General features: G+C 36.7%; 2 protein-coding genes across 3 annotated transcripts; one reads left to right on the top strand and one right to left on the bottom strand.

Annotated features, from left to right (window-relative positions):
- Positions 1 to 27284: 27284 nt before the first annotated feature.
- On the bottom strand, positions 27285 to 42899 carry adgre5a (adhesion G protein-coupled receptor E5a). The gene is made up of 19 exons (XM_081385474.1): positions 42588 to 42899; positions 36269 to 36346; positions 35831 to 35974; positions 35601 to 35747; positions 35334 to 35480; positions 35103 to 35225; positions 34704 to 34747; positions 34487 to 34606; positions 33316 to 33469; positions 33108 to 33224; positions 32821 to 33008; positions 32574 to 32738; positions 31610 to 31804; positions 31296 to 31513; positions 31125 to 31191; positions 30400 to 30491; positions 29911 to 30079; positions 29570 to 29665; positions 27285 to 29153 (listed from the first exon to the last, which is right to left on the bottom strand). Exons 1-19 carry the CDS (start codon positions 42613 to 42615, stop codon positions 29112 to 29114), a joined length of 2334 nt encoding a protein of 777 aa, XP_081241600.1. The 5' UTR covers positions 42616 to 42899; the 3' UTR covers positions 27285 to 29111.
- A 20588-nt stretch (positions 42900 to 63487) lies between these two features.
- LOC308693517 (uncharacterized protein) lies at positions 63488 to 69967 on the top strand. 2 transcript variants are annotated; one of them, XM_081370440.1, is made up of 7 exons: positions 63488 to 63697; positions 64639 to 64674; positions 65306 to 65434; positions 65746 to 65916; positions 66000 to 66281; positions 69091 to 69333; positions 69430 to 69967. In XM_081370440.1, the coding sequence occupies exons 1-7, from the start codon at positions 63670 to 63672 to the stop codon at positions 69558 to 69560; spliced, it is 1020 nt and encodes a 339-aa protein (XP_081226566.1). In that variant the 5' UTR covers positions 63488 to 63669; the 3' UTR covers positions 69561 to 69967. The 2 variants fall into 2 exon arrangements, with proteins under 2 accessions (XP_081226566.1, XP_081226567.1); XM_081370441.1 differs by having other exon boundaries at positions 63489 to 63697; positions 65776 to 65916.
- The last annotated feature ends 2122 nt before the right edge of the window (positions 69968 to 72089 follow it).

Genomic DNA, 72089 nt, shown 5'->3' with positions numbered 1-72089 from the left:
TAGACTGATCACACCGGTGTGAGCGTACGTGCGAAAAGGTTAAAAAGAAGAAGAATGTATTTATGTAAATTCAAATATATTTATATATGAAATGTCAGAATTTTTTTTTTTTGCCTACTTAATTTTTTGGCGGCACCCCTGACACAGTCAGGGGGCACCCCAGTGTGCCGCGGCACCCACTTTGAGAAAGGCTGGTCCACAGGATCAGTATCCTGGGTGAATAATGGATGGTGGGGTATTAATGGAAATGTACATTTACATATAACAATAATTATTAGCATCATAATCATCGTTGTTGTGTAAGTAAACTGAATACATGTAAAATATAGTATGAAAAAAGGATTTAGAAATAGGGTATGAAAATGGTATTTTACCAGGCACATCTTGAGTAAACATGCTGGCTTCTCATGCAGAAAAAATGGCAATCCCATAAGAGCTGTTCTTTTCCGATGTGAGGTAATGTCAGTCACCTAAAAATAAAAAATATATATTTTGTTTATAAAATCTGCAGATGCTCTATGACCTTAATTGATTTAGTAGGTAAATACACCCAAAAATTATTCTGTCATCTTTTACGGTCAACTTTTACTCTCCCTCATGTCGTTCCAACCCCACACTGTAAAAAAAAATCCTGTAAAAAAACGGTAAATCTCTGGCAGCAAAGTTTCCAGACGGGTTCTGTTAAATTACAGCACACTGTTAAATGTCGCTGTAGATTTAGCAGCACAGTACTGTAATAACCTACAGTACAATACTGCATTTCTATATTACAGTAAAGTACCGTCATTTGCATTGTATTGTGGGTAATTTTGTTTGAGCGGGAACATTTTACAGTACATTTTAGTGTTGCTGTAACCTAGCTGTAACCTGGCTGTAAAATGCCTGGCAATAATACAGGGTTGCTGTAAACAGAGAGAGCGCGCGCCTGACTGACGTCAGACTCAACTGCAGGCAGATCGCAGCAGATCACTCGCTGGATGAATGGATCTCACTCTGCGGATATCTGGAAATTTGGTAAGTTAATTTTGAATTTTATAATAAGGTTTTAGGATTTTACACTATAGTGTACAAATGACAGTGGAAGTTTAGCCAGCGACGGTTGCAAAAACACCGTTAGTTAGATCTGCTCTTTCACCCCGCTGCTTGTCTCGACCGTCTCGACATTTTCAAATCTAACTCGAGATTTGAACAGTGAATTAACATTACCTTACGGTTTATTTCGACCAAAACAGACTTGGTGATTGTTGGAACGGTGGAAGGACAAATCGAGGTGGTTAATTAACGTTATGTGTTATACAATCGTCTGCGAGATAAAAATTACTGCATTTGACGTTAACGTTACGTTTGAAGGATCTTATGATAACAAAAATGTCTAACGTTAACTGTTATCTGTAAGGATCCTTTCCATAACATCCGAGCCCATCAGTGGTAAAAACAAGCACTTATAATAGACATAACGTACGTTATTTTGCTCAAAATGCTATATTTGCAGTCCGTTTCTCGGATGGCGAACTTGATGGTTTTATGATTTTACGAACTTTTATGATAAATACTGGACCAAATTTATTAAGTCGTTTAGACAGAAAAACACGTGAAAACACGGGTTAAAAATACTGCACTTTCCTTTGCAACGCAAAATGGGTGATTTGGTCTAAGAGAGTTTGGCTATTGGTACCAGTTTAGCCTTTTATTTCATTTCTATTATTTAGGCTGGAGACCCATTTCTGTAGCATTGTGATTTGTAATGACAAATAATGATTACTATAATAATTAAAAATATAAATAAAGGTGTAAATTGATCAATAAAAAAAACTATCAGAGTTAATAATGATCTATTAGGCAACAAAGACAAGTAAAATGCATGCCCAAAAAGCAAGTTAGAATATTTAGAGAGGTCAAGTGAAGCTTAAAGTGAAGCTTATTTTTGTTAACCTAGATGTATTGTAAGCAGATGTATGAAATATATGTCCTCAACAAGAAACATAACAGTTAACTGAATAATATGTATTTTGATTTCTTACAGCTGTACGTGTGGGACGTGGGAATTTTATTTGCAGCCTGGGAAGGAGTTTTCTGTAAGTATTAGCCATGTTAATACAATGTTTTAAACTTAAAGTTTTAAAATCTAAAGGTTACATTTTTATTTTTATTTTTTTAATTGGCTGTTTTTTTAATTTTTGTTATTTCTACAAAATTTTATTTTACAATTGATCTCTTACACTGTCTGCTCATCTTTATTGGTGCTGTGGATAACAGGATTTGTCATACGTGTTTTTGTGTGTCATGTCTTTTTCAGTTTTGGTCACCGCCAGGTTCCAGTACCACCTCAAAGTCCCAACCAAATTTTAAAGTGTGTCCATCTACAGCTGCAAGTCATGCAGTTTCTCAACCTCTCACGCCGACTTTTTGGAACTTCAGCTTATTCACCGTATCCCCCAGAGTTAGATAAGTGAAGTCCATACATACCCTTTTCATCTCCGTGCGTGCTGTAACTCTGTCTGACGCACCCACCGCTAGCCTAGCTTAACACAAAGACTGGAGGTAAATGTCTCCAGCTAGCATACTGCTCCCAATAAGTGACAAAACAACGGCAACATTTTCCTATTTACATGTTGTGATTTGTATAGTCGTCACAGCGTGTACAAATAACAAGGTCACATGAGACACAACCATCTTCTAACCGTACACATACTGAGAACTATATTCTCGTAGGCGAATGACTACTACTTGGGCGGAGTGATTAGCGCAACACTCTGAGCGAACTATCTGCTCCTCACCACAGGTGCTGCGAGTAAATCACTCCGCAGAAGTAGCAGTGCTTCGCCTTCTGAGAATATAGTTCCCAGTATGTGTACAGTTGGAAGATTGTTGTGTCTCATGTGTCCTTGTTATTTGTACACGCTGTGACTTTACAAATCACAACATGTAAATAGGAAAATGTTGGCGTTATTTTGTCACTTATTGCGAGCAGTATGCTAGCTGGAGCCTAGCTTAGCACAAAGACTGGAGGTAAACTACGGTGGCCGAGAAGGGTCACAACACATACAAACGCCACAACAACTTCATATTCAGAAAACAACTTCGTCGATTTCACATCACGTACGCTGCAAATATTCACAGCACGAGCAAATAGGGAAACAAACTGCAAACTGCAAAGACACAACGGAAATGTTTCCAGGGGGGCCTTGATCAGTGACGGACCCGCATCCATCTGGTTGTCCTCGCGATATCTGAATGTGCGCTTTTGTTGTCTACAAGTCTGTCATAATAAAAGAGAAACACTTACCTCTTGCTCTTGTAGACATAGACAACAAAAGCGCACATTCAGATAGCGCGAGGACAACCAGATGGATGCGGGTCCGTCACTGATCAAGGCCCCCCTGGAAACATTTCCGTTGTGTCTTTGCAGTTTGCAGTTCGTTTCCCTATTTGCTCGTGCTGTGAATATTTGCAGCGTACGTGATGTGAAATCGACGAAGCTGTTTTCTGAATATGAAGTTGTTGTGGCGTTTGTATGTGTTGTGACCCTTCTCGGCCACCGTAGTTTACCTCCAGTCTTTGTGCTAAGCTAGGCTAGCGGTGGGTGCGTCAAACAGAGTTACAGCACGCACGGAGATAAGAAGGGTGTGTGTGGACTCATCTAACTCTGGGGGATACAGTGAATAAGCTGAAGTCCCAAAAAGTCGGCGTGTTCCTTTAACTATCCCTTTAAAAGCTGTTTACCTGTAAAGTGTTGGTGTACTGGACATGTAGTGTTCCTAAATGAAATGTTTTTTCACAAATACACAATAGTGTAATTGATTAATAAAAAATGTTTTTGACAATAACATTGTTTGGATTGATTGATTTGCAGTTATTCTGAAGTTGCAGTATAATATTATTACCTGTAAATGTATATACTATAATAACTCAATATTATATAAATATAATATTATCATTATTAGTAATTTGAAAATTATAAAATTTAGCAATAATGTATCAATATAGATTTTACAGTACAATACTGTACAATTAATTACAGCAGAAACAGAAACATTACAAGAATACAGTAAAAATACAGTAAAGTACTGTTTTGTAGTTTACAGTACTGATATTGTGTACTGTAAAGTAAATTACAGTAAAGTTGCTGTAAATCAAAATACAGTAACTTGCTGGCCACCGTGCTGCCAGTACTGTACTGTAAAAATACAAGAAAATCGTTAACAGTGCAAATAACCATTTCACAAAATTACAGGCAAAAACCGTAAAAATACAGAATTGACTTTACAGTCAAAAATAATTAAATTACAGTACATTACTGTTAATAATGGCTAATTAAACCGTGGAAAAACAGATAAATTATGTCAAATTACATAAAAAGAACATTTAACTTTAAGGTTAAACTGTAAATTTAGGGTTTTATAAAGTTATTTTATAATAATGCTCTGTCTATCTACAGTAATTATCTTTTAATATAGTTTTTCTGTGTAAAATAACTATGAAGTTATGTATAAAAATGTAATAAGTACATAAATTCAAATACAAAGTTTGTATATTTACAGTTTTAATTTTTTGCAGATCCAGTTTCACAACTTTGACCAATCTCTAATTCAGTACTTAATAATAGCAAATGTACATTCAATTTCTGTTAAATTAACTAAACATACAAGGACGGAATACCTGCACATTTACAGTATTACTCATTAAACAAACACTAAACATCAAGATACGTGAATGATAGGAAATACAGGCTTAGTATATCATTTAGAACATGTAAAAATGTCCACATTAAAAGACAATTGCTGTATGCCTTTATACTCTAATATAACTTATTTCAAACATTTACAATTACATTTTATCCAAAGTGACTTAAAATTAAGAGAACAATAGAAGCAACAAGTGCAGTGACAAGTCCCAATTAGTGTAGCACAGTGCACAATTTTTTTTTTTTTAATTAAAACAAAGATTTAGTAGGCTATTATTGGGTCAAGTGTTTATGAAAAGATGGATCTTTAGCAGTTTCTTGAAAATGTGTTGAGTTGGGCAGGTCATCCCACCAGCAGGGAACAGTCCAGGGAAAGGTCAGTGAAAGTGATTTTGTGTCTCTTTGGAATGAAGGCACCACAAGGCGCCGTACACTAGCAGAACACAAGCTTCTGGAGACACACAGATCTGAAGCAGTGAGTTTAGGTCTTGCTGCAGCATCTGGATCAGTTGCAGAGGTTTGACTGATGCTGGAAGGCCTGCCAGGAGAGCATTACAATAGTCCAGTCTGGATAGAACAAGAGCTTAGACAAGGAGTTGTGTGGCTCCGATAGGAAGGGCCGGATCTTTCTGATGTTGTATAAGGCAAATTAGCAGGATCACACAGCAAGGATGGTTTGGCTGAAACCATAAGCAGTTCTGTCTTGGCAAGGTTGAGTTGAAGGTGAAGGTCATTCATCCAGCAAGAATTTTCCATCAGGTAGGCTGAGATGCGAGCAGCAACCGTCAGATCCTCTGGCTGGAATTAAAGGTAAAGATATGTGTCATTAAGTGATAGGAAAAGTCATGTTTCTAAATTACAGAGCCTAGTTACAATACAAAAAATAAATAAATAAATAGAAGGGTGGAATCTAACACAATCGTGGTCTTACTGTAGTAAAACCAAACCTTGTGCAGCTACAGTGGCCTCACAAGGATCAAATGAATATTCACATGGGAAAATACAGTATAAAACAAATGAAATGTTCTGCCACTTTTAGTGCAATCATATGACTCAGCCATTACAATATTTTAAATTACTTCTTCCCATACCTTGTTTGCCATGATCATTCTGCTTTCCACTTGACCTGAAATCACAAAAAAAAAAAAAAAATTGTTTTAACAACTCAGTATTACATTTACACATGTCAGAAGAATATGTTCCACTGGGACAATGCAAAACCTCAAACGACTATGATCTGGAAGCTGAGCAGGAAAGGCTAACAGTGATGTTTTAAAGTCGGCATGAAACGGAAGTTGAGATAGTCATTTTTTCCTTGTTGTGACGTATATCCGAGTGAAACGGCTTCTGAAATTAGAAAAAAATGTAGGGCGGGGCTTGATTTCGTCCTTCGGGAATTGATTGGATCGTTGTAGGTTGGGCGTTGCAAACAAAATGGAGGCAGATTTGAATGCCAGTTTACAGTCAGTTGTGGAGGATTTCTCTCCCCCGAACTCCCCACCGTTACCCTGCCATGCCCATGAAGGATTTTTTATTGAGGAGCCCGGCGACGAGAACGAGGACGAGCTGCTAAATTTTCAAGCAGGAATCAGCCCATATTTATATGAGCCTCCCGCGACCCATGAGTCAAGTCAAGTCATCAGTGAAGTTCACCCTCGAGAGCATCTCGACGTGTCCGAATGGTAGGCTATCTATCTTATCTAAATCTAGTTGCTTTAAAGCTGCCGTCGGCAAGATTTTTTTTTATCATATTCACTGAAACCGACACTATGCTCCGACAAAACAACATAAATCTGTTATCAACATTATTTGTTTTGCAAAAATCCACTGCTCCCGGTTCTTCTGGTCCAATCAGCGCAGGGCTGTGTGAGATCTGTCAATCACAGTTCGTGCACACACCACAGAACCCCCTGGGAGATGTAAACATTCAAATTTTGGCTAAGTCGACTCAATCTGCCAGACTTGCCGACTGCAGGTTTAACGGTCATAACAATAACCAGCATTCATCGACTTTACAGTTACCACAAAATTGACTATTATTTGTTTTCAATATTGTTGAATGACAGTTTTACCACTTATACTGTCCTTCAGGTGTTCCTGTGGCTTCTGCAAGAATATGGCCACTGGTCCAGAAAGACTTTGTTGTAGGGAGGTTAGGCAGGTTTGTTACAGAAGTGCAGGATCACCTACAGTACTCTGTATGCACTATTTATGTCTGTGTGTATATATATATATATATATATATATATATATACAGTACATGTAACCAGTAGATAAAGTGTGAGGATAGATTCAACTTGATAAAACATCAGAAAGAGGAAAAACCCAAAACATTATAGTTGATGTTATATTATACACGTATCACTGACACAAAACTTTTTCGTCACCGTCTTAAAGGTTATGGACAAATGTTCTGAAGCTCACCCCCAACCCGAATGCATGACTCAGCATCCTGGGTTCGAGGCAGTCTGTCTCAATCCGTGGGTTCTGCAAATCGAGTATGCATCCATGCTCCAATATTATGGTGATTATGACCAAGAAGACTTTACAGAGGAGGAGTAAGTAATATTACATACCTGAGCTACAACTATTATTCTGCACATGTCAGTGTTCTATATGCTGTAATATAAACTTCACATCTCAAAGTTTTATGTCTTGTTATGTTATGTTAATCATAACTGGTTGATAAGTTTACTACAATTCCACTTTCAGGCGATACCGTCACACTGCCTACAGGACATTTGTGAGGTGGTGCTGGGGCTACCTGGGGAAAAGTGTCCGTGTTGTTATCCCGTCATGTATTGTTGAAAAAATCAGGTATACATTTCCTTCTGAACAATACCAAGGATTCCAACTGCCTCGGTTGCATGCTTCGTAATAAAGTGTTTCAATGCCAAGACTTGATTTATACCATTTATTTCTCATTTGACTTCTTTTGCAGAACTATATAGTTCTGAGTTATTGCCTTGTTTGATAACTATTTACACTAGACTACATGCAATTTTTTGTCACACACTGTACAATAAAAAAAAAACCTCATTCACAGACTCTCGCATGCTTTTTCTCTCTCATACATTAAATGTTCACTTGAAACAACTAAAGGAGGTTGTGAAAAGCGGGACCAACGTCTTGCTGCAGCTTCCTGCATGTCTGGCCTTTCGAAGGCAGCACACAGAGTGTCAGGGACCTTCAGTTCACTCATGTGTTCCTGGTATGGGCCAGGGCTGGGAATGACTTCTTCAAACAGCATCTTCAGCAGGGTGTCCACATAATCTGAAATGGTCAAATTAATTTTGATGTAACAGTGAAAAATTATATTTACAATCACATCCTGGTAAAACAAGCAGCAATATAATCAATTTTGTGAAATTTAAAATTTATTTTTTTTTGACTTCAGAATTGTGAAGTCACAATTACCTGTTTTTTTATCTCTGGTTTTATCTTGCAAAAAGTCAGAATTGTGAGAATAAAAAGTCACAATCACATTTATTTAGTGGTGGAAACTAACTTCGATATGGTCCCTCTTTATAAAGACGAGTAAACAACTTAAAGTAAACAACTTACTGTATGTAGGTGCTGTTTTCATGCTGAAAATGCTGTATTCACCCTTCTTGAACTTTGGCCATCTGACTCGAACCGACACGTCACCACTCTCGTTGCATGCTGGTTTCCGATCTGCATTCTCATTGTAGTGAAGAGCGGCAAGGAGTAATCTACATGTTACAAAAAAGGGGATATTTTTAGATAAAAGTTTGACGCAATATCAACAACTGTACATACTGATTAGCCTGTTAGACAGAATACAAAGAGAATGCCATTAGTGATAAATGTCATTCTCTGTGCATTCTGTCTCACATTCTTGCAGCCAAACACTGGATATCTTTCCCAGTTCTGAAAATTATGTGAAAATTGTGTCATTCTAAATGCAATGTTTCAGGTGAACTATTGTTATTATAGTAGAACCAATAATAAAAAAAAAAAAATCATATATTTTTTAAAGGGGTGGTAAAATGCCATTTTCACAAGATGTAAAATAAATCTCTGATGTCCCCAGAGTGTGTGTTTGAAGTTTTAGCTCAAAATACCCCACAAATATTTTTAAATAGTATGGAAGCCCAGTTGTCTTACCTGCTCAACATTCCTAAAAATGGAAATACCACGTTCTTTGGGGCAAATTTCAGTATCAGGCTATGAAAGCCTTCAATTGAAGACGTCTGGTGGTGAGGGCTCAATTTTGCAATGTCCTTCAAGAGACGACCTTGCAGCATGAGGTCACAAAATTTTTCACAAGCTTTAGTGCCTGAATGAGAGTTTAACAGAAAAGGACAGAATGTTGTTTTAGCTTCAAAATCTAATCTAAAACCAAGGTACAAAGCGAACTATAATTTTGTGCACCGTTACACTCCTAATACTCACACTTCATAAATTAGTACTGTACGTGTGTTTCGCTCTTTGTATGTAGCTTAAAATACATAATACACAATACATTACTGCTACGTTAAGCTACTTACTAGGTTTCAGCCATGCTCGCTCCTCAAGTGGTAGATGGGCACACACAGGAAATAACTCACTGCTGTGATGATGGACATTTTGCACATGATTTGCAATTGACCTCCACTTTGCCACAGCTTCTTCTCCGGTTGTTGAAGAGACTGCGCACCAGTAGAGGTGATTCACCACACTCTTTCTCCAGGAAAGAACTTCTCCACAAGCTCGTTCTTTCCCAAGAGCATCTATTTTCTTGGCAAGACCTTGGCCAATTAATACAGATAACATGTAAAATTAGCTCAGAGCAAGAAATTCAACTTCCCCTTTCATGCAACATTTTGTTTCATAGTGGAAACGCTCATGTGGTTGAATCCACCTACTGACATAATGGCATGCGTAAGGTAAGTGCGCGCTAGCCAGTTGTGATTTAAACTTTGACAGCTAAATAGCCCAACAATCTTATTTATAAAACAAAAGGTATTAATATTACATATTGTGATATTGATCCACGTTGAGAGTACAAACCTTTCGATACATGCCAAGTGTCAAAATAATGTCGGATGTCTGGTCGCTGCTCCCTGAGGTACTTCTGAATTGAAGGATGGCGATCAGTGACAAGTGCACCAATCTTCATACCTTCAGATTCTAAGAAGTTGATGCTTCTCAAAAATCCTTCAAGTTCCATCCGAGGGCTTGAACCTACCTCATTACTCTGAAAGAATAAAATAATTTTGTTAGTCCTTCAACACATTAAATCTGTCCCGCTGGAGAGTGGAAGGGTGCAAAAAAAAGTTTTTTTTTTGTTATTTACCTGCACCAACTGAATGTCCACCACCCTGTTGTCATCCAAGCTCATCATTGTGTAGCTACCATACTTTGCACAATGTCCTTTAGAAGAGAAGAAAAAAATACATAAAAAATGTGTTTGTTAAAAGTTTTATCACGTGATACCGCCTTTGGATCTAAAATCTTATTTCGAAATTTTTCATTTTAGGGTCTTATTGACTTCAAACCTGGTGAATCAGCTCTCATATCACCTCCCAGAACTATGGCCTTTCCAGACAGCTTTGCATGCTCCACAAGTGCCTTTTGCTCAGACCTCCAGTGCCACAAAATGGATGGTACGAGGAAAGCCTTTTGATGGTTAAAAAATGTCCTCGGACACATACATTCAAGGCGCAGAGCTGAGAGAACCTTAAAAAAAAAAACACTAAAACATTACTGACTGCACAAGTAGCATTTCAGAACTATGACCCATGAGATTTATACATAGCAAGACTAAAAACAGACCTTGTGAACTTGGATGTATGATGTCCCAGTGAAAGCTACTGCTGCTGACAAGTGCAGATTGCCAGCTGGGATATTCTTGATGAACGGCTGGCTGCTCCACTGGGTTTTGCGGACACAGTGAGAACATATCTGTGCAATAATATTACAAATTATCATCTGTTTTGATTATATATATACTGTATATATATATATATATATATATATATATATATATATATATATATATATAAAATAATGTGTATGTGTGTATTGTTAAAGGTGTGTTGTAATTACCTGTGTGATTGACACAAAGGTTCCAATCACGAATTTGTTTACAGTGCAGGTCTGCGCACACGCCGGACACTTTTTAAATAGGTCCAACAGGTTCTCCTCGTACACTATGTATTTTACTGCACTGTAGAGGGGTTGGCAAACCCTATACAAAAAGCAGGACACATACACATTACTGTAAAATAAAGTAAGTCACACACACACACACAAAAACACACAGAGATTTCAAATATTGCCATCCTTATGGGGACAAAAAATGTCCCCATAATGTAGGGTTTAGGCCACACATACACACACACACACACACACACACACACACACACACACACACACACACACACACACAGAGCATAACATCAAAATAGACTTACTTTTGACTATCCTCTTGAGTGGTATCAGGATCAAATGTGGAATCCAAAGTTGTGGACTCCTTTATTGTACTCGATGAGGTGTCTTTGACCTCATCGGTGCTATTATCCATCCGTGGCCTTTTGAGCGGTGTGGACGTTAGAAAAGGAGGGTCGATAAAGGCGCAAAGATCCTCAGTAGAGCAGGACACAGAGGGGCACATAGGTTTTACTTGAACCGCTGAAATTTGAACACAATGGGGAAAAAATTCAATTAAATACACGTACAGTAGATAAATATTTGCTCCTAATATAAAAAAATTCACAAGTAGAATATAACGTTGCCTTTACTCCGTCGTTTCGGCTTTGGGGTGGAAAATGTCGCTTGTACACCAATGCTGGTCACAGTTTTGGCGGGACACTGTATTCCAACATCTCGTGAAAGTGGCTATCAGACGAATAAAACACACAACGCGGCATTTCAGAAGATCCATCTTAAACTTTATACGATTATTTCTAGTTAGTAAGTTAATTAGTTTTACTAACCTTCACGTTCGTTGTCGTTCCGACTGTGTACACCGATGGGACAGCCGTGTCTGTCAAATGCAGAATTTTGACTAATCCCATTTTATATCGTATCAAATTTTTAAAAGATTCATCAGTGAAATGCCTTGCACACAAACGTGAATTCTCTGTTATTCCTCCTTCTTCAAAATGAAGGAATTCGAGCCAGCGGGCACGCAGGATTGGTTCTTTGGGGATAGAAAAGAGGACGTGAGGAAGAGCGCAACCAAAAATACACCTGACCACCATGTTCTGTTGCTGGCTGCGATCACTGACAGGTTTCTCTGAGAGGCGGTGCAGAAACGAGACAGACGATAGCCGCGCCCTCATCGGCTCTGGCCGCACCCTTTCGCCATGGCACGTGACCGAAAGAGAAGAGTGGTCGTTTCGAGGGGGGAGGGAAAGGTAATGTATTTGATTAAAGATTATGAGGGTACATGAATTTTAAAAAAATAATGAAGTGCACAGATAAATAATTTATATTAAACACTACAATATTACATATAAAAAGAAGATTTGTCAAATTTGATTTCATGCCGACTTTAAGCTGAGACACCTAACGTTAGGGGTGTAACTGTCTGTTCATCTGGATCAATGCAATTTTCATAACCAATGATCAAAAGTATCCTATGAAGCATCCAAAATGTAGATAAGTTCATTTCTTCATCAGAACACAAACATTCTATCAACTTTTATTTTATAAGCCTAATATATGCACATGTATGTATTCTATAGCTAACGTTACGTGTTGGCAAGCAGATGCAGCCAGAATATGCAATTTATCATGTTGTGTTCATATTCTAGTCAACTATCGCGTATTAACGAATATTTTATATACAATTAAACGGACTTGTAAACAGATATGTATAACATGTCTACGAAAGCTCGTTTTAGGTCTTTTGAGGTGTAACGTTAGGTTCAACTGATCTTTCTTAAAACAGATGGAAAATGTAAAGACGCATGCTACATTTTCAGTGTTTTGCCCTCCAGCTCTCGCCTGTTAACTGAACATCATTTAAGAATGCTAACGTTAGCTTGAAAACTATAAACTTAACACAAATGTAATATAAAATATCGTTCACATGTAACTTAGTATAATGAGACTCTTACCTCAGCCGGTGATCCGTTGGTATGATGTCCGCTCGCTGTGACGAACAAGGCTCACTGAAAAGGGCGTTATTTCCGAAGAATCAAAACGAACTGACTGAAAACAGAGCTCCTGCTCACGGCTGCTCGCCTCTTGACGAATACGATTGCTTTGAACCACTGTTGATCTCTCAATCCACTTCACGAGAGTAGACTGAATTCAAATCTCCCGCTTGCCCAAACTCGACTGATCAGCTAACGCTAACCGTTGAGGGCGGGAGTAAACAGCGGAAATGAATTTGAATCTGCGTCATCGCGCGCGCGCACTCAAACACACACACACACACACACACACACACACACACACACAAGCCCTAAATGTGAAGCAACTGAGATTTGAAAAAATATTCATAAAATATACATGAAATTATGGGAGAATAAGACAATGAAATAATGATCAAAATGAGTATAAAATAAAATGTGAAATAAAAAATAATTCAGGCCTACTGTAGCCTATGTAGGGTACTGTATGTACAAATCACAGTCTATGGTACAAATACTTTTATTTAACCTTAAAAAAAAAACTCACTTTAACCTCCACATGCTTAATAATCTGTAAGGAAAACATATTGAATAGATGCAGATTTCCGCAGTTATACCTTCTTTTCTTTGTTTTCTAATTTCACAGAAAAAATCTGTAAAATATTACTTAATAATTTCTGTAAAATTACACATAACTCTGTAAAAATACAGACAAGTTCCTTTTAAAAAACGTAAAATTGCTGTAAAACCAAAATACAAGCAATTACCTGTAAATTTAACAATGGACCTTTAAATTACAGCAAATGCCTTTTATTTTACAGATATTTGCCGTATAATGACAAAACGGTAAAATTCTGTAAAAAAATACAGACAATTACCTGTAAAATTACACTTTTTTTTTACAGTGCATATGACTTGCTTTATTTTTTGGAACAAATAAAATTTCTGTTTTAAAAATACAGATTGCTCTTTTTGTATACAATGGCATCAAAAAAGATCTAAAACCATCATAAAATTAGTCCACAAAACTCATGCACGGTTTCCTAATTGACACAATTGCTTTGAGTGAAAAACAGACAGATATGCAAGTTAATATTTACTGACCATTTTCCTATCTGCATGTGTAGAATCTCGTGACTTATTAAAACACAATTGGTTATTGCTTAACCTGTGAAATACTACCAAAACGCCACTGGTTTCGGCATTTCTTGTGACACCACTCTGAATGAATGCAAAAAGGCCTTGAAAAATGGTATCAAATGTCACTGTAAATGACTGTAATTTCTTCTTTCTTGCAAAATGTATACTTTTATGTTCTGCAGCACAAAGGAAGTCATAATGGTTTAAAACAACACATGGGTAAGAAAAAGATTACAGAATAATTTCAGGGTGAACAATTATAATTTTACATTGAACTTATTACTAAAAGTACCAAGTTCAATGGATGTTTTGGGGTTTTACTGTTATGTGCAAATTGTGTATGTTAAGTCCAACATCAACTGATGTTATTATGTTTTACTGTTATGTGTTAAACCTCTACACAGTTCTCTTTCTGTACAGCTTCAGGAGAGGTGTTGTGTATTTTTCAAGGGACATGTAGAACTTCCCCAGGAGGTCGACGTTACTGATATGAAAAAACTCCTCGCAGATCTATAAATAATAATAAAAAAATAATAAAAACAACATTAATAGTAAATCACCAGTAAGTGTTGCTACTATAACTAAAATTTTCAAAATTTCTAATAGTAAATATAATTAAAATAATAGCAATTCATATTGACCAAAATAAGAAACCTGAAGAACACAGGTAACAACATTTGTTATTAAATGGTTTACCACAGGGGTCACCAAACTAAGGCCCGCGGGCCGACTCAGGCCCGCCACCCCCCTTTGACTGGCCCCCCAGCCCCTCTGCCCCCCACTACTTGAATCGGCCCTATGAGGCAATCCCCAAAAGTCGTCATGGACGGTACGTCATGGTACGGGCGTCACAGTTTGGTGCATACATTTACACGGAGAATACACGGTATAAAAATAAATAAAACTTGCGTGCAATTTAATTAATGTAATGCGGAACTACTGTTAGATATGCGGATTCTTACCTAATCTGTAGCTCCGCCTTAGCTCTGAAGCTCTGAAGCAGGCTGCGGTGTAAAGATTGCAATGCTGGAATATGTTGAGAGAGAGGTGCGGCCGCGATCGAAAAGTCGTAAAGTGTTTACTTGTGTGTGTGTGTGTGTGTGTGTGTGTGTGGCGCAGCCACGATCGAACAGTGGAAACATAAAAACATACTCCGTCATTTAGTTTATGCAGGACATCATTCAAACTGCAAAGTGTTTAAGTTACTGTGAATTACATTTTTAAGGAAAACAAATATATTAATCTGAAATGTAGCAGATTAATTTTCAATTAATTCAGGTCCAATTACCAACCATATCAAGGTATTTTTATTAATTGAATTAATGAACTAATTATATAAAACTATTGTCAGTGCACTACAAATAAACTGGTTCTATGCCTTTACTTTATTAATAAAACTTATTTAAAAAAAAATACAAGGCTTAAGACATTTATTTTTCTTTTGGTGGTCCAGCCTGAGACATGCACAAGCCTTCTGCATTTTTGTTTTGCTTTTCCCTTCATTGTACCCAACCGTGATGTCTGAACCGAGGTATGAACCGAACCGTGACTTCTGTGTACCGTTCCACCCCTAAAAGAGAGTGCAGGGTTTTCAAAGAACAGTGGACCAACGATTATTTGTGAAGAATAAATTTAAATAAAACAAAGTGTGAAGACTCGATTACAACTTTTGCAAACCACTAGTAAAGATAAACAAATATGTGCCAGGAATCAAGTGTTAATATAGTAGTGTGGATATAGTAGTGGGGATGGCTGTGCCAGGCTAGTAATCTCTACTACACAATGAGGCCTGCTGGTGGTCATTTTGGTCTGGGTCATACAATTCTATGTTATATAGCTGACCCGGCCCCGGCCCCCATCACAGTCAGGAACGATAATGTGGCCCCCAGAGAAAAAAGTTTGGTGACCCCTGATTTACCTCATCCTTTAGAAAAAGTGCAGGCCATCTCTCTCTGACCTCCTCAACTAGTGGCTGAATCTCTACAACTTCTTTGCGGTGAAGAGAAAATATTTCTTGCATTTTCAGTTGAATGAGCACTGAATCAATCCTTTTTTTTTCATTTCATCGACCATACCAAGCCTCACCTCCACAAGCGAGCCCTCAGGATGGTCCGGTAAAAAGTTCACCTCTGCTCTTATAGGCTTTTTAATGGTGGCTGTCATACCCTCATGTAATTTACTTTTAGTGTTAACACTAACTTCTGAACAACCAGTATCTCTCAATTTAGCTCGATAATTGCCAAGCTTAAACTTTATACTCATAATACATCCATCCCAACCTGTGTGTTTGCCAGGTTCTGCAAGGCAATGATGTTTTTGTACTAGAGCAGAGGCAACTGACTGGACCTCATAGGCATCGGGGTAGTAGGCTTTAATTTCAAAAATTGCCTGCACAATCTTGTCCAGAATCTCACACTTCATGTCCCTTGGGACACTCAGAGGCTTCTTTGCTGGTATATCTCATTGGCTTTACGCAGCCTGAGTTCCACATCAAGAGAAAAAGCAGGTATGTTAAAAGTAGAGGGCCACTGTTCAACACTTCTAAGATTTCTTGACAGAGATGATTCAGGGATTTGGACATCACTTTGACAACTTGTCATGCTTGCTGTATCAAGCGAGGACACTGAACTTGCATCTGTTATGTCCAGCGGAGGAGATGCTTCTTCCCACAGAACCTTTAAGGTTGCCTTTGCTGCTGGCAATTCTTTGATGTCATTCAAGTTACAAAGTTCATTGTTAAAGTCTGGGTCTTCAAATTGTAGTGAGAATCCAGATTTCAGCTGCAATGTCTCGTTAAGGAAAGACTTCAAATGGTCCACAGACTCAGACCTTTCAGGCAGCTCTACCCTCCGGATGTTGGGGAAATGTGAACCCGCAGCAACATGCTCTCTATAGAAAGCAGTCATCATTAAATCACTGGGACACTTTTTTTTTTCATTCTTAACAGCAATGGTGGGAACCTAAGTGAATATATTCTAGTGTGTAGAATATAGTGTCTGATCAAGAATACAGACACAACTGTCAACTCTCCTAATGAGTTAAAACACTCTTGGAGTCACAAGCACTTTCATACCAACTTTGTATGCTATCAATGGATGGAAGTCATTCTGCATGTCAGGATCAAGAACATGAATGTCACTTAAACTGTTTTCCTTTTTTCCAGGGTTCGAATTACAAAGTGGCTTTCGGGGGAGCCCTATTTTCCGATTCTCCCTGACTGACTTTAACGCTTTTGGTGCATGTTCGGGCATTTAAAACAATAGGTTTACAGTAAACAGTACAGAACGTACTTGGTTACTTACGTAACCTTGGTTACCTTAGACTAGAGATAAGGGAACGAGTACTGCGTTGCCTTGCCGTGCTATTTCTCTCACGTCAGGTGTTTTCGCTTCAGTCGATTAGATTTGTCATATGGCGAGTTTTCTCTGTATTTATACTCTTCTATTTGGTGCGCAGAGTCTGGCAGGATGCCAAGCGCTCCTATTGGATCGCGCACTTCTGCTTTCTCGCCATTGGTTTGTGCAGTTGAATACGGAAAATCAAAATCTATATGCGACACAAAAAATGGACAGTGTTTTAGAGCTCCCCTTAAATGTCTCAAAGTAGGCTTTCAGGGGAGCCCAGGTCCTTTTCAGGGGAGCCGAGCTCCCCTTAGCTCCCCCGTAATTCGAACCCTGCCTTTATCTCAAAGGACCTGAAGTGTTCAAGATATCAGGCGGACAGTTTTTTTTTTTTTTTTTTTTACAAAGGAATGACACATCTTTGGGGGACACTACACAGTTCAGTATTTAAAAAAAGTCTGGCAAGCCACTACATTGTCCTGCAGAGATAATCATGCCAGCTGAATATCGAACTCCATGCAAATGAATAGTGGAGGAGAGAGACACTTGGCTTGTGTTTGGATACCTTCTCTCAATTTCTGACATAACTGGGGCTTCAAGAGAAGCAAGTGTGAACACCTTTACTTTCTCCAAATGTAGTGATTGTTTGAAAAAGTCTTCACCATCAAGATAATATGCCATCATTTGTTGATGCTTCATGGAAAGTGTCAGTAGAACATTATTAAAGTTCTGAGTGTCATGGACTACTTTTTTTAATTAACTGTTCTTCGCATTGAAGTGCATTGTCCATAGTAACACTAGTGGTCCAAAACAACGAATCAAATGAGGGTAATGGTTAATGAAAGGATGTTTTGGACGTAGAGAAAAGTTGGCAAAGCTTTCAGTCAGCAAGTTTTGTTGGTCTTTGATTTTGCTCTCTAGGTAACAAAGAGACTCCTCTGAACATTTTGATGATAGAACTAACTCAACAATGACCTTCAGGTCCATTAGAATCTCCCAAGATGCTTCATTTTCAGGAATTTTGTGACCGATCATAAGAGGTAGCAAACGTAAAAGTGTCCAGTTCTCGTGTGCATTACCACCTATTGTACCTTTGGTGAAACTTGACTTGGTTAAGACCTTTGGCTTGTTAACCCTGTCTGAATCTTTCTACGGGGAGGACTTAATGCAGTGATTGAGCTCATCAAATGAAATGTTTCTTTTTGAAATTAAATCTTTCAGGCACAAAGAAAATTCTACAGGTACAACGCCTTCCAAAAAATCATGTAATGCACCAGGAGGGAAACCAGTGACAGGATGAAAGAAAGACAAGTGCTTGCTCAGCACACATTCCCTCTTCACACCGTTGATATTTTGCAAACTTCCATCTCTCTGCACTTCCTGGGCAAATGAATTGTGTTCTTCTACAGTTCTTAGTTTGAAATCACTGATCTCAACCTGACCAGACTTGACTTCATGCTTACTGATCAAACAAAATCTGCACACTTTGTCAAAATTGAAGCTTTCTTAAAAAACTGCCAAGCTATGAGCTCCTAAATTATCAGCACATACGCAAAAGACTGTCCCCTTTACGTACTGATTCAGAGCAGGCACAAAAACACCTGTTTGCTCCAAACACTTCACATCTTTCATCAGTGGATCAAGAAATTTCTCATATCCAAAGAAGCGCACATCATAACTCTTACCAAGGATCGCAAGCTGAATTGAGTAAAGACTAGAGTGGAATTTGGAAGGCAAGTTTAGAACCACCCAATAAATGGCAACAATCTTATGGATTTTTCTCGAAGTGCCCAAGGGATTGCACACTTCAAATTCATCAACATACAGTCCCAAAGATATTACAAGGTCTTTGTCACCTAGAAGTCGGTTCTCTTTAAAGTAAGCACCATCTTGAAAAGACTCAAAATGTCCAGGAGTAGACTCTCCACTGAACACAATCTTATCCAACAGATCTTTATGACCAGTAAGCGTTCCAGAAGATGATATAAAGACACATAAAGTGATTTTTGTGTGTCCTGCCATAGAGATACTCTGTTGGCTCAATTACAGAGAAGTGTTCTTTGAAATACACATTCCTTTTGTGGTCTGTAGATAAACTGCCTTTTTCTGAAGTAGTCAACAGAAGAGGATTGGTCTCAAAAATAGCACTGTTAAAGCTCCAATATGTAACAATTTTGTAATAAAATTTCCGAAAATAACTTGCACAGTGTGATATATTTCCTCCAGTTGTGTACTTACAATATCTCAAAAGTCTCCAAAGATTTTTTATTTCAGAGAAATTCCGATTTTAAATAACTGTCCATCCCGGAAAAGAAATGTCGCCTCTCAGTGACGCAATGTCTGCACTATCCTTTTTTTCCGGTGTGGATCATGTGATATTCCACCACACCGGAACATCACATGGTCAAATGAGGAAGTGGTGGTTATAGCGTTATAGCCATAGACTGTATGGTTATAGCTGTTATGGATCACGATTACTCTTTGCCGAGTATTGAAGTGCCAACAAAACGAAAGCGTCCATATTCGGATACACGCAGACTGTGTGACAAACGGAGGAATAAAACCCGGATAAATATCGGCCAGGCGTTTTCGAGATGGAGAGAGCTGCGCGACAATCTTGGACTTGACAGAGACTCTGCTCTCGCGAGTGTATTGATAGACAGGTAAGCAAAGCAATTTTTTTTATTGTACAAGTAACGTAATAGTTACAGTAAAGATGATTTTAATAGATATGAATTAATGACAAATAGCTGTAAGTTGTAACGGGATAATATAGCATAACATTTCACGTTCCTTGCAGTTCATTAATTATGATGACATAAAATAATACGATCAGACATACAGGTAATACAAAAACGAATAAATTACCTCATCCGTGATCATGATTCATTAATTCCATTTAGATACATCGCTAGATTGTGAAAACGCATTAAAAACGACATCTCCCATCGTCACCTCCTTCATAGCGTCATCAAGCTTCGCCTTTGTTATTGCTTGAAACTGCGCCCTCTTGTGGTCAAATTTTTTTTACATATTGGAGCTTTAATTTCCTGGAGGATAGAATTATCTTAACACTGATACAACACTGAACTTTGATGATAATGATGCTGGGCAGTCCTCACAGGTTGTTCAAGAGTCTACTGACTCTGGTTGTGAAAGTGTGGATATTGAAACTCTTGAAAATAAACTGGCTTCTGTATTTTTGAAAATGCAAACAGTCTTGCATATATCCAAGAGTGCCATACATAACATAGTTGAGGAAATTCATGATATGTTCTCAGTTTCAGTTATGACAGAGTTTCTTAAATCTTTTGTTGTGTAAATTTTGTGTTTCCTTGTCCTGTGAGAGGCAAAATTGGAAAGCCTGTTGGTTTTATACTCACAGCCAGAAAAAGTCCCTTAATGTCCATTAAGATGTCTAAAAAATATGGTTTCACTGAAAACATTTTCAAATTCACATTTAAATGTTAGGCTGACTTGCCTAATAGTTCTGCGGGTGTGGCAGCGTGACAAATGCGATTTTAAATCACTTTGTGTCCGGAATGAGCAGACACAATCTGAATATAGGCAAGGCCAATTTGTTCCATTATGACCTTGTCCATGACGAAGCCTGTAATGCTTTACCAGGACTTCTGGGTCAGAATTGGAAAATGTACAATATCTACACTGCATTACCTCCTATGGACTAATCCGCTGTGAAAACAAATGTTTTTTCAACAGTTTAGGCCATTTTTATACGGATATTTTTTTTTTAATCAAAAGTGCAGAAAATCAGTAACATGCTACTACTACATTTTATGAATACCACGCTATTTTTTTCCCATCAAACGATTAACATAAAATCCCTTTTTCCATGGGCAAACTTCTCTCAAAAACTTGAATAGACGTGCACAGTGCTCATTTTCTTTCAAAGCAATTGCAGGAAGATGTCTAGATGGTCAATATAGTTGTTTATACATATGAGCAAACGGCTCATTTAATACTCATTACATTATTTTTCGCAATTTCTCCATTATTAAAACGATTGAAACATTTCCCGTGTGCGAAAACAGTAACAAACACTGCTAAATTAGAGTAATGTTAGGTCGTCTGTTTGGGAACAGAGCAACATACATTACATGACAATAACATACAGTTGATTATAAAAATGAATAATACACACCGGTTATTTTGAAGAAAAGCAGGATTGATCAGACACGACACCACTCCTTCACATCAGGAGTGATTACGTTACACCATCAGTTTGTAAAGAGCATAATACATCTATATGACAAATAACATAGGCGATTATGATTAAAACATATAGTTATTTTGCAGGAAAAATTGGATTGATTAGGACGCTGTCATCCGCTTCTCACCAGCATCAACTTCTGGAAACCGCTGTCGTCGTCGTCTTCTCAACTGCATCAACTTTTTCCATAGACAGTATATAAACTGGACACAGCGACCCCATAGGTTTCAACGGAGAAAAGTGAAGTCAATTAGAAGCACTCACTTCCTGATGGCTGAGCGTACTGTGCAGACTCAAACTGAGCTTGACGACTTAGATGTGACGTGAGCAACCTGTCTGTCTTCTAGTAGCTGTGCCAAGAGAAATTTGAATCATTCCCTTCCGAAACTTGGAAAGACGGAGAGTGTGAGTAGGAGGTGTCCATGAGCTAGGAGCAGGAGAAACTTTTGCTAAGTATTCTGATTAATTACTTTGTCATTTTGCCTCCACGTCCCCCCGATTGCTCGTGAGCTTCTCCTCCTGTCCATACGGTAATTTCTTTACTGTGCGACAGAGAGTCGCGTGGGTATGATGCAATCGTTAACCTATTTTTACAAAAACTGCTTCTACGGGGCCATAACGTAAGATACAAGGTAATGGAGACTTTTATACATTTTAGTGTTTCTTTAGAAATAAATAATGGACAAATGGAGTCTTTAAACGCCTCAGATGTAAAGTTATTCGCTGTCAAAGTGACGCCAAAATGAATGGGAGTCAATGGAATGCTAACAGCAGGTGGGGGTCCGCTAATCAATGGCGGCGCCCGGGGAAGCTTCAGTGTTTTCCGAAACACTGCCCCTCTGACTTTTTGAAACTCCGTGTTGAAGTAGATTATGTCTCAAACTGCGCATGCTTTCAATGTTCAAACTGCGCACGCGCTAACGAGAATCGCGAGATTCAATGAAATGAAAACTTCTTAGTAAGATTTGAATGTTGATGTTGAATGAACTTAGTATCATGCATGAACACTTCCAATCAAAATATCTTTTTTACAGTGAAGCTACTTCAGACCAACCCATTTTAGATTTGCGTCAGGCGCAAGAGTCATTTATCCTGTCGGTATAATAGCAATAGTGTGTCACGGTTGGTAGATACGCTGTCTCCTTGTCTTGTGTGTTTGTGTGTGTGTTAATTGTCTCGTTATGCTGATTGTTTCATATGGGCGTTACCGCTGATTATCTGTGATCAGTGGCAGCTGTATGTCATCTTACCAGCCTATTTAATGCCCTGTCTTTCGTCTCATGTTTGTCAGATCGTTGTTTGAATATCCTGTCTTTGTGCCTGTTCCTGTTCCCTCGTGTTCCCTCGTGTTTCCTGTGTACTGGACTCTGGATTACTTCACCTCTGATCTCACCGTGGATTCACCATCACCTTCACGCTGCACTGGGGATTGCCTGTCTCAGTCCCTGCGTCACGCTCTCCTGCTGTTGTGTTCCTGATCGTCGGCTTCTTCCTGAGAGAGAGACTGCCTACAGCGCTGGAGATATTATTGCATCGATCTGTCTTTACCATTGAGTATTGGTTATCCAATAAATACATCTTTACACTTGCATTTGCTTCCATCCAGTTTATCGTTACACAGTGCCCAAGACCCGTCCACAAAGTTACTTGCGTTTCGCGCTTGATACTTGCGTTTCAGATCATTAAAATAGGGCCCCAGCCCCCAGGTTTCAATGGCACAGTCTATTTCTGTTGCCTCAAAATAGCAACGCGCCAACAATGCGCCAGAACACACCCCGTTTTCAGACCAGCACACCCATGGGCGCACAAATGGGTGCAAATGCATTTGCTATTTAAACAACGTGGCAGGACGTGAAAATGATAACTGCGTCGGACTGAAACTAAGAAAAATTAAATAAGTAAATTAAATAAAGTAAAAGAATAAAAAAAAAAAAATGTTAATGTTCCTTTTTTTATATCATTCGAATTGGTGAAAATTATGTATCGTTTCCAGTTACAGGTGCACAAGGTAAACCCTTAATGTATTTTAAGAAGGGATCTGAGGTCTTGTAAAAGGATTTAAGTGAACCAGAGAGTGAGCATCCTAACTTTCCAAACACAATACAGTTGAAAATGTCCTGTATCCACCAATCATGTGTTGGAGGGGAAACATGCTTCCACTTAAGAAGGATAGCCCATCTGGCCAAGATTGTAGTAAAAGCAATGACTTTACAAACTTTGGCCGCCAAATCAGGCCTAGGGGAGACCCCAAATAGGGTTATAAATGGGTCAGGGTCAATATTAGTGTTGAGAGCTTTTGTAAGCGTCTCAAATACATTGGACCAAAAGGTTACCAGCTGTGGGCATATGTCCAAAACATATGTAGATGGTTGGCAGGAGAATGTTTGCAATGGTTGCAGGCAACACTCTTGTCTGAGAATTTTTTTGCCAATTGAGCATTGGTTAAGTGAGCTCTAAATAGTATTTTACATTCTATTAAGCCATGCCTGGGGGTGATATGGGGTGAGGAGGTAGAGAGAGTGCTCAGCTTTAAATTCCTGGGCCTCCATGTCAGTGAGGACCTCAAGTGAACCATTAACACTGCTGCCCTGGTTAAAAAAGCCCAACAGAGACTTCACTTCCTGAGAACTTTGAGGAAGGCCCATCAGGCAGAGAGCCAGACTGCTGAAGACTTTCTACCATTGCACGGAAGAAAGCATATTAACATATTGCATTACAGTCTGGTATGGAAATTGTTCAACGGCTGAAAGAGCTGCACTGCAGAGGGTCATAAAAACCTCACCAAAGATCATCAGACTTTCACTGCACCCTCTTGAGGACATGTACAGGCTTCACTATTGCAGCAGACAGGGATTCATTAAGGACAGTACTCATCCCTTTCATGATCTGTTTGCACTACTGCCATCTGGAAGACGCAACAGAGCGCTAAAGACTCCAGATTCCGAAACAGCTCAAATTTCGTTGTATACCGGTACAAACTAAAAAGAACTAAAAACTAAAACTGACACATTTGGAAGAGGAGTGTACCCGGTTCAAGATGTTATGCCATAGATTCTCTGTAATAGTAACTCCAAAGTGTTGCTCCCAGGTATCTTTAAGCGTGTCAGTAGGGACTGAATTAATAGAACTTATTAAATTCTAAATGATTGAGATTAAATGCCTGTGGCTGATATTTAAAGCGAGAAAGTTATCAATTTGTGTTTCAGGTGGATGATTAGGAAAGTGAGGAAACTTCTCCTGCATAAAGTGTCTGATTGAAAGAACTGAAATAAGTGATGACTCGGTAGGTTATACTTTTTAGATACGAAGGAGAAAGAGACAAACACTCCGTCCTCGTAGAGGTCACTAATCTTGAGAAGGCCATTAGATGACCAAAGGCGAAATGCAGGATTTAAGATGGGGAAAAAAAGTAATTGTTGAGGATGGGCATGTGAGTAGAGCCTCCATTTAAACCATGGTGTTGCATAAACGGGACCCAAATTTTAAGGGAGCTAGTAGAGTAGAGAGTAGAGAGTGCTTTTCACTGATGAAGTTTCCGTATGCAACCAGGGAGGACAATTGTCAGAATAGATATCCCTGTTCCAAAAGAGAAGCTTATTGATGTTACAGGCCCAGTAATGCTGCTAAAAGATGGGAAGTGCAAGGCCTCCCTTAGCTTTAGGAAGTTGTAGAATTAATGTAAGATTGATGAAATTGATATATTTCTATGTAATATATGTTCTCCGACATCGTTGTTTTACCTTTTATTTTGTATTTTTTTTGTAAAGGCCGTTTGTACTTAGTCTCTGGACGTTCGCTTTGTAAACACTAGGTCGATATTCCGCCTATGTCACGCGTGACCTTTCAACGTGATTATGTAATGTGTGGCGAATCACAGCTAGTGCAACATTTGTGGTTAAAAAGTATAGAAATGTTTCTTTTTTTTTAAATGACCGATGGTTTGGCTAGATAAGACCCTTATTCCTCGGCTGGGATCGTCTAAAGCCCTTTGAAACTGCACTGAAACTGCAATTTGGACCTTCAACAATCAACACGTTGATAACCGCTGAAGTCCACTGAAGTTTGCATTTGTCACTCCTGATAGCAGTCTGCAATATAAGGTAATGGTTTTTGTTCAGCATGCAAAATGCTCCAGCCACTTTCAAGCGCTTGATGCAGAGAGTTCTGTCAAGAGTGACAAATTAAGAGTCATATTTAGATGATCCGGTGATGGAGTCGGATAAGCTGGGAAAATCATGTAAGTAGTTTGGACACGGTGTTCAGCCATTTTGCTGACGCTTCCTTGACTTTTAAACCTTTCAAAGCGTCAGTTTGCAAAGGCAGTTATCACACTTAACAGGTAAACAGGTAGGTCATGAAGCCTGTGAATGCTAATGTGAGCGTGATTCTTGATTTTCCTGAGAGTGCTCGAGAGCTTTGAAGATTTTTGGGAATGGCAGGATACTATCAGGTGTTTTGTTATAACTTAGCAACGGTAAGACCTCTTCAGTAGTTAGAAATTCGAAGTTTGAATGGAATGTAAGGTTTGAGCATGTTTTCGCTGCCATGAAAGATTTATTTTTGCAATGTGCCTCTGTCTGCATCTTATTTTATACAACATTTTTAGTTGAGTGTGGATGTGAGAACTGTATGCCTTGGGTAATTGGGGATGGGGACAATAAACACATTTTTTTTTTAATTATTAGGCTAAATTATTTTCTGTCCTCCACATAGTTTTTTTTGTTTCGTCTGGGAAAGAGGACGTCTCTTACTCTTATATTCAACTGCAGCAAGCCCACTGATCTGACACTTAACACCAAATTGAGCAAAAACACGAACAATATTAACATCCACTCACACATAGGCTTATCGCTGTGTTAGTTGTAGTGGGAGACTTACTATCCAACAAGCTACAGTATTAAACAAGCTACCAAACAAGCTAGGTAATAAGATAATCGCTAACATAGCGGACTCATGGGAAAATGCATCTTTTTTTTTTTGTTATGACTAATTTATTAATGACTCAGCATCATCTGTATTAATGAGGAAAGAATCACTTTATCCGATGTTTAAAGTGATTAAAATAGCCTTGACAGCCTAGTCCACAACTACTGAACTTTGTTCTCTTCCACCGGACTTGTGTATGTAGATGAGGTAAAGGGGGAAAGAAGGTAGAAAAGCACTGTGAGGCAAGGGTGGGGGACTCAAAATGTTTCTGAACTCAAAACTCCTTTTTTTTTATTTTGTTTTTGTGTATTTGTGTGTTTTCAGTGGTCTCATGTTAATGTGATGAAGTGTTTCTTGGCAGAAAGAGAACCAAACCTCTATGCTTTGACATGTTTTTGTTCCTGTTGGGAACATAAGGAGAGGGAGCCAGTTTGTTTGTATTCTGGTTTTCTCTTGTTTATGAGTAGAGGGAGAAAGAGACAAGAGTTATATTAGTATCCTCGGTTTCTTTTATTAGGTAAGTTAAAGGACTCCTGGGTTAGTTATGTAAGATTTGTTTGTTGTTCTGGCCATGCTCTCCCTGAAGTTATTTTTCTGTATTCATTATAATAAATATTATTGTTATTTATTATTCTTATGACAGTTATTATCATTTGTGACTAATTAAAAGTTACTTTAGTTGTGTTGTTGATGATCATCCTGTTTCTCTCTGGTTATTTTATCTTGCAATTTTTTCTTTTGGCATTTGCTCCCAACCGCAGCTATGTAACAATACTGGTAGACAGATAAGACAAAGTGCAGAAAAGTAAGATTCAAGTGCAAAATGTAACACTCAACATCTCCATAACTAAACCTTCACAACAAATATCATGAGCCAATTATAAGAATAATTTATTAAGCACAAGCAGACAAAAGAAATAATACATACATATAATAAAATAAAAAATACTTTGGAAATTGTTTTATTCTACTGTTTAAATGTTTGGGGTCAGATACATTTATTCAGAAAGGACACATTAAACTGATCAAAAGTGACAGTAAAGACATGTATAATGTTACAAAAGATTCTATTTCAAATACATGCTGTTCTTTTGAATGTTGTTTTCACCAAATAATCCCGAAAACAAAAATATTAAGCAACAAATTTAAAAAAATTATAATACTAATTAAAAAAAATACTTGAGCAGCAAATCAGTATATAAGAATGATTTCTGAATGATCATGTCCACTTTGCCATCACGGGAATAAATTACATTTTAAAATATATTCCAATAGAATACAGTTATTTAAAATTGTGAAACTATTTCACTATTTTACAGTTTTCATTGTATTTTTTTAAAATAAATTCAGCTTTGGCGAAAAATAAATAAACCGACCCCAAACTTTTGAATGGTAACATACAACATGTTGAATGTTCTTGCTTTAACTTAAATAAATAGAAGATAAATTCTGGTAAAAGTGCTTTTTGAGAGCTTAAAAGAGAAAGTGCAAAAGAAATAATCAGAGACAACATAATGATGACAATCTTTAAAGGCATTATTTAAAAAAAATGACCCTAAGGGAAAGAAAAGTTTCCTTAAATGAAGAATCACACAAAAACATTATCATTTCCATAGAAAGCAGATATAGAAATATTTGGCACTTCAACTTACAAATGAATGATAAAGTCGATGGTCTGTTGACAATAGGGGTATGCGATATGACCAAAGTCTTATCATGACATTAATAATTTCTTTTCACAATAACTATATATATCACAATATAGCTTGCTTTAAATGAAGTTTTTATGATATAAAACATGAGTTATTATAAAATTATTTTTATTATAAAATGTTATTATAAAATGTAATTGAAATTTCATAAATCTCATCAACAATTAAAAAAATAAATCACACAATCACATAAAAAAACTCATTCTAGCCTAACTAACATAAGTAAAACAAACAAACAAACAAACAAACAAACAAACAAACAAAAAACCTCAAGCTCACTGAAGACAAGTAAACAGTCAATGATAAAATAGCAACAAAGAAAAAGGACAAAAAAAAAACTACTATAGAACAAAGACAAATGAAACAAACACCTTTAAATAGAAAACTTTAAACACTAGAAATGAAAAACTACAATAGAACAAAGCAGGTTTATTAGGCTGCTGTCACTTTAAGAGCGAACAGACTGATCTAATATTCTGATAACTTAAGTCATAAATGACTGTGTTTACGAGGATACTCGCAAAGACGGGCATTTTGACATATAAGTGTATGTATTTGACTGTTCAAGCTCAGTAATGCGCTAAAAGGCGCTAAGTTCAGAACTCATGTGCTGTATGAGCAGCGGCTTTATGTGTACGCGTTTCGTGTGTGCTCAAAAACAGTCTCTCAGACAGCGCGCGCATATAGCGAATTATATTGAAATCACTTGTTTTGTTTTAATGCTTAAAAACGCATGCAGACGATAAGCTTTGCAGACTACACAGAACGGCAATGTCATGTGAACATTAAGCGCGATAGAGACAGTAGTCCAAAATCTCTAGTGGTTGACAAACTTCTACCAGTTAATTGTGTCTACCGGTATATCGCCCACCAATAGTTGACTTAGCATATCATGTGACGTGAGATCCATAGAAAATAGATGTAGAGCAATAATTTGGCACTTCAACTTGCAAATGAATAATAAAGTCGATGATCTGTTGACATGGCCTCTTAAATATGGGATTCACCAGTGTGCTGAGCACTCCTGGAGGCCTGTAAAAGAGTGCAGAAAATCAGATATGTTGTCAAGCTCAAGCTCATTTACATTCACAATCACAACTAGTTATTACAGGAAAACGCACAGCTCAGAATGATTAAAATGCTCCAGTGATCATCGCCTCCCTTGAGAAGCTAATGTTATCTGAACGAGCAATTAGCATGTGATCTCTTGTGTCCTTGAAATTTATGTGATGAGGACACTTCAACTCATGCCCTGATACATGAGGATGTCAAAGCAACAAGTAAACACTTTTAATCAAAATGGTAATGTGCACACGTTAGTACTGCTGTGGCATTTGCAAACTCCACAATGTGACATAAATCCAACAACGGATATGCAGCTCAACCTCTAACTGTGTTTCCGCGTAGCAAGAGCTAAACGGTCCCAAACTGAGAGTGAGTGCGATTACCTGCGATTTGCTTGTTTGGTTTGAGCCGAACTCTGAATATTTCCTCTTCTGTGGTGCACAGATACATGACAGGAATTTAGCATACTCTTCTCTCACCTGTGGGGAAATTAAAAAGACATTTATCACATATCAAATCACAGATGGCTGTGATAGAACTAAATTGCAATTCATTCTAATGTTAATTTTTATGTTCAATTCATCATTCATTATCCTGTGTCAGAGTTTATTGTTTATTATTACCTGTCTCAGGCTTTATATTTATTGACAAAGCCATGATTGATCTATCTTTCCATATTTGTTGCTAATCTGTGTATCTCTGTTAGTGGAGAAACAGGACTCACTTGTTTTGAGAGCCAGCAATGCATGATGAACATTAGCACCCCCTGGAGGCTGCTTAGTATAGTGAAGATGTATGACATTGCCAGAGTGTCCTTATTAAACTGAAAACAGCCAAACACCCACATGATGCCGAGGACACACAGCTGAGCAATCGCAGTGACCGTAAATGCCCTGTAGGTGGAGATAAAATGTGAAAGTTCACTAAAAGCATATTTATTAATGCATATTAGACTGTTTTCTGAAGGATCATGTGACACTGAAGACTGGAGTAATGATGCTGAAAATTCAGCTTTGCATCACAGGAGTAAATTACATTTTATAATATATTCACATAGAAAACATTTATTTTAAATTATAATAATATTTCACAATATTTTTATTGTATTTTTGACCAAATAAATGCCTTGATGAGCATAAGATACTTTAAAAAAAAATTTTATTCCAAGCTTTTGACCGGCAGTGCACATACAGGGTTTAAAAACATCTCTTACTTGATTTTGCGTAGATTGTTTAAGTCTGGGTTGAGGGAGGAAAACTTTTCTGCCAGCTTCCATATTGTTATGAGGAAGAAGAATACATTGACCTGAAACAAACAGGAAAAACTGTGCTTAAACAATTGATTTCATCCTTTCAATTTCTTTCACAGTCAATTTTGACTGCTGGTATGTGGCACTTTTCAGTAATAACATAAACTTGGATGTCCTATTACTTTATAAAACATTTGAAGTGCAAATCCCATGGTTTTTTTTTTTTGTTAGAACTACATAGGTTACATACTAGGTACTCGATACAGTATATTTGATCAACAATACATATATAAGAAGTTTACATGCACTGAGAAAATTGATATATCTAAATGAACTGGTTTTAAGTCGACTATATTATTTAATATAACTAAATCAACTTAAAAACATTAAGTTATAACAATAAGCACTTTTTAAGCTTGAAGTAGATTACAGGTTACCATATTTTACAGTGTGTCGGCTGTGTCCCAAATTTTGCGCATAAAATTGATTGTTTCCCATTGCAAAAAATGGCATTGTGGAAAGCCATTTACCTATTTAATTATTTATATTCTTTTTATGTCTATTAATCTTTATTTTCAAATAAATTCAATAAAATGTCATTGTGACTCTCATTGTCACTCAGTCCTGTCATTGCCTTTCAGATCCTGTTTTCTAATCTATTTGTGGAAAGTGCAACAGTAGCTACTTACAATAATTATGGCACAAACTGGCCCGTAAAAGCTCCAGATGAAGCCATCTTCAACGTTGAGCCAACAGCTAAAGACAAGGGAAAACATCTTAATAACATCTTAATAGCATCTTAATAACATATAAAAAATACAATAAAAATTCTGATTAGACGTCAGTTGTCTAAAACTCACTATCTATCAGTGCCATATCCACTTGAATGCGCTGAGGCTGAAATTGCAACGATAACAGCAGGAACTCCATAACCAGCGGCAATCATATAGAAGGGTCTCAGCGTTGTGTTGAAGACCAGCACCACCATGCGGAAGAGCTGCACTCCTTCCAGACACATCCAGCAGAACGAAGCCAGGAAGAAATAGTGCAGAACACCCGCAACAACAGCGCAGCCCACCTGAACCACAGCATGAGGACAGGAAGAGAACACACAGCATGTTTATGATCAGAACTGTGAACTCGTGCAAAGCCACATACCACGAAGATTACGTACCTCATTCTCAGTGCGGGCAATGCCCACGAGGAACACGAAGTAGGCGATGAAGAGGCTGATGCAGAGGTGCAGGTGGATGGTGTTGCGTGTGCTCTGGATAGATCGCACCAAGTAAAATGTGGCAATGCAGATGAGGAGGCAGACCAGAGACAGTGGCAGTCCCACCCATGTGATCAGACTCAGCTCGTATACATCCTGGTTGAGACAGTAAAACAGATTTCACCTTACGATCAATGTGTGATAGCTTTTTTCACTAGAGAATAAAATAAATAAATAAATAAATAAAAAAGGTAATTGTGACTTTTTATCTAACAATTCTGACTTTTTTTCTGAGTTTACATCTCACAATTCTAAGGAGCCCCTAAAGGGACATGGTGAAGGAAAAAATATGAGATGGGAGTTTATGAGTTTTGTGTTTCTTGACATAAGATGACAAAAAGCCTTGACATATAATTTTACCTTCCATCCTTCCATATTTTTCCCCTCATTTCTTCGTACAATTCTGATTTTGTCCTTTCTCAGTTTACATCTCAGAAAATTATGAGTTTATATTGTGCAATTACTTCAGAATTAAGAAAAGTCCGAATTCCAAAATATTTTGCAAGAAAAAAAGTCAAAATTGTGAGGTAAAAAGTTACCTTTTTAATATTTTTCTATCCTTCAGTATATGACCTATGACCCTTACCCATAATTCTATAATAATTCCGAAATAACTGTCTTTTTACACTTTTTTTTTAAAAAGTCACTTTTCTCAACACTTCAAATCTGTCGGAGCCTTAGATCTGATGCTTCTGTTATAGATTGTTGGCCTACAAGATAGTATCACACTTCTTAAATAGTATTTATCTTTTAACAAAATCTTTAGTGCATGCTATAGATAATGGTGGTGACATTTTGGCTGAGAAGTTTCACTTCTGTGATGAGCTCAAGGTGTGATATTTTAACAATAGTTAAGGGTACAAACCCCAATATCATAGAGAGCCATCAGCACAGCAAAGCTGCTGAGATGATTACAGGAGCAGACAGTCTGGACATCACTGGAGCTCACTGTAGTGCAGCCTTCCTTTGACCACGTGCCGCCTTTCAGGTCAGGATCCCAAAACACACAGGTATGACTCTTATTTGAGCCCTGGAGAGAAATATGCATTAACAATACATCACATTGGTGGAACACATTGTATGTGGTACATTAAGAGCAAACTTTTCCATACCTCCAAGTGAGAAAACGTGAGAGTTACTGATTTCATCAGATTGGCAGTCTCTGTGTTACTGACAGTGGCGGTTAATACTTTTGAATTGATCTTGAACTTCTGCTTTTTCTGTCTCTCTAAATGTTTAAAATAGTGGTCGAGTGTTGTTCCCAGATCTTTGTAGCTGAGGAGAGCTGCAGTCGTAAAGCCTGGTTGATGCACAAAGACAGTTAAAAATGTGTGTGTAAAAACGTATGGTCATATACAGTGCATTACATTACTCTGTAAATGTGATTAAGAATATATACCGAGGTATGTATTTCCTGTTGCTGTGTCCCAGTGGGATGCAAACTGTGTACTGTTGGTGGATATACTGAAATCACCCTCAGGTGGAGAACTGCCTCTTTTTACCAACAGCTCCACCTCTGAAGGACAAAAACCACATTAATAATGTAAGAACAGACTGAAGTTGTGTGCTACTGAAGTGTAATATTTCAGTTTAGACCTGTTTCTTACCAGTTTCAGTGGCTGATCTCTTAGTCTGGCCTTCTGACAGCAGAGGTCCTATCAGTTTTAGCATGCTTTCCACAATATTAAACAGTGCTGACACTTCATGGTTATTTCCTTGGAAGCCACCCTTAAGCAGAGCATCTAAAGCACTCAAAAAAGCCTGTATGGGTAAAACGGGACAGATTTGTGTATCAAGATGATGTGTATAAGCACTTATAATATTTGAGCTGAGCTGTTTTAATCAGAGATACTTTATTTAATGTATGCAAGGCTCTTAGCAAACATTTAAAAGAGTACTCATTATGGAAATAATATGCTTTAAAAGATTATACTTCAGTGTGAACTAAAGTTTATGCTAGAAATTTAGAGTGCTATTTTGACCCATTTAAGTAAGACTTTAGTCCATCTTTAAACGCAATTTCATCATTACTTCTGTTGTCTTTGAAATATTGTTAAAATATACTGACAAGTATTTGTGAAAAAACTAAAATATACTTTAATTAATGATGTCAAATAGATTAATAGCGATTAATCGCATCTTACATAAAAGTTTGTTTACATATGTGTGTATATGATTAAATTTACATATATCATATATATGTATGTGTGTGTGTGCGCGTCTGTGTATACATATATATATACAGTATATATGTGTATATATACAGTATGTATGTGTATAAATATGGGTATACAGTATACACACACATATATACTGAAAATTCAAATACTTTGCATGTGCACATCAAAATAAGTGTAATTTTTTTAAGCGAATTATGCAAAAGATTATTAAAACAATACTAAATGTAAATGATTTATAGTGTAATTTGAAGTTATTTATTTATTTAAAGTTTTTTTTTACTTATTTATTATAAGTTAAAAGAAGTTAAAAGTATTTTTTTAGAAGTTATTTATTTTACTTTGAAATTTTACTTTGAAGTAAAATTGTAACTTTTTAATTATTACAAAGTGCACCTTTCAAAAATGCACTTAAGAGTTAAGAAACAGTCATGCAATTGGATTTGCTTTAAGTACACACTTAAGTGGCTTTTTATTTCATTAATATTATATTGATCTACTTTTAAGATTTGAAGTACACTACAAGTGCACATTCATTACAATTAATCACACTTCTTTTCCACAAGGGTATACATAAGTATTGTATTTTACAAGGTGTCACCTCCAGAAGTCTTTCTCCGTCCACTTGTGTAAAACGTTCCTTCCTGACAGACTCATTCTCACTCAGTCCCAAACAGCTGTTGGTCATCAGAGAGACAAGTTCTTTTAGCTTTGGAGATGCCTACACAGACAACACAGAGAAAAAGAGAGATCAGCATTAGTTGATAACGAATGACTGTAATATTCTGTATCAGTTATCTAATCAAGTTGTGCTGTACCTGTGATGCTTTGCTCTCGCTTATAAATGTGTTACACTTAAGCGCTGAAAAAAATTGATATAACTATTAAAAGCATTGCAGAAGAAACAGTGCAGCTGTGATCACAACTGATATCCAGACCAACAGCACAGATTTAGTGTGTTTACATAACAAAAAGTCAAAAATATTATTTAATATCACTGAATCAACCCAATACACACCAACAAATCTAGTTAAATTAGGGTTAAATCAGGAAGAAAAACAGTGTCAATTTTACAAATTTTACAACTTACATGTTAGACACAATATTTCCAATTAGTTTGTCTATTTTGCATCAATTGTGTGCTATGAATGTTTGGAAAGCATGACATTTAAGAGATATTTCGTAACCAAAAGGATCAGATCTTAGAGAACACTAACCTGTGCATTTCATTTGTTTGTGACCATAGTTGGTGAATCCTGACTTGCACACACATTCATGGCCGTCTTTGCTGTTTCTGCAGGTTCCTCCTCCACAGATAGATTGATCAAGGTCACATACACCTTTAACAACATGAAAACAACATGTTGGAGAAGGATCTTACATTTCTCAAAAATAATCTGAAGTTTCAATGTGTCAAAACTTGGACTTTACAGTTTTAAAGGACCTACTCATGCAGGGTTCATCTGGATTAGTGAAGTTAGTTCCTCCTGACTTCAGTCTGAAGCCCTCAGCACAGGTGCAGTAAAATGCACCAGGGGTGTTATGACATGTTGCATTTATTCCACAAAAACTGTGACTGTAGCATTCATTTCTGTCTGTAATTTAGGGACAGACAATAAACAACAACATGTTACTTGAAAACTCTCACATTAGACCAAAAGCAGTGTTGCACAATAGATGGCCAGACAATGTCTATAGCTCTAATAGTTTCTTACCGATACACTGAACTCCTTGTCCTGCAATAAATGTCTCTTTCCTGGAAATGTAACCATCTTCACATGTGCATGAATAACCTCCTACAGAATTACTACAATTTGCATTAGGACCACAAACAGCACTTCCATCCGCACATTCATTGATGTCTGAAATGAGAAGAACAGAGATTCAGATGTTGTTTCTGCTGCACAGAGGTCATATGAGATGCATCATATCAAGCTCTCTTTACCTTGGCATTTCATTTCATTCGTTTGTGTGAAATTGTGAGTTGGTGTGAACCCTTCTTTACAACGACAGTAGTAACTTCCATGTGTATTGTTGCATATTGCATTTTCTCCACAAATGTCTGGTGTAGTCTCACACTCATTTTCATCTATAGTGATGACAGAAAATGTATGAATAATCACAGCACTTTTTCTTTATTTTTGGTTACAGTTTATTAAAGAGTACAGATTCAGTACATAAATGTGTCCTATCTGCAATATAATTTGTATAATTTAATAATTTAAATTAATATAAAACTATATCAACAAAACTTGATCATCATTTTTTTGTGGGGCCAGTATAAATGTACACGTTCAATCCAAGTAAAATCCTGTTGAGCCCTGATATTGATTAAAACTCTTGGAAAAGAGTTTATATCACATGTTAGTCTTTTTATCCATACCTGCACACTTTCCCCTTGACGTTACAAATCCAGGGTCACAGGTCATCACGGTGTTCTCTGTCAGTGCCAATAGAAGACCTGTAAACACAAATATAAAGTGTATTTTACTTCATGTTTAGTGTCTTTGGTGTGTAGCTTGATGCACATACAGAGTGTCCAAATGTCTGAGACCACATTGAAAATCTTGGTGCCATTGAGCATTTAACAGTCACGCATATCAAACTAAGCCATGTTTTTGCCTATCTAATCTTATAGATGAGTCATGCTGCTAAAATCGGCCTTAATCTATCACCCATAATGGCTAAATTGTTATTGACTCCCTTACGAAAAAGAAGTTTATTCAAGTGTGCTATACTTCTTTTAAACTAAAAATAAGAAATAAGAACTTTCAGTATACTTTTTATGTACTTCTCAGAAATATTCTTTATGTACTTCTCAGAAATATACTTCAAATTCCACTTAAGTACACTGTTAACCCTTGCTGTAAAATTCTGACAATATTATACCATTTTCCATTAAAACAGTAATATACCGTAGAAAATAAAAGTAGCCTACAGGAATATACTGTGAATTAACAGTGCTCAAAGTCGACACTCAGAGGCTGTTTTCCCAATCACACCCTATACCCTGATCCACTATTCCCTACATTAGTTCACTAATATAGTCCACTTGAATGAAAAGAAGTGAGTGAACTGAGACACTGATGAACACCTGATAATCAGAATCACTGAAGGACAGAGAATCAAGAACAGAAAAAAGAGAAACACAAAAACTACAACTGACTTCCAGCTACACTGAGTGTGAAAACAGTTTACAAACCAGTTTATGATTATTTCTTTCATACATGTACAAAAGTTCTTGTTGAGAATTAACAGAGATTTAGTTATTAATAAAATTTGTTGTCACCATGATGGAGATCAGTATTTGCTTTAGTTGGTCTCTTGTCCCTGAACTTCTTACCTTTCATCTCTCTCTGACTGCTGTAACGATGAGTTTATAAAACACATTTGTTATGGCAAGAAAAAGTCAAGAGGAAGATGATCAGGTGTTTTTGGATTTTGTAATGATGTCACAATCATCCTGGACATGTTTGATTCTCTGATCTTTTCTGTATATAATAATTAAAATTATAGTTATCTCATATTAAGCATATATCTGTGAATTTACAAAATGAAATCAATATTTCTGTAATCAGGTCTTCTGAAGAATATTGTAATCATATAGTGCATTCAATTTTATTTTACTCCTGCTTGACTCAGACACACACAGATATCAACAATCAGCATATGAATCTCAACAATGGTGAAAAGTTTCATGTCGCAATGCATGCTGGGTTCCAGGATAATATAAAACTCCCAGCATGCACTGCTGCATGAATAATAATAATAATAATAAAAAAATAAATATTGCCACCATTGTTGAGATTAATGTGCTAAATTGTGATATCTCTGTGTTTCTAAAACACAGTGTAGTTCTGTTTCTCTGGTTATGCATCATGTGTTAAAAAAAAAAAGAATCATTGTTTCTTATTGCTGCGTTTTCACAGTGGTGGTAATGTAACACTTTTGATTGAGGATTAAACTCTGAATAAGTGAGAATGAATTCCTTAGTGAATGAACAGGCAATATGATGATTTTGTCATCATAATCATTATAACTGCAGTCATTCATAAACTGTGTGCACAAGTGTGACTTGCAAAAACAGCTCAAGCAACAAAAGAAAAAATAATGTTTTAGCATCAGCATCCCAACTAAAGCAAGCACTGATCTCTATAACGGTAACTTCAAACCAAACATTGTCAATTAAACATCTCAATAACAACTTCTGTATGACAGAAATAAAGTCATACTGGTTAATAATAAGTGTAATAATGTGTAATGGCTGGAAGTCAGTCGTAGTTATTGTGTTCCTCTATTTTCTGTTCTTGTGTTTCTCTTTTCTTCAGTGATTCTGCTTACAATCACTTACATATTCCCTTAATTATCTCACTGCATCGCTACTTTTTACTCGTAGTGTGGATTTCCCTGAGGGGTTGAAAGGGTTAACTGTGTAAGATAAAAAAGACACACCCACAAAATGTATTTTAACAGTAATAAACTGTAAGTTATAAAACAGGTTTATACTGGCAACACTGTTGCCAGTAGTTTACTGTAAAATTATTTTTTTTGGGTCACCATTGTGCTGAAGAGTAGAGCCTGAGCTTCAGTCCAGGAGAAGATCTACAAACATTGATGATACGCTGCATGTTGCTTTATTTAACAGGTGGTGACTGTGTAGTTGCTGGTCCAGTGGAAATCTTTTTATGTACAATAGTTTTTTAGTGGTCTCAAATGAAAGAAGTTCACAGTAATACTTTGCTCACATTATTAATGCATTATAAATTTTAGTTAATACATTTAAATGACAGATGGTCAATTTAAGGAAGTCGGTTTCTGCAAGTGTAATTAGTTAACTATAATTTAGTGCATTTTTACAGAAACAAACTAGATTACAGTAAAGAACTGTACAATTAACAGTATTTTACTGGCAACAGTGTTGCCAGTATTTTACTGTAAAAAAACCCGGTAAGGTCTAACAGTGTATACTTGACTTATACTGACAGAAAAGTAATTAAATTTGGCCTATACTTGTTGATCATGATATACTTAAAAGTATAATTAAGTAAGTATTCTTGGCTTGTACTTGTGTTTACTATTTATATTGAGTAGCTTATTAAATACTTTTTTATTTAAACATAATATTACACACTGTCTTACAAACTAACATGTTCCAGTTTATATAGTAACAAGCCTTTGGGTGGAATAGCTTAAAGAGTAAATAAAATAAGCATGGAACTGAACCTGATCTTGTACACAGCGATAATAATAATAATAAGTTTACTCAAGTGTTCTATTAGTATACTTCTTTTCAATTAAAAATAAGAAAGCATACTTCCAGTCTACTTTTTATATACTTCTCAAAAATATACTTTATGTACTTCTCAGAAATATACTTAAATCCACTTAAGTGTACTTGACTTATACTGAGAGAAAAGTCCAAGAATATTTGGCCTATACTACTCAATCTTTTGATCGAGATATACTTAAAAGTTTAATTATTCAAAGTATACTTGGCTTGTTTTTGTGTTAACTCTTTTGATTGAGTAGCCTATTAAATATACTTTTTTTACATATAGTTTTTCATATACAGTCTTATGAAGCTTACATTGTTTGAAAATATTGATTAAAATATTGATATAAAACAGATACGTTTCTGATTATGCGTATCTGAATTGCACATAGGAATTTACTCTAATACTACTTTACTCTTTCCCCACCATTGACTGAATTTTCCAGATATCCATGTTTTCACTATTATACGGTAAGGGGGTGCTATATGACACATCTTCTAGTACAGAATCTCCGGATCAAAACACCGGAGAAGAAGAAGCTGAAACAAGTGATAGAAGATTGCTCAATCAAATGTAAAATAAAGTGATCATCAAACATTAAACAGCTTGTAAATCAAAACTGCTTAATGTTTCCAAATGAAATGAAGCGTAACCCATGAAGAGAAAACGACTGTGAAGCTTTGGGGGTGTTGGACTCAATCTGCTCCATCTGTGTTTTGATCACGTTTCTGAATCTGATCAAGGCGTAGTCTTTGACAAAAATGTGATTATCTGATCTTTTTTTGTTTAAAATGTTGCTTTTATTTATGAAACTTACCAATATTAAAGTGTTAATAAAAAATGATACTTGAAGCTAATAAAATGTTTTTAAAATTAAAGTACAGTTAAAGGTATTTTTCAAGTATAAAAAAAATAACATCTGAACATAGTAGTATAGGCCAAATGCAAGCTCAAAAATTATATATAAACAGTAAACTATAAGTATAATGTTTAATTCACTTAAAGAAAACTTGTAATATAAAACTACTAAACTAGCAGTTTATTGAGAGTACACTAAAAGAAAACTTGCAAGTATACTTGCAGAATAAAACTACTAAACTAGTAGTTTACTGACAGTACACTAAAAGAGCAAAAATAATATATAAATGGTAAACTATAAGGATGATGTTAAGTTCACTTAAAGAAAACTTTAAATATAAAACTACTAAACTACTGTATTTACTACACTGTAAAAAATTATCGTAATTTTAATGGTAAAATACTGTAAAAATGCTGCAGTGAAACACTGTTAATTGGTTAACAGAAAGTTTCCGTACTATATATGGTAAATAACTGTGATAGATAATGGTACATTTAATGTAAAATACCGTTAAATTTACAGTTTTTGAAAGTGAAAAAGAACAACTCATTGTATGATTTACAGTGAAAAAACGTAAATTGACATTCACACAATTCCCTGTGTGACACTTCACATCTGATGTATTTTTGTTGAAATAACTATGTTTCTTCATAGTTTTCTTCGTTTTTTCTAATCAGTTATGTACATTAGGGTTTTATGTTACATTTAATGTTGTTAAATTAATGTTTATTGCATTTTTAAAATTTCATGTGTGTTACCGTGATGGTGTTTAATGTTTGTGTGACACTGTGCAGCTTCTATATATTAATATCAACTTTCTTGTGGAAGAGTTGCTTGTGATGAGCTTTGATTGATCATGTGACTCTCATCACTATACTGTGATTGGTGGTTATCAGTGTATTACAATGGTACAAAACAGATATTAATACTTCAATAGGATGGTAAATTCACATTATATCAGATAATAAAATACAGTTTATTACTGTAAATTTTAAACAAAATGATAAAATGAAATGAGAAAATCATAAAATTAACTTTAAGTAAACTTCTTTTTCGTTAGGGCTGGAAAAACAGTCTGAGAAGACAAAGTTGGAAGAAGTATAAAAAAAGATTAATTCTATTCATCTAATGCTATTTCCACTCATTGTTCATGATAGTTGCATTAGGATGATGGCGATTTAGGAAGTATGAGTGCTCTGGGTGAGGCGCCGTGCAATACTGTAACTAACAGATTTAACTTAAACAACCAGCACTCAGACCGACACACTGTCACATGCTCTGACCACAGGCAGGGTCACCCAGAAGACTCTTAAAAAGTAGTGTAAGACTTTTTACAACCCACAGTGGTAACTCCACCATAACCTAGGGTGTGGTCTTGCTCATTATTGTGTAAGCATCAGACAAACAATTGTTTTATGATTTTGTTCTTATTCTTTTCAGCCTAACAGAAAGTTTAATGTAACACCCTCCCTCCTCATGGTTTTTCTTTGTTTTTATTCCGCCGTCCCATCATCCTGGGCCTCTCAGCTGTGAGGACAGATTAAAACACCTTGGATTTCCTGTCCTGATTCGGTTTCCGCCAATATTTTTCCATTGTCAAAATCAAAGCCACGCAACACCAAGCTTTGAAGGGATAGTTCACCCAAACATGACTATTCTTTTCTATGGAACACAAGGAAGATATTTTGAGAAACGTCTCTGAGGGCTTTTTTTTGTCCAAATGGAAGTCATTGGTTATGAAAACAGTTTGATTACCAACATTCTTCAAAATATATTATTTTGCGTTCAACAGAAAAAAAAATCATAGGTTTTGTATGTGACAACAGGTAAATGAGATCTCTCTTAGAAGAAAAGGTTCTATATAGAACCTTAAAGGATTCTGTCGGACGCTTCATTTAACCTTTTATGGGTTCAATCAGGGGGTAATTTTCTGGGTTTAGTTTTTTTAAATGACATTTTATGAATTAATCAGCTAGTAAACAAACCAAAAAAAAATTAATAAAAATATAACCTGTTAAACATGAAAGTAGTATGCAAACATTCAAGACATTTCTCCGTATATTGAATCTACTATTTCTATTTATTTACTATTTCAGTGTCTTTGAAGGTTCATGACAGTGTTTGCATGATATATAGAAGTCCTTGTTTCACAACAATCTCTTACCCAAAATCATGTACTAATAACCAGACCTACTTCTGATACTTCTTTATTTCACTTCACAGTTGTTTTCCAAACACTTGAATGTCTTTAAGACTATGAGAACCGGAGCAGAACCCTCTGCTTCTTCTCTATTCATCAATCACATTCATCTGGTGCTTTCCAGATAACTAGAGCTCACGGACCCTGATTCACACAGAAACTACCCCATTGTGACATCAGTTTTTCCTATCTGTGGCAGTTTCCTCTCATGGCCATTTGCTGTTTCTCTATTTTTAAAACAGCAGCAATTACGCAGTTGTTGGCAGGGCAACGTTTGAGTTAGCAAAACCACACAGTGGCTCCATACAAACATCTGTCTCTACATTGATCTGTGGAAACTTCAATCCTAAAAAGAAAAAGTGTGACTCACCCAGACTCAGCAGATACATGTTCCTCATGGTCAAAGAGTGAAAGAGACTTACAAATGAAAAAATAAACGAAAACAGCTTATGATTTGATCCTGATCAATTCCATGCAAGAAAATTCTTGAGACTCTTCAAAGGTCGTCTTTCTTCAGGCTCCTCACCAACTATCTTCTGTTTCTATGCAGGGCTAGACTCTTCACTTTTCTCTCACTATCTAGAAAAAAAACATAAGTTGTGAGGCTTTTTTAATTGAATGCCTCCTTTTCTTATTCTTGCTTCCCATAAGAGGTCTTGTGTCTTTCTCACTCACTCTAAATGTTGAAAAAGCCTGAAGTGCCTGTTAGAGTTTTGTGAGTGCAGTCCAGCCCCCTGCCCTTGCTGACACTGAGAGGGAGGGAGGCGGGGGAAACGTTGCCAGCTAATATAACAATAAAATTAAAATAGGCTTCATGGTGTCAGTTTGGTGTTGTTTGGTCATAATACTTACGTTTAATTGGTTATTTAATTTTATTTCTCGTGATAAAAAGTGTTTACCAGCTTTTTAATTCATACAATTTAATAAAATAAAAAAATGAATTAAAACAAAATTAATTCATTAAAACTAAATACATAAAATAATCCCATGATGTGAACCCCTATATGAAGCGCCTGATAGAAACCTTTAAGGTTATATATATATATATATAAATAAAAAATGGGCTCAATAAATGTGGCTTATTTATATTTTTGAAACATTTAATATAAATTTGTTACAGTGCAATCATACATTTAAGTACTGAGTAAAATTATTTAACATGTACTTACATGTACTAAAGTGTTAATTATTTATTTATAAATAAATACTTAGAAACCCCTGAATTATCCCGGAAACTATATGCTGTTTAACACTGATGATGCATGTGTGCATTTGTACGTGTTACTTCCTGTTTCCAGGTTGCTACGAAGAGCGTTCTGCAATGAAGGTGTCAGATAAAAGAGCGTTCTGCTTTCAGTGTTGATGTTTCATCACCCATGCAGTTTCTAATGCATAAATGTTTTTGGTATTGTTTTGGGTTAACAATACTCTTATGTTCCTCCCTAAAAAAGCTTTAACCAAAATAACCTTTAGCCTGTATTCATATCAGAGGTTCCTATGGGAATGTTTGTGTGACAGATTTAAAGTCACATTGCACTGACATTGTCCAAAGTTAAACAATGTCTTCTGGTTGTATTCCTTTGGGCTAGATTAATGAATTGGACAAGTCAACAAGTAATGTCCCAGACCCTTTTGTGTAGTGTTGGTGTTGCTGTGATGTGGTGATTGATTCTTTGATATCGCAGCTTTACAGGAACTGTGGAACAAAATAGCTTTCTTTTTACATCATATTTCAAAATCGATGTTTACCTCATTATGATACTTCAATTGTAACATTCTAGCATTGCATATATTCCTCATGAAGACAATCCCATATATATAACACACTCTGGTGAACTATGAATTATAGGACTGATAAACAAACCCCCTTGTTGTCTACTACTCCATCTACTCTGGGGATCTTTTCTTAAGCTGGTTCAGGCCAAAGTCCCTTTGACGCAAGTCATTTCACTCGGCGGCCATCTTTGAAACGCCTCTTGGGCAGCTATTTCAGCATAGACTGTATAAGAAATGGACACAGCAACCCCATAGATTTCAATAGAGAAAAGTGAAGTCAGTTAGAAGCACTCACTTCCAGATGGCTGAGCGTACTGCGCAGACTCAAACTGAGCTTGACGACGTAGATGTGACGTGAGCAACCTGACAGTTGTAAGTCTGTAAGTTCTTTCTTTCTTTCTGGCAATTACAAATAAACTTATGCAAAATAGCAGCCATTTATATACTTATTTCTGGTTACAATGTAGTCTATTACTTGTGGTGAACACTATTAAAAAAATCATACTGTATGTAAAACTGTGGGAACCTTTTCTGCTATCTAGCAAAGAATATGGATGGGCGATATGACCAAAATCTCAATTTTTCACAATTCTCAATATCAGTTTTGATTCCACAGAATAAACTGAATTTCAAACTCTTTTGAGGTTTTTTTTGTTGTTGTTGTTGCAGGTAGTCCAAAGTTTTTTAAGTAATTTTATGTTTATTTTATGTAAGTTTCTTAAAATTAGAAAGTGTATCTAAAATTTAGAATTAGAATTAATTTAGATTCATTTGACACTATTTACCCCTTTTTTATTATAATTTTTTTATGTACAATAAAACTAAAAGCTGAAGATTTTTGTGGTGTATCATTCATCAGTGTTTGTTTTTCCACTCCAACTTTCCAATAATTCCTGCCCACTAAAAGCTGCACGGATAAATTTGCTTGCCCCACAAATAGGCCTATCTATGTAAACGATTTAGAAAAAGTTCCATCAATTCACACTTTATATCATCACTATGATATATAGTGTCATATCACATAGCCCTAACCTGCAGTAATGACACAATGACACAGTTGATAAAAATCAACAACCGGTCAAGACTGATTGGCTAACGCTATTTTCCCACCTGTCTGTGCTCTTTTATTCTTTCATGTTAACTGAAGTGAATAATGCACTATTTTAACTTTAATCAACAAGTAGAATTGATCATGACATTCTCACCTTATTCAAAAGAAAATCGCTTATCCAATGCTGAGCTAGTGAATGTCTAAACTAGTTGATGCACAAATCAATATCCTGATAAAGAGGTTGACTGGCAAAAAGTATTTTATGTATTTTGAAAATACAAAAATACTCATCTTAAATGTATTTAAATATAAATTAAATTAGATTTTTTCCAAAGGCTTTAAAATACGAAATAGTATTTTAAATACATTGTATCTGAAATACTGCCCATCCCTGTCCACGTCCCCCCGATTGCCTGCGAGCTTCTCCTCCTGTCTATATGGTAATTTCTCCACTGTGCAACAAAGAGTTGCGTGGTTTATGACGCAATCGTTAGCCTATTTTTACAAAAACTGCTTCTACGGGGCCATAAGATACAAGGTAACGGAGCCTTTTATACATTGTCGTGTTTCTTTAGAAATAAACAATGGATAAACAGAGTCTTTAAACGCCTCAGATGTAAAGTTATTCGCTGTCAAAGTGACGACCAAAATGAATGGGAGTCAATGGAATGCTAACAGCAGGTGATGGCTTGCTAACCAATGGCGGCCCCCAGGGAAGGTACGCTTTCCGGGTGCTGGATTACCCCCTTGTATTTCAGTCATGCAAGTGCAGCTCCTATCTCTTTGAATGGGGAAACATTCACATTCCTCAAAGCTGTTCTGTTTGGATGGTTTGGGTAATATCACGATCTGTTGCATTATATGTCAGTTTCAAGGACTTTTATTTTGCAATCATCATTTCCTGCATTTCCTTTCTATTTTCCCCCATTATTATGGCTTCTCATTGTCTTATTGATTATACACACCTATTCCTTATTTGTTCATTAGTTCCAGTGTATATCTGTTATGTTGCTATTTTAGATCTGCTTCGACTCGCCGCATCTTCATCCTCATCCTCAACCAGCTGTGTCAGAGTGTCTATGTAGAACATTCCAAATCAGTCACCTGTGTGCTTTCATTTTATTAGGATGATGGATAGAAAAGACATGTTGTTTGAAATATGTTTGATAAATTAACTTTCTCATTCGGCCTACAGAACTCAATCCAACACGTGTAGAGTGATAAACCACTTTTTTCACGGCTGATTATCTGTTTCCAGCCTGTGGTTAGTTACCCTGAAGACACTTTTTACGCCCATAGAAGTGTGAAATGGATCATGTTGTGTGCAGTAGGTTAAATATATTAAGAAAATATACAACATAATATTTTACAAATTAACCTACAGTATGTTACTCAATTCTCATACTAGAGCACAGTTAACAGGAAACATACTCAGAACTTTTGCTAACATCCTGGCAAGGTCACCATCATTCCAGTAATCTTAATAGTATAACCATTCAAAGTATTCTAGTCTTCAATAATGTTCTAAAAATGTTAGCAAAAAAACATTTATACATTTTTCATGGAAATTTTTTCTGAAATCTTTTAGTTTGTCAGACATTTTTTTTAAACGTTACTATTTGTTTCAGAATGTTCAGAGAGCATTCAAAATTATCCCATAATATTTGCAAAATGATAAAATGGAATGTCCTGGACACTAGTGCTGAATGCCAGTCAAAATAGTGCAGCATGCACACTCAAAACTCACCATGAAAATAATGTAAAGTGTCTTGAATGAGAACGCCTGGAATAACCACTTGATAAATTTGAGGTTTACACACTGTACAACAAAGTACTCCACCCTTCGACACCAGTGTTGGGGAAAGTTACTTTTAAAAGTAATGCCTCACAATATTAGCCTGACAAGCCAGACCCACATCAAGATGTTGGGTCTGAGAACACACCATTGGCAGGGCTCAATCCGAGGGGTGGGATAAACTGATGTCTTTCAAATTCCCTCTGCACGCAATAGGATAGTGCTACAACTAACCACCAGCGGAGCTAGTTGATAGATTCAACTTTTGCCGTATCCAGTCGGCAAATCTCTGAACACTTTTTTAAGAATGACTTAAGTGCCGTTCTTTGTTCTTTTCTCAAAGAAAAGCTTAACTCCGAGGCTTCCAGAGTCGCGGCCAAAGCCAAAGTCTTCTTTGTTTTCTGCCGTCATTATGTTAAGCCCTCCCACCGACTCTATACACGATGTGATTGGCCTGACTACAGTTTGTTTTTTCCAGCTCGCAAGCCAACGGAGAGTTACTAGACAACCCTAGCTGCAAATTACATTGGCTGCTGCTAGGGTTCATCTAGATTTCTAGGCTATTACAATATTGCTTTACTCCCTAAAAGAATAAATAACTAATTGTGTTTATTTACTTTTAATGGAAAGTAATGCATTATGTAACTTTTGTGTTAACGTTTCTCACCTGGGCTGGACTTGTTTATTTTTTTTATTTTCAGATATTTTGTTGTAAATGTACTAATGCATTACTTTAATAGTTCCTTTAAAAAAGTAATCTGATTACGGGACTCACATTGCTTGTAATGCTTTACACCCAACAATGTTCAACACTAAATGTGGAAGCTTCCACCAAAGTTTCTCAAAAAGATTAGGTCTCTTTTGATTTTCATCCCAACTATAGATCTGTGAGAGCAGAGGACCTGTTTTCTAATAGCATGCAATGTCTTTTCCATAATCAGTACAAGTAGATTCATCAGTAGTGTGTCGATTTCACATTGGGTCAGACAAATTTGTGACTCCACCTTATGCTGGCACCTTATGATTTTGGGCTGTCGCCGACGAAAGATGACCAATCATGGTGATTTCTGTGGTCGTATCTCCTAAATGGTGGTCCTACGCCATACATTAAGAGAAGTTCTAAGAAGGCCATTGTTACTGTTGACTATCGATTTGACTAATAGTTGGCACTAACAGAAACAGCCATCAGAGAGATGAAAGGTAGGCTAAGTCATCAGTTTAAATAGATACTGTCTCTGTGAGAGGTTTCTGTGCTGTAGATTAATCCAAAGACTATGTATATATATATATATATATATATATATATATATATATATATATATATCCAAAGACTATGTATATATATATATATATATATATATATATATATATATATATACAGTACTGTGCAGATGAAAGGTAGGCTAAGTCATCAGTTTAAATAGATACTGTCTCTGTGAGAGGTTTCTGTGCTGTAGATTAATCCAAAGACTATGTATATATATATATATATATATATATATACATTACTGTGCAAAAGTCTTAGGCATGTTAATACCCCCAACATCACTACAGGACTTCACCAAGGACTATCACTGTCCTCTAGTATATCTTGTGCTTTGAGTTTGTCTACCTGACTGTGAATTTCTGCCTTGAGAAGTCCTGTACACTCACTGGGAAATGGGAGTGTCATCTATGGTCCTGATTTTGTGGGAAACCAAGCTGGTTCCACCGTTGTCCTGAGCATGCAGAATGAAAACATCAGAGAGAGAGGTTAGTAAATATGTCAGTCTATTTTGCTGTGTAACATATGTTAGAGAGATCTGGCGCAGTACAAATTACTTGGGTATTGACACTCAACTGGAACCAAAAACATTTCACATTATTCAGAATTTTATCAATTACTACCACAAAACCAGCCTGATCACTCTCAGAAATGGGATGGAAAGTGCCTAGGTGCAGGGAAATGGCATCTGCAGAGGAATTGACCACCTTCAGATAAATTGAACCCTTATCTGCTTTCATCACAGGCCATGCAAATCCTACCTTTGAGTCTTCATGATAGTGGGGCTCGGTGCAGCCATTTGGCAGCAAACCTCTGTGGTGTAAAGCAAATTTCAGAGAGATTACAGCCTCTGACAGAGAAGGAACAACCGTAGTGGTCGAAACTGTAACACCCACAAGTTTAAGGGTATGTTGGTCAACAAAGGATATGGAGTCCTCACCTAGTTCAAAAGACATGTTCTGCAATTTAATCACAACTTTCTGCATAGACAAAAAGTCCCAACCAAGTACAACAGCTTTTGGGCAATTTCGGATCACTTGAAATGAATGTGAAACTATGCTTTTCCAGAGTGACATTAGCTGTCAAAGTACCCACTGAATCTAAAGTGTCACCAGAAATAGAAGTCAGATATGAACTATTTCACTAAGGGTCTTTGACATAAAGTGGCAGTAGACATTCTGAAACCTTCACTTATAAGAGAAACATCAGTACCAGTATCAACAAAAGCATGAACTACTGCATCTTCGATTACAAATTACACCTTTTTTTAAAATCATGACCAATGGGCCTGGTGTCAGTAGCAGTTAGCAACTAGCCGTCATTGTCAACTACCGGTAGTTTCCCTCATGTTGATGAACATGTGAAAGAGACTGAAAACGCAGATGTCCAGGACTTGAAGAATGATTACTTTGCCACTTTGTTGGGCAGCCATCTGATAACCTGTTGCCCCTACCCCGTCAGAACGAGAAGAATGATCCAGAATGACCAAGCTGTGATGCGTCTGCATGCTTCGTAATAGTCCCTATCACCACTAGTGTCTCTGTATGAAGGTCTACTTTGGTCATAGAAAGAGTCAAACTCAGTATGTGATTATCTGTCACACCAGCAACATTAAGATTTACGCACTTGTGAATCATCCGGGATAAGGCTGTGCCTTTGATGATCTATTGGCATTCCTCTGTCTGCAGACCTTGAGCTATAGTTGATCCACTCTCTCTGTCAGACTTTCCAGAGTCCAATGAAGTTTCATGAAGTCCTCTGAAGTTTTTTCTCTGTTATTTTCATTAGCCTCGTAAGTGGGAAAAGCTTCAATCACCAAAAGACCTGGCCATGCATGCAGGTGTGCGCATGCATAAACTTTGAAATGTGAATAGATAAACTCATTTGCCAAAAACATTTTGCATTTTATCTTTCACTTGTTTATAGTCCTTGATTCACTAGTCAAACTGTTTGAGTAGCTAAAACCAGTACCATTGAGTACCAGTACCAGTACATATATTCAAACGCGCATACCTATAGACTGAACTCGTAATGTGCATGTGCAGGGCATCTGCGTTCTCACTGGTTTGCCTTTTTGAAGTTTGCGCAGAAAGAGCTTAAGAGTTTTCTGTTAAAACGGTGTCGTGTTAGCGGCCCCTAAGTTAATAACTAATGATCGTTGCGACGGAATGAATCAATCAAACTAACTTTAGCTGGACAATAACTTTATTGTAGAGCTGCTATAAAGCCAAAACAATCTCTGTTACTTTAATTTCCTATTATCAATGTAAAGCTGCTTTGGAACAATGTACATTGTTAAAAGCGCTATATAAATGAAGATGACTTGACTTGACTTGGCTTTATCCAAATCCATGCTAGCCTCCACGGTCACTTCAATCACTTCAAAACGTCTCCACCAGTGGATCTTTTTTTTTTTTTCATCCCCAAAAAGATTGGAGGAAAATGTCCATTAAAGCCCTGCTGTAAGGATTCCACTGAAGGTGAGTTGAATTAAACCAAAGTGCAGTATTTATTATTATAACATAAATGAGATCAAAAAATACGTGAAGCATACTTTATTACAGTCGAAGAAGTGAAATAAATGCAATATTTGTCAAATACACAGACATTTCAGAGACATTTTCATTCAGTAGGACTACTTTATGTACTGCTTAATACAGTGTCTGTTTGTACAAGAAAAAAGTTCAACATATGTTGTTGATAAAAGAAAGCTGAAATATTAAGCTCGATATTGGTGTCCACTGCCGTGATTCTACATCCATCGCATTTAAAACCTGCCGAAGAGAAAGTTCACTCACGCGCCATGACCAAACCACCAGATGTGTAAGAGGGGCTGCAGAACATAGGAGCTGTAGATGGGTTCGAAATAATAATGCAGGCATACAGATAAAGATAAAGCTTTACTGACGTTTGTCAGATCTCATGCTGTTATGGAGCAGCTTGAGTTAACAGCTTGCTTCATCTTCTCCCGCACATACCACTACTACGGATGCGTCAGCGCGCCAATTCCCAATCCTTTTCAATAATGTCACAGAAGTACACCGATGGACAGTAAATTACCAAATTACCCAATTTCCATGAACACAAAATAATCATACAAAAATAAATCTAGCATTGTGACAGCAGCATCCATTGTTTTCATTCTCTTCAAATCTAGAAATTTAAAATGCTACTTCATTTGAACATTCATTATGCTGCTTTGTTGATGGATTTTTTTATTTATTTCATGATTGATAGAGAATATGAATGAGGAAAGGTTCAGTTGAATTACATCTCTGTTCTGTTCTGCTCTCTAGCTTTATCTTATATGGTGTATACAGGCAGAACAGGATATGAATAGGGTGACCACCTGCTAATAAGCCCAAGGGGGGACAAGGGGTATGTTTCTGAGGGACAATGTGGGACAATGCCTGGCGCGGCGGTGCCCACCCCACTGGCAGACTCACTGATAGTGGTTTACCCATTTCTAACACATACCACCTTACATATTAATAATGCCCTATTCTACTAAACATGTAATTGCTGATGTATGCTCATGAATAGGCCAACCAATGTGTATTTTTTTTCTAAATAAATATTTTGAACATTCAATGAATTGACAGATGTACTTCCACTTAAGATTTACTATTTAATTTTATTTATTTTCCATTACAATGTATTCACTTTAAATAAATTATAATATAAAATTGATTAACAGGAATTGTAGTTGCTCAACACCACAGGAAGAGTAAAAAAAAAAAAAAAAAAAAAAAAGTATTTATAAAAAAAAAAATACGATTGACATCGTATTCCCCTCCATGTCCGATTGAGAAGGACGTTTTGCAGGTCACAAAAAGCCCTCTCTGTATCCCCCTCAACACCTTTGAGCCACAAATATTCATTTTCCCAGTCTTTTTAATTGATGATGGCGGTGCCTCTCAGACTCAGCCTCTTTATCCATTTTTCGAATTGGAAAGCGCGCATCTAAAAGTTCCTTCCCAGTGTGTCTAGTACTATGCGCGTGCGTGCGCTGTCATGACAACAACGAAAAAGTTGACAACAACCTCAGCAGTTCAACTGAGGGGTGGGTGCTGAAATGTCAAGTACCGTAATGTTCGTTTGTCTGCTTGGGGCTCGAGGATATAGAGCGACCAACTTTTTTTTGAGCAAGCATAGATTATGCGTGATACGGTCTCAATTTGCGGGACGCATGAATTGGGCTTCAAACGCTGTGCGCGCACGCGCTACGCGGGACGGGTGGTCACCCTAGATATGAATAGGAAATCATAACAGATGGAACAGGTCTGAAACATTTCAAACACATACCTCTCATTGTTCTGCAGTGAACAATGAGAGAGACTCTGCAGTGGTGTTGTAGTTTTCTTCACTGTTAGAATATGAAATTAAATTAGGGTTCTCCTCACAATGTGTCAAAACAGTAAGAGACAAGAGAGCTGTGAGATGTTGCGTAGTAGTGGTATATGTCCTTGCTTTCTCACAGATGCAAACTGTTATTGATAAGTACAGTGATTATGCACAGACAAACTCAGCAAGCTCAGATTTCAGACATACAGTACATCTGTATATGGGAGAAGAATAAGAATCTCTATAAGGAAGACAACCTTGATGTCAGCGTATTGGGATTTATTTGTGTGTGCATGTTGTGGATCATGGTCGGAATTTGAGGAAAACTGACTTTATACATTTACTAAAAATGCATTAAGTCAGAAAGCTTTAGTATTATCTGTATTTAATATAGCGACATTTAGACAATTTAAAGCATGGCTTAAGTGTCAAAAACATTACACTATCATTCAAAACTTTGTGGTCATCAATGTTGCATTTATTTGATAACAGTAAAAACAGTAATCTTGTGAAATATACAATTTAATATAAAATATAATTTATTCCTGTGATCAAAGCTATATTTTCAGCATCATTACTCCATTCTTCAGTGTCACACGATACTTCAGAAATCATTCTCACATGATGATTTGATGCTCAAGAAACATTAATTAATATTATCAGTGTTGAAAACTTTTTTTTATTAATAGAAAGTTCAAAAGAACAGCATTTATTTTCAATAGATTTGTTGGTAACAATGTTAAAGTCTTTGTCACTTTTGATCAATTCAATGTGTCCTTGCTGAATAAAAGCATTATTTTCATAAAAAAATAAAATAAAAAAAATAAATCTTCCTGAGCCCAAACTGTACTGCTGTCATTTCAAGTATCAAATCCAGTTCTGCTCAGTGTTCTCGTATACATGTTTATCTTGTACTACTGAAACTCACAGCTCTTCCTCTTATTCTGCTCTTGTCCTACACACTGCTGACAGCAAGAGAATGAGTGCTGAGAAATGGTTTATTCCCATGGTACGATGTTTGTTGGAACAGGGATTTTGGTGCACAGTATTTATAAAACAACCCCACACTTGGGGAATACTGCAGCACAAGAGAACATGAATATCTAATAGAGAGATGTGAAGGAAGCCACAGGATATATCATCAGAAACAAATATATTCACTGTAAAATATAGTGTCACAGTTTTTCTTAATTTCTCTAACATAGTCTTTCATTCGGGTGTGTTTGTTTTATTTAATATTCTATAACACAAATCAAAATTATTTTTTAACTTACAAAGCAATACACAAATTTGCCTCAGTTTATATTAGTAATTCGGTTACACCATCCATACCTTCTCATTCACTTTGCTCATTCTGGGTCGCTTTCTCTGTATCAGCCTCTTTGAAAAATCAAAACCATGGTTCTGAAGTTATGGAATTCATTACCTGCTTCCATTAGGAATGCTCCTTCACTTGACGTGTTTTAAGAATCTGCTCAAAACACAGTTTCTTAAAACAGAAAAGTTTTTAATATTTAATTATCTATAGCTGCATTTCCATCACCCTTCAAGGTGTGAAAACTGAAATTATGAATTGAAAATATAGCCTACAGCCAATGGAAACACGTCAGTTTTGCAAAAATTCCCATATATCGCAGAAAAGTTTTTACGCTTGCATGAGGTGGTTTTCCAGGCAATTCGAAAGGAATATTTCGCAAAACTGCAATGGAAACAGTTTTTTCACATTTACAGGTCACCTGGCGTAGGAGTCGATCATTCTTTAAAGATGACGCGGTATGTTTGGACAGAAGACGAGACAGAGTTTTTTTATTAAACTCATAAAAGACAAAAGAATTGCGGGAATTCTAAACAACAAAGAAATGCCACATTTACCAAGACCTTGAAGCAGATACGAGGGAACATATAAGGGGTTTTCCTGACATTAATGCTTGGATAACACGCCTATGTCTCCTTTGATTTAAAATAATGGCTAGTGCAGTAGCTGCGATACATAGGCCTAAAACTACAAACATCCGTTGCCATGTTTGGAACCACTTATCGCGAGAGAAAAAAAAAAAAAACGTTTTAGTCGCATAACATCGGTTAATGGAAAAGGTGTAATTTCGCAAAAAAATTTTTATCGACATTTTGAAAATATCGCAAAAGTTTTGCGCAAATCTGCAATTGAAACCTGGCTGTTGTTATTATTATATAGATCATGCATTATATATTATTTGTTTTATTTTTTAGCCTTTGACCTCTGCTTCCGGACTGTTTGTGTTGTTGTACAATCTGTAAAGACCATTTGTTGTGAGATCAGGATTTGATTGTGCTTTTTCCATGCATCACGAAAAACAGGTTCACACTTACAGGCCTTTGAATTTCTGAACAGAAGAGATGTTATGTCAGGGATCTTTTTTCAGCATGCACACCAACCATAATGTCTGTGAATGAAACAATACATCACAAATCAGAGTTTAAGAAGTAAGAAGCACTGATGATAAATGAAGCATTGTTGTAAGATAATTGAGTACTTTGAAGTCAGGTTTTAAGTTTTAAGAGAAATTGCACGAGTTAAAGTGAGATGCATGCAGTCCAGTTGCCAAATTGAAATTAAGTTTGTTTCCAGGTTCACTGGGGCCATCCCTTTCTGTCTGTGGAGGGGTGTTGTTGTCTGTTTGTTTTGCAATGCATTGCCCTTCCTGGAAGTATCAAACATATATTAAAAGTTAGGCAGGATATGACACCTCTAAAGGTTCATTATTATGTGATCAAAGCTAAAATCTTCAACTGTCTCCATCTTGTCTTTCTGGGAGAAAAGATTTTATTTTCAGGTATGCTCTTTGTTTTATGCTCTTTGAAGTGCATATCACTTTAAGTTTTCTTAAAGCTTTCTCTTCTTCTCAGAAATTCAAGGGCATGTAGGTGTGAACCAATAGAGACGAAAGGAAGCATCGAAAAACAATCCAGCACAATCACTTCATTATCACACAACAAATGGTGGTCATAAGACTGTGCAACACAAACAATCTGGAAGCGGGGGTCAAAGGTGACAACCCCTCACCTGTTGGGGTTGACATATAGTCTGTTAAATTTTCTTCTTGTATTGTAGTGCTATGAGTATAATTTATTATTATAAAATGCAAAAGATATTGTCACAAGGCTGTAGCACAGACTGAAGAAAGTTAAAACACAACATAAGGGTTCACAAAATAAACACTGGACACTGAATGAGGAAAAGGAGAAAATTGAGTACACATCCAAACAACGCTAATTAATTAAACACATCGGAACCAAACAAACTCATAATGATGGTGACCATGGAAACAAAGGAGGAGTGGGAAAGTGAACAAAGGAAGACAGAAAACTAGGGAATACAAACTAAAAGTCCATGAATACTAAAGCAAACTGAACATAACTGTGACAGATATGTGCATACTTTTTCATTTTTTAAAGGTCAGATTAAAATGAAACTGTAATGGTGAAATACTGAAAAGTCCTGTAAGAGGAGACAGTGCCTACATACACATCGCTGTGATTGGCTGATTTTAAACTGAATTACATGGCTGTGATGTTCCTGAAACCTACTTTGTTTACTGCTGATTGAGTATATGGTAATAACAACTGTGTATTAATATAATAGCTTAACATTAGTTTTAGCAAATCAAATGTACACTTCATTCTGTATAATTGTAGTTATTATTTCTGAATCAACACAAAAAATGTTTATAAACTTGGTGATACTTTGATGAGAATTGGGTTTAATAAATATCGGCCCCTTTCAACAAAATGTTAGTAATGGTTGCTTGTTGATGGTGATCAAGTAAATGCTACTCTATCAGTGATTAATAATCAGTACACAGTGTTCTGTCAGTGAGCTGTCCTTTCTCTTCCTCAGCAGCTCCTCATGCACTTTCATCTCTACTTTCATCTTGAGTGCTTATATAGGGTTTAATTTTAACCAGGAACTCCCCAATAACCACCTCTTCCGCTAAGAAAACCACAAGACCAATAGGGCATGTGTCATCGCTTCACACTGCGTTGGAGGCGTGATGTCTGAAAGCAGAGGAGTACATGACGAACACACCAAACATGATGCTTCTCTCTGTATCGATGACCCCAGATTATGATATTTTGATGAATCCTTCACATTTTCCTAAGTACATATTGTCACAGTTGCTGGGGTCATCCACAGTAACCACAATCACTAGATTTGTACATCTTATGAATAAAGTGAGTGGTACTTGAGGTTATAAATTATGTTAGGGAATTTCTATGTAGTGTTTGAGGTTATCAGTGCTTGCTATGGTGTTCTTGGTTATTTCTAGGGGTTTCTGGTTGCTAGTCTCTATGATGTTCTGGTCTGTAAATATGACTTTGGTTGCTTGTAATCTTTGGCATATTTTGTGCCTGCTTTATCGTCCATCAGGTGCAGTTTGTAAATCTAATAGATTAGAACAATATTAGTACATCTTCCCTTAACAACCTGGATTATTTGAGATATCATTCATGTCAATAGCACAAACGACGTGGGCCAAAGTTTAATACTAATATTTTATTGAAATTCCTAATTATGAGCTATAGTTACAGTGATGCTTGCCTTATTTATAAGCACTGGCTGTATCCATTTGACAAGAATGGACATTAGCACAGTTATAGGCACAGTATGGTTGTGTATTTGCTGTTTATTCAAGAACAAAACTGCTTCCTGTTTTCATTCAGGTTATTGACCTTTCACACATCCTCTGTGAGAGGCCTAGAAGAGGAGAACCATATACAGTTAAAGGGATAGTTCACCCCAAAATGAAAATTATGTCATCATATACTCACCCTCATGTCATTCCAAACCCGTAATACTTTAATTTATCTCTGACAATGCTTATGCTCTGATAATGTTCCTCAACTCGAAGGATTGTTTTTATCCCGCAGGACAATGCTCCAATCCACACAGCCATGCCAATCAAAGTGTGGATTGAGGACCACCAGATCAAGACCCTGTCATGGCCATCACAACATCCAGACCTGAACCCCTGAAAACCTCTGGAATGATCGAGAGTAAGATGGACGGTCACAAGGCATCAAACAACTCCGAGCTGCTTGAATTTTCTCGCCAGGAGTGGCATAAAATCGCCCAACAGTAATGTGACCGACTGATAGGGAGCTTGCCAAGACGCATAAAAAGCTATTATTGGAAATCAGGGCTATTCATCCAAATATTAATTTCTGAACTCTTAAAGTTAAAACATTAGTAATTTGTTGTTTAAAAACGAACATAAACTTGTTTCCTTTGCCTTATTCAGTAGCCTGACGCCGTCATACTCAGAACTTCCCAACCTAAAATGTTTGTGGGTGGGGCTAAGTTCGGCTGGCATTATTCAAGGTCTGAAAACAAAAATCTTTTTTCATTATTTTGACCAGTTGTCATTTTCTGCAAATACAATATTTTTATTTGAAATTTGGAAGAAATGTTGTCAAAAAATTTATTTTATACATTATATATTTTAACAGATATGTACAGTATAAATAGTAAATCTAGAGAAACTGCTTATTTTGCAGTGTTTTTATTTCATTTTATATATATACACTCACCTAAATGATTATTAGGAACACCTGTTCAATTTCTCATTAATGCAATTATCTAATCAACCAATCACATAGTAGTTGCTTCAATGCATTTAGGGGTGTGGTCCTGGTCAAGACAATCTCCTGAACTCCAAACTGAATGTCAGAATAGGAAAGAAAGGTGATTTAAGCAATTTTGAGCATGGCATGGTTGTTGGTGCCAGACGGGCCGGTCTGAGTATTTCACAATCTGCTCAGTTACTGGGATTTTCACACACAACCATTTCTAGGGTTTACAAAGAATGGTGTGAAAAGGGAAAAACATCCAGTATGCGGCATTCCTGTGGGCGAAAATGCCTTGTTGATGCTAGAGGTCAGAGGAGAATGGGCCGACTGATTCAAGCTGATAGAAGAGCAACTTTGACTGAAATAACCACTCGTTACAACCGAGGTATGCAGCAAAGCATTTGTGAAGCCACAACACGCACAACCTTGAGGCTGATGGGCTACAACAGCAGAAGACTCCACCGGGTACCACTCATCTCCACTACAAATAGGAAACAGAGGCTACAATTTGCACGAGCTCACCAAAATTGGACAGTTAAAGACTGAAAAAATGTTGCCTGGTCTGATGAGTCTCGATTTCTGTTGAGACATTCAGATGGTAGAGTCAGAATTTGGCATAAACAGAATGAGAACATGGATCCATCATGGCTTGTTACCACTGTGCAGGCTGGTGGTGGTGGTGTAATGGTGTGGGGGATGTTTTCTTGGCACACTTTAGGCCCCTTAGTGCCAATTGGGCATCGTTTAAATGCCACGGCCTACCTGAGCATTGTTTCTGACCATGTCCATCCCTTTATGACCACCATGTACCCATCCTCAGATGGCTACTTCCAGCAGGATAATGCACCATGTCACAAAGCTCGAATCATTTCAAATTGGTTTCTTGAACATGACAATGAGTTCACTGTACTAAAATGGCCCCCACAGTCACCAGATCTCAACCCAATAGAGCATCTTTGCGATGTGGGAACGGGAGCTTCGTGCCCTGGATGTGCATCCCACAAATCTCCATCAACTGCAAGATGCTATCCTATCAATATGGGCCAACATTTCTAAAGAATGCTTTCAATTCCTCGTAGAATAAAGGCAGTTGTGAAGGCGAAAGGGGGTCAAACACAGTATTAGTATGGTGTTCCTAATAATCCTTTAGGTGAGTGTATATGTATGTATGTATGTATATGTATGTATGTTCAATTTTAATTTTAAAGGTACAATATGTACGATTTTTGTAATAAAATATCTAAAAATCGCTTGCACTGTGATATATTTCCTGCTGTTTTGTACTTACAATATCACAAAAGTTCCCAAAGATTTTTAATTTCAGAGAAATTGCAATTGTAAATAATGGCTCGTCCCTGGTCATTGTCGCCTGTCAATGACGTAATATCCGCGTGTTCCCTGGTTACCGCTTGTTCTGCCATAGTTGGCAACAGACATGGACAACTGTGTTACGTCTAGCGGCACGCTCACGCTTGTTGTTGTTTCGTTCTAACATTATGGACCATGGCAAGCAGACTTTAGGACACAAGAACTAAAATGAGGATCAATATCAGGATTTTAGAGATGCCGAGAGCTCCACGTCCACGACTAACTTTGACTTGACAGAGACGCCGCTCTTGCATACTTTATTAGACAGGTGAGCAAAATGTACATAAACAAATCAATGTTATATAGCTCAACAACATGATGACATGTTAGAATATGATCAGTATGTTATTCTAATGTTGATCTAGTTTACTGCTAATCTCATACAGCCAACAAACTAACACAAATAACATTATAACTTTCAACACACTCTGTTTAGTGTAAAGTGAAACAGTGCTGCGTTACCTCACAAGTTTAATATGTCAAATAAACGGATCTGTGTGAGTGAGTAGTAATTCAGCACTTGCGGGTAGTTCGGTAGAATCAAATGTCTTTATTCCTTTATATCTGTGAGACTCGCATGTGGCGCTGATATCTGTCTCTCATTAGCAATCGAGCCCTGCTTCATACCACAGTCATGTTAAAAAACATGAATAGTTTCACTCATCCATAAACATTATTAGATCCATCGGCATGACCTCAAGTTCCATAATTCCGCTTATGCGTCATCAACCTACACCTTTGTTATTGTAAGAGGTTATAAAAATAATACAAATAAAAAAATACATATTTCATATTGTAGCTTTAACATTTAAAAAATGTTACACACCTAATCAACAGTTTCAGTCATACATACATGGCAACAGCGCCTCCTACAGGCATTCAGCGGCCAGTAATAGCTGATACTTTACAATTACAGTAGCAGCTTTCCTAAGGCACAATTTACAACCCACTTTCCACTAGCCTGTGTACTTTACCCAGTACTCACACTTGCAGTCTGGGTTATTCATACATTGGTAAATTGATATTTGAACAAAATATACTAAGCAAGGCCCTGTTCTGACTATAAGTGCCCCGTTGCAACAAACCCCAGTTACACCTTTCTTACGATGGTCCACTTCAAACATTTTAATATATGTAACTTTGCTTAAAATGTTTGAAGTGGACCATCGTAAGAAAGGTGTAACTGGGGTTTGTTGCAACGGGGCACTTACAGTCAGAACAGGGCCTTGCTTAGTATATTTTGTGAACTAACTAGTTGTTGACACGTAGTTGCAAAGTTACGTTTAGTTAGTAGAATGTATAAAGTGGGCTATTGAAATAGTGTTAAACAAACCTCTTAAGTTCAGAAAACCAGAAGAACTGACTACAAAAGTTTATCAGGCACATTCATTTGCATAATCAGATCCGGGGCTCTTTTAAACAATTGAATGGTGTTTAACATTAGTATGAATATACATACATCATAGATTTAGAGGAAATAGAAGTGTAAGGTTTAAGATATATACAGATCTAACAGACACGCATGCATGTGCACACAGGTGCAGGTAATTTAATTAACAAAATAAATTATAAAAAGTTTGCCATTTAAAAAGCTCACAATTTCTGCAACCTAGTTATCAACAATTCCATCTAAATACAGTTTTAAACTGTACACCTTTAAACTTTTGTGGGTGTTTTTTTTTTCAAATCTGATAACAAATGTTGGTTTGCAGTAATTGATGAACTTATATCTACATGAAATATATATATATATATATTTTACAGATCATTTTTGAGGTGAATGTTTTTTTTGTTGACTTTTTGGATGTCATAACTTCCAAGAAGTTCATGCTGTAAGAGGTGTGGTAACAGATTCAAATGTGAAAGTGATAAACGGTAGAAGTGTAAAAATAGTAATGCAACAACCATTCAAATATTACGCAATCAGGTTAAGGTAATTAATATATATAATATAAGCATATTAAAAAACTACAAAGACATATCATTCCTCTTTTTTGTGGCTATGGCAAAGCAGTTCTATAGAAACCTGAGGAAAAAGAAGTGTGATCATATCATTTTGTGAGGTTTTTTTTAATGTATAAAAATAATTTCTGGGTGTCCTTTTTTAGGCCACAACCACCAAAACAGAGTGTTTCAAAGAGAGAGTAAAAACAGGATAGAAAACAACCTATTACTTCTAAATGATGTTTTTGATTGCAAATATTTCTATAATCTTGCTACAATTGGCCCGAAGAGAACAGTTAATGACCCCTTTAATACTAATGCCAGAAATGTAAATGTAAATTTATAGAATGCTAAATAATAAGGCTATTCAGAAATCATGAAGGACTGGAACATTGAAGAACGCAGAAATGAGATCTCAGACCGTTATAGTAGTCAGATAATTATGTTATTAATTTAGGGACGGACTGGGACTAAAAAACGGCCCTGGACTTTTGACTAGGCCCGGCCCAAAGCAATCGGCGCACGGAAACTCAACAACAACAACAATAATGCCTGCCATGGGTGTCACAAAACTTAAATTGTGGCTCATGATACTATAGGCTACCATCCAAATTATAGCAATAGCACTGATGTTGACTAGATGTTGTGTTAAAAGCATATTATTCTAGATTAACTTGAATACTCACATATAAATGGACTTGGTCTAAGCTCAACCTGAATAAACAAATGATGGAATGGATAAAAAAAAAAAAAAAACAGGTTTTATTTCAAGAGAACATGGAATAGATTATAAAATATGCTGTGCCAATCTATTCCATTCTGTCTTAAAATGAATTTATTACTTAATAATCTTAATTAATTTATGCAGTAATTAATCTTACTGCACAAGTAATAATACCACATCTAAATGAAAATACACCATTACAAATTCAACGTCTGTATTCAAAATCTTCAAAGTTTGTAAGCATTAACAGTAACGTTACCAACATTTTTAAAAGTAAAAGCACAACATATTTCTTAATATTAGCTACTGCATGTGGGATTTTACAGCTAAAATGTTTAAGTTTAGCTGTTTTAACTACTGTAATCATTAAAAATGTAGCAACCTGAATATCACTTCCTAACATCATCCCTAGCAAGTAACTCTCTTTCTCCTCTCATGTTCCATACTCACTTGCCCTGGATCTGCCTGTGGAACAAGCTCATCTTTCTGTCCCTCATCACTGGTGGCATGTTGCTGCATAGCTGTCTGGCTCACTTGCTGTCTGGCTGCTAATATTTAACTGCGAGGTGCTGCTGCTGGCTGTGCTGCTAAATATTCCAGTTAGTTTGCGACATTTAGCGGCTTCATCTAAATTCCGCAATTTTTTTTTCTCTCGCCTTCTCAGCCCCACCCTTTTTTTCTTCCGTTTTTTACCCGCGGCCGCGTTATGCGTAGTGTTTGTTTGTTTCTATGCTTTTATCTAATGTCTTTGCTTCTTACTTGGCGGCCACAGCCAGTGCAGCTAGCATCCTACTTAAAGGTGCATTGCTGCCGCCTACAGTACTGGAGTGTGAAACAGATTAGTGGGGAAAAAAAAAACAACAACAGGTGATAACTGCGTGCGTGGCGGGTGGTGGGCCGGCCAACCGGCCGTCCTGGAGTACCGGCCGTTCTGTGATTCTCCAGATCACACATATGGCCAGTCCGCCCCTGGTTATGTGAAGTTTATCTGTAACATTTCCCATATGTGTTATTTGTAGTTCACTACGATCACACTGTTCCCATAACAGCTCAGCAACAGATGCTGATTGTAAAATGATTGCTCATTTCTAATTCTATTAGCCATTCATACAAGTGGGCATAATATTCTAACTATAATTTTATTCTAACTAAATTCACGGACACACTATGGTCCTGGTATATGAATAATAAACAGTTCACAGGTGATATACTGTAAATCACCCACAGTGTCAGAGATCTGGTTAAAGATGAGATGATTTCAGGCAAGGGTTGCCACGTCCGTGGTTTCCCCGCCGAATTTTGTGAACTGCACACAGCAGAATTGGGCAGCTTTTAACTTTTACTTCTGTTGCCCCAGATTATGCAATACGTGTGGTTTCTGTTAACCAAGCAGTTTTCACTACTTTCTGCTTTTATTTTTGATTGCATGAATTTGTTATTAAAGCCAGTACCATTATTAGCTATACATGAAAGAACCAGATGAACGTCAGTAGAAACTGTTTTGGCGTTTCATATTGTAGATATATCGTTAAGGTTTTAACAGTCTGTGTCTTCAACCATCTGTCGTTATTCAGTCGGTATGGAGCTCAGGCAACTTCCTCTTCTCTGTGAGTATTTTTTTTTCTCTGTATGTATTCTTTCTCTGTATGTCAGTGAATTTTACATTACATTATATTTATTATGACAGACACCTTTATCCAACATGAAACTTCACTAAGGCACTGGATTACAAAATTCCTTCCAGAATTAATGGACTGATGTCATTTAGACGCAATGCAACCATTTTTTTTTCTCATGTTTGATTTTTTTGCATCTTTTCAGTGTTCTATTTAATTTATTTACTTTCAGTTTGGTCCTGTGGTTGACAGTAATTGCAAATACATTTATCTTTTTTAATTGCTTATACATTGGTTAAAACAGTGTATTTCACTGGACTTTTTTGAGTAGTTTCTTTAAAAGCTTTATAACTTTAAAAGATTTTTCTTTGTAAGAAATAGTGAGCACATAAATCTATGCTGGCCTAAAACTAAAATGACTGAAATAGTAACACTAAATCAAAAAGCACAGCCTTGTAGTAAAATGCATAAACACATTTTATAAAAAAAATAAATAAAATAAAAAAATATATTTATAGAATCATCAAAATCATCAATGAAAATCATCAGGTAAAACATAACCAAGTTATCAACAGTTTTGCAATTTAGGTTTAATTCATAAAGTGTAAGATAGAGTTATAAGCCATTTTAATGCATTAAGTGTTTGCATTTGATGTGAATGGGACACAGAGTTCTGTAAATAGGCATTAAGAGTTTATTTTCATTCCTCTGTTTGTGATCAGAATGTTGGCTTTAAGTTACTTAAACAGTTTTCTCTGCATAGCAAAATCTATCAAATAAATTCATCATCTGCACTCATAAATTTAGCTCTAGACAAGACAAGCCTCACATTTGAGCTTATAATGGTGTTTCACAAGCATAGGCACATAGGCTACTGTTATATGTCTGAAAAAGATCTTTGAGCAAAAAAGTTTTTCTCTTTGTGTTTTTAGTGCTGATTTCAAACATCCACTCTGGACACACTGAAGGTGATTATATTTGATTCATACATTTCATCAACAAATATTAGTGTTACATTTATAGGATTAAATACACCTTATTGTCTATCTAACAACGCTGCCTTTTTTAACATTGTCAGTCTATTATTCACAAATATTGTCTACTGTATACTGTAACAGATGATTTCCGTTTCTGAAGTCTAATATGTGAATTGTGAACTGTTTTTCACAACCACTGTCGATTTTCATGGCCGCCATTTACAGCCTAACAAAGTTGACGTGTCATTAAAAAGCTGTAAGTCATAATGCATGCATCTCTGTAACACTTTTTTTTTACTATAAAAAAGAAAGAAGTTTTAGTCCTCATTGGTTTGGTGACAGCAACACCTACTGGTCAGAAACAATAGTATTTTAGTTTATCTAACATCAACATTTTTAACAAAAACTGCTGTATAGCACCATCATGTAGGTATGGAGAACAACACTAAAGTCTAACGTGATTTAGCAAGTATATTTTGCAATCAAGAAACCATTTATACTTAAAAAAGCAGCTCACAACACAGTGATGAAGTTACACTGACAGTATCAGGTGAGTTTGATCATCTCTTCATAAACACACTCAAGTTTAACATGTTATTAATGAGTGATGTCTCTATTTCAGTTCCCAGAGCAGTTTTAAGTGTTTCTCCTCAGAAGTGGTTGACTGAAGGAGATCCAGTGACTCTGATCTGTGAGGTTAACGGCTCCTCTACAGGCTGGACATTCAGCTGGTTCACTGAAACTGTCTCAGGTCAGTTATAATGTGCTTCATCTGATAACATCTAAATTAACTGGGTTTATTCAAGTCAATATGACTTAATCAACCTGACCAAGGATTACATCAATAACATTTTTACCCAAACTCTTGCAATTGGCTAATAGTGCCAGTGTTTACACTTCCCTTGGCAATCAACCTACAAATGACTTATATTTATCTCTGCATATGAGGCTGGGCTAGGAGACAGAACTGTAACATTTACAAAAGTTATATTGGCTTTTAAAGGTCAGATTATGCAGAAATACATCTTTAAGATGACATCCTAACATCCTGACTTTATACAGGGAGCAGGAATGATTATGCCCTCCTCTCAGACAGCAGCAGAGGAGCTGGAGGAAAATACACTGTCAGTTCTGCTGATCTAAAACACACAGGAGTTTATGTGTGCAGAGCAGAGAGAGATAAAACAGCCGTTTACTCAACATACAGCAACACACAACCACTGTGGGTCACTGGTGAGTATTTTTCATTTTTGAAAAAGAGAGTTTTGAAGCTCAAGTTTAACACTTCCAAATTATAGCTGTAATTGTCTTGTCAGGCGTTTCTCCTCCAGTGTCTCTGATCATCAGTCCCAGCAGAACTCAACACTTCACATCTGTCTCTCTCTCTCTGAGCTGTGAGGACCAGAGTAACTCTGATGGATGGACAGTGAGAAGATACACAGACAGCGGGCGGCTGGAAGATTGTTCATCATCAATGTGGGGATCACAAACAGGATCTACATGTACAATCAGCACCACTGTCCCATCAGACACTGGAGTTTACTGGTGTCAGTCTGAATCTGGGGAGAACTATCATCCTGTTAATATCACTGTACACAGTGAGTCTTTATTTCCATATTTTTTAATTTAACTCGTAGGTTACAAACAAGGCATACGCAGATTGGTGCAAGAAGCATTAGATCAGGGATCTTCAACCTTTTTGAAGTTTTGTCTAAAATAACTATATGTAAAAATAACTGTGTGTGTGTATTGACGTAATTTATTAAGATTACACTGTAAATCTATTAAAATAATAAATGTTGTTATACAGTCAATATTAGGGCTCGATACTTTTTAGGCACTGACCAAATTGCCTCAATACCATAGAGTATCAAAAAATGTCTTGTCATTTGGTGCCAAATTTCAATACCTGAGGGGTAAGTCAGTGAGCCCATAAGCATGCATTGATTGTGGATGAACCATTGTGGATGAACCATTGTGAGGCATCAAGAAAAAAACACTATTTTATGGTGGTTACGCTCAGAGGCGTGACTTACACATGAGACTGTAGTGGGTGCTTCTCAATATCATAGATATCATATAAAGGCTAGATGTCTCGTCCGCGCTGCTGGCCAATGGAGGTCGACGTCCGCACACAGCGGCCATCTTACGACAGGGTGCTCGCTCACTCGTAACATGGTGCATGTACTTTTAAATAACCATAACTTGCTCAATTTTCTACCGATTTTCAAACGGTTTGGTTTGTTATAAACGTCAGAGATGTAGCTATGAAACTGCATACATCTGAAAAATTATACAAATGGACTTCCATATGAAAGAATTATAGCCACGGTAATGACGTTTGTAAGAAACCAAACCGTTTGTAAATCCGTCAAGATTTCACTGAGATAAGAGGATTTGTGTGCATGCTGATCACTCACCTTAATTCACAGAGCCCTGTAGTAAGATGGCCGCCGGTGATGCCGTAAGTGACTCCGCCTTAAGACATCTAGCCTTTATATGATATCTATGCTCAATATCCCTCCTCTCTCCTCCATCCTCCATCATATGACCCGGAAACCGATCGAGCTCAGCAATCTTGAAGGACATCTCAATTCTCTAATTGCACCGCGAGGAGTCGAGGATCGAGGAGTTTGGAGGCTTCCTGAGGAGTCATGAGCGAGGATACACAGGTGTATCCTATGCGGAAGAGTTTTATCGACTTAAACATGACGCACGTCTAAATTCTCCTCACATCGGTCACAATCATTTTAATTTATACTTTACCTTTGCAGTATATATAAACCACACATCTCACATATTTCAACAGGGTATCTTGCTTTATAATTATTTTTTATGAATTTCTTAAATAAACAAACTTCAACAATATAAGGGCAGATCCTTTGAGCGCTGCTGATGACGCCATGAAGTGACGCTTGAGTGATCAAGTATTCCAATGTATAAAAAAAGTTACATTCGATTCCTTCGTCCTCGCGTGGGAAGGAAACGAGGATTCACGAATAAGAAATGAGAAGCACCCAGTGTGTAACACACCATGTCCTAACTACACGCAAAGCGGCGCGACGCGACGCCGCGACATAAAAGGTATCTTTTCCATTTTAATAGTTTTTGTCCTAACCAGCCGCGACGGCAACACGCGGCGATTTTAGAAACGGTTTCTATTTTCTGCGACATCGCGGCTGGAACAACAAACAAAAAGTGTGGCAATGATCATTTCAGGTACTGTTTATGTGCTTTATTTAATGTTAAAAGCATGCAATGTGACTTTGAATATCATTTAGTGCTCCCAGCTTTGTAGCTGTAACAACAGCAATGGATAATTCTCCTCAGATCTTGAAATTAAACAAATGGAAACAGGGACGTTCAAACTGTGAACAAACAAGTGCATTTTTTGACAAAGATTGTTTTACTAACTCAGCCTATGTATTTTTAATATAGTTTAAATGGTGTAATATTTGTGAATTTGATTATATAGCCTACTTATCTATTTTCTTGCCAGTGCCGTCAAGATCACTCTCTGGTGCTGTGCACTTGCCAGTGAAACTCGCCCACACGCTGTTCTGATTGGCTTTGGGTTTTGATTGATTTTGACGCATCTTCAGTCCAGTGTGGACAGACGCTGCCTCACAGACATGAGACATAGGCATATAGAAAGCTTGAAATGTCTACTTTTAAATGAACCAAGTTGAATTGAAAACAAATACTCTCTGATTATGTAATCCAAATGAAAGGTGCATTTATCTCTATAGGCACACGTTCACTATACAGCGGAGATAACGAGTCAGCAACGTCAACTTCATTCTCGCAGCCAACACTCATTACTTTATTAATAAACATTATTATTATTATAAATAAACAATTAAAATGTCTCTTTGCTATTTTTTCCTAACACATTCATAATCATTAGGCTACTTTTGCCAGTGCTTTGCGGCAAGCTTTATGTGTGCACTTGAGCGCAAAGCATATACTCCACATTCAATTTTAGTCTAAATCAAATTTAGAGATGTTAAAATGGGGCTGATCTGATCATATTTCTAGGATCTAGTAAGGGAGCTCCTAGAGCCTGCGTGATATCTATCCAACAAAGCATTATGATAATCTGGTATTGATGTCATGAACGAATTAATTAGCTTTTCAACATTAGACAGTATATGTCATAGTTTTGGCAACATTTCTAGGTGAAAAAATAAAAGACTGTTAACACTGACAATGGGATTATCAAAAGAAAGATTGCTATCAAACATAACACCCAAGTGCTTAACTTTAGAAGACAATGTAACCGTTTGGTCCAATAAATATATGAGGAAATATACAGTTGAGTGTTGTCAGCAAAACAGTGAAAGCTTCTCAACACAATCAGCTATTCTGACTATTTGCAAATATTGCATGTCTCCTGTGTTTCTGTAGTTGGTGTGATTCTGGAGAGTCCTGTTCATCCTGTGACTAAAGGAGATAATCTGACTCTACGCTGTTTATATCCATATATAAGCCCACCAAAACTCAGAGCTGATTTCTATAAAGATGGATCACTCATCCAGAATCAAACTACAGAGATGATCATCCCGACTGTCTCAAAGTCACATGAGGGTTTCTACTACTGCAAACACCCAGAGAGAGGAGAGTCTCCCAAGAGCTGGATCTCAGTCAGAGGTGAGAGTCCATGAAACTGTGAGCTGATTTATTTCTTCATATGCCCTCGTTCAGATATAGCGCATGATATAAAGTGTTTGTGTGTCTCTTTTTCAGGCTCTCATTCAGACTCTCAGATCTCTGTCCTCCACATACTCAGTTCTGCACTGGCAGCTTGTCCATATCTGATAGTGACGGGCATGCTGATTTACAAATGCTGCAGAATGAGAAGCAAAACACCTGAGTGATTTATTAGAAGTCATAATCAACATTAGGCTATCTATATTTAATTGGCCAATTGTGACAGTGTCTTTTGCTTGCTATCTGGAGGTATTGTGACAATACAAATCAATTCATTTGAATCTGTCTTTTAGCATACCTTTGTTGAGAAATCAATACAGTGAAAGATGAACACACTTAGCTTAAGTAAAATGTTTTGTGTGTATTTAACTGTTATATCTGTTGAAGAAGAAGAAACTTCTATCTAATGTTAATCCAAGAAAACTTTCATGCTTCCTGGAATCACTCAATATCTCATTCACAATCTTGGGCAGAGCGTGCTTACTGTAAAGAAAACACACTAAAACTGTGTTTTAGTGACAACAGCATGTTTAACTTTTCATATTTCTTCTTTAAAAATAAAGAACTAATGCTGAAAAAAATCTGGAGCTGTTTGTTGTTAATTCTTGCAGTGTTTTAAATATATAAAAAAATTACTTGAGTATGTTTTTAGTACAATACAAATATACTTTAATGCATTTTTAATACATTTAACAGTACGTCTTTTTCACCTGGGCAGTCAGATCAGAATAACTATGACCTATGTCATCTACATAAATTATTACAGTTAGCATATGCAGATAAAAAGAATACTCTCACATTTTAATCAATTCCTGAACATGCATTTTTTTTCTATCCAAAGCCAATGACTTCACATGTGATTGTTTTTTTTTGGTTCTGACTGGTGTGTAAAAATATTGCCTAGTGGTTTCTGAATGTAAATATGAGTTTAATGTGTAAAATGAGTAATGGAAATATTGACACTTAGCAAGAACCACTAATTAAATTTCTTGTGTGTTATGTGTTAAGTCTCGTTCTGCATTAAAAATGAATAAAACACATCAAATACACCATCAACTAGAAATTTGCCGGGTGTACACAGTGGAATCTTTGCCGTTGGAGAAGATCAATTTCAGTGGTTTTCTTTTTTTCTCCGTTGGGAGAAATCGTGGAATCGTTTATGGTCATATGGTTGTAGATTGCATCATGTATGAGAAACTACGAGCCGAGCAGAGTGCCTTACGGGCATCTCCTGAGCTACCAATCATTTTTAAACGTTCAAAAAATTCAGTAAGTCAGTCTAAATTTGACCAGTGTATAGGCTCTCCCCCATTACCAAATCATATACATACATCATACAACCACTACTAGCAACCTTATAGTGTGCGCATTGAAGGGGGTGGATTGGAATCCACTGCTGATTATAAAATGTCTCTCTTGTATTCTGTCTGCAGTAAACACTAGAGTTCAGGCAGTCAAACGGTTTCTACTCTTCTTCATGATGAAGAGGAGAAGATCAGGTAATCAATGGTGTAACTTGTAACACCATTTTCACTACTCACTGCTCCTAATGTGTGTGCACTAACTTGGATGTTTAAATGGACAAATTCTGACAAATTCTGACCAAACTGGGCCTTCTCGTCACTTCACTTTCACTTTAACAAATCATTGCTGCCCTCTACTGGAAAGACATTGAAATTGTAATGGAAAATTAAAAATATCAAAAGCATCTTCAGCATTCACAGAAAAATAATGCCAGTATTTATACATACTGAGGGGGGTGGATAGGAATCCACTCTGCTGCTTCAATGTATATGTAATGAGTTATAATCTAAATATCAAATAAGTTGAATGACTTCTCTGGAGATTTTACTTTGTTATAGAAGTTACCAGTGTTATTACTGAAATGTTCTTTTCATGTATTATTTAATGTCTGTATTTGATATCTAACAGTGCTTGCTTATTTAGCCCGGCTTCCAGAAATGAAATAGGGACTTGTTTGTGTTTTGGTCTTCAACGTGTTAAAACATATAGGGGTCATTGAAGCTAATAGTTTAAGGGACCATTTCTTTGTTAAAGCCTTACTTTCCAGCTAGATTAAAGTGTAGCTCTCCTTGAGAGAAAGAACATTATCTTGATCTTTTGAGACGACTCTCCGGTTTATAGTTAGAGCCTGGCCAAATCTGGCCAAACCTTGGAAAAGCTGTGTGTCGGTGTCAAGTCAAGTCAAGTCATCTTCATTTATATAGCGCTTTTAACAATGTAGATTGTCTCAAAGCAGCTTTACAGAGATAAGCGTATAATTTAAGGTAACAGATTGTTTCGGCTTTACAGCAGAGTTAAGTTATTTCCATCTAAAGTTAGTTTTAATTGATTTGCTTCCGTCGCAATGATCATTTGTTATTAAATTAGGGGCCGCTAAGACGACACCATTCTCTCTACACAGACTTTAAACGCGAATCTGTGAGAAACGCTGATGCCGTTCACATGAGCATTTAGAATGGGTTCTATAGTTATGTGCGTTTGAATATACGCAGGTTAGGAATTCCCTACAAGCCAAGCCTAAACAAAATACTTGTCTTTCCTTATAAATTTTGATAAGGAATTTTTTTTTTTATTTGTTGCTTTGGGGTAGGTGTGTGTGTGTTAGTCTTGTTGGTTACAGGTTAAGGAACCACTGGCATTATTGGAGATTGACTGAGTTGTTGTACGGGACA

This window comes from Scardinius erythrophthalmus, assembly GCF_964197995.2.
Source record: "Scardinius erythrophthalmus genome assembly, chromosome: 1".
Lineage (NCBI taxonomy): Eukaryota > Metazoa > Chordata > Actinopteri > Cypriniformes > Leuciscidae > Scardinius > Scardinius erythrophthalmus.
The sequence above is the reverse complement of the archived record's forward strand: the minus strand, read 5'-3'. Positions and strand labels throughout refer to the sequence as shown.

Coding starts and splice junctions, on each gene's coding strand:
- adgre5a (XM_081385474.1), bottom strand. CDS start 42,615: ATGAGGAACATGTATCTGCTGAGTCTGG. Junction 33,225..33,315: donor GAGATCAGCCACTGAAACTG/GTAAGAAACAGG, acceptor TTTGTCCTTCAG/AGGTGGAGCTGTTGGTAAAA. Junction 31,514..31,609: donor TTGCCCGCACTGAGAATGAG/GTACGTAATCTT, acceptor GCTGTGGTTCAG/GTGGGCTGCGCTGTTGTTGC.
- LOC308693517 (XM_081370440.1), top strand. CDS start 63,670: ATGGAGCTCAGGCAACTTCCTCTTCTCT. Junction 65,435..65,745: donor GTTCACTGAAACTGTCTCAG/GTCAGTTATAAT, acceptor GACTTTATACAG/GGAGCAGGAATGATTATGCC. Junction 69,334..69,429: donor GAGCTGGATCTCAGTCAGAG/GTGAGAGTCCAT, acceptor TCTCTTTTTCAG/GCTCTCATTCAGACTCTCAG.